General features: G+C 36.9%; 5 protein-coding genes and 1 pseudogene across 6 annotated transcripts; 4 read left to right on the top strand and 2 right to left on the bottom strand.

Annotated features, from left to right (window-relative positions):
* The first annotated feature begins 496 nt into the window (after nucleotides 1-496).
* LOC136237650 (uncharacterized) lies at nucleotides 497-1,865 on the top strand (annotated as a pseudogene).
* Nucleotides 1,866-12,275: 10,410 nt separating this feature from the next.
* LOC136239113 (heat shock 70 kDa protein 12B-like) lies at nucleotides 12,276-17,895 on the bottom strand. Its single transcript, XM_066029851.1, has 3 exons — nucleotides 17,492-17,895; nucleotides 14,204-14,419; nucleotides 12,276-13,897 (listed from the first exon to the last, which is right to left on the bottom strand). Exons 1-3 carry the CDS (start codon nucleotides 17,795-17,797, stop codon nucleotides 12,653-12,655), a joined length of 1,767 nt encoding a protein of 588 aa, XP_065885923.1. The 5' UTR covers nucleotides 17,798-17,895; the 3' UTR covers nucleotides 12,276-12,652.
* Nucleotides 17,896-18,029: 134 nt separating this feature from the next.
* Nucleotides 18,030-29,762, top strand: LOC136238970 (heat shock 70 kDa protein 12A-like). 2 transcript variants are annotated; one of them, XM_066029691.1, is made up of 4 exons: nucleotides 18,030-18,163; nucleotides 18,317-18,540; nucleotides 24,436-24,642; nucleotides 28,134-29,762. In XM_066029691.1, the coding sequence occupies exons 2-4, from the start codon at nucleotides 18,520-18,522 to the stop codon at nucleotides 29,577-29,579; spliced, it is 1,674 nt and encodes a 557-aa protein (XP_065885763.1). In that variant the 5' UTR covers nucleotides 18,030-18,163; nucleotides 18,317-18,519; the 3' UTR covers nucleotides 29,580-29,762. The 2 variants fall into 2 exon arrangements, with proteins under 2 accessions (XP_065885763.1, XP_065885762.1); XM_066029690.1 differs by having other exon boundaries at nucleotides 18,048-18,540.
* A 7,539-nt stretch (nucleotides 29,763-37,301) lies between these two features.
* On the top strand, nucleotides 37,302-38,516 carry LOC136237649 (NLR family CARD domain-containing protein 3-like). Its single transcript, XM_066027867.1, has one exon. It carries the CDS (start codon nucleotides 37,302-37,304, stop codon nucleotides 38,514-38,516), a length of 1,215 nt encoding a protein of 404 aa, XP_065883939.1.
* A 35-nt stretch (nucleotides 38,517-38,551) lies between these two features.
* On the top strand, nucleotides 38,552-41,509 carry LOC136237648 (ribonuclease inhibitor-like). The gene is made up of 3 exons (XM_066027866.1): nucleotides 38,552-39,322; nucleotides 39,782-40,774; nucleotides 40,901-41,509. Exons 1-3 carry the CDS (start codon nucleotides 38,552-38,554, stop codon nucleotides 41,507-41,509), a joined length of 2,373 nt encoding a protein of 790 aa, XP_065883938.1.
* A 4,470-nt stretch (nucleotides 41,510-45,979) lies between these two features.
* LOC136238986 (uncharacterized) lies at nucleotides 45,980-64,202 on the bottom strand. Its single transcript, XM_066029712.1, has 5 exons — nucleotides 63,909-64,202; nucleotides 58,330-59,027; nucleotides 53,657-53,830; nucleotides 50,832-50,885; nucleotides 45,980-47,048 (listed from the first exon to the last, which is right to left on the bottom strand). The coding sequence occupies exons 1-5, from the start codon at nucleotides 64,156-64,158 to the stop codon at nucleotides 46,146-46,148; spliced, it is 2,079 nt and encodes a 692-aa protein (XP_065885784.1). The 5' UTR covers nucleotides 64,159-64,202; the 3' UTR covers nucleotides 45,980-46,145.
* Between the last annotated feature and the right edge of the window lie 281 nt (nucleotides 64,203-64,483).

The following is a 64,483-nucleotide window of genomic DNA, read 5'->3' as shown; positions in this document are numbered from 1 at the left end:
CTCCCAACAATTTAAGCCTGTTACCAGCTGATACAAAACACAACAACACCAAGCCCGCCTTAATTACGTAATAAAATTTTTGTTTGACAGTCGCTCACTATCCCGTAACCTTAGTGTTTAATTTTCATAGACTGACTGCTTTTACCACTAAAAGGATTTGCTCACGTGGGTGCATACGGACAAACATAGATAGGTAGATAGATAGATCTTATCATCCCTTACATTTCTCAACATATACCAATTCAGTTAGCTATTTCCCTAGAACAATTGAAGATTGGAACCATGCACGTACTCCATTATTTAATTGAGTTAGATTCAGTTGATTTATTTGTAGTTAATGTAATTGCATGATGTAAGTAGATAGCTAATCACAATGTATGTGTGTATAGTAAGCGACCGATTATCGACCGGTACCTATTATCGACCTAAGTATTTTCCGTGTTTTTTTCGGTTACTCCCCGTGTTATTCTACTACCTCGTGCTAATGGTCTTGCCATTTCTCACGTATTTTCAGTCGCCTGTAAGCTGAATTATGTATAGTGATATATGTTTAGCTTGTAACCATTGCTTATAATCATTTTTACTAGGTTGTTCGATATGCCACGACGCCAAGGACAGAGGAAAGTATTGAAGAAAAGGAAGCGTTCGAAGTCAGCACCGGCGGTATTACACACACCAACTAAGAAAAGAAGGAAGCAGTGGACAAATGAGCAAATGAAAAATGCCATGGAAGCTGTAGAAACCACCACGTGTGGAGTTAATGAAGCTGCTAGAGTCTATGGTGTTCCAGCTACAACATTAAAAGATAGGGTTAGTGGCAGAGTAAAACATGGGACAAAATCTGGTCCACCAAAATACCTAAGTGATGATGAAGAGAAAGAACTTGCAGATTTTTTAAAGGAATCTTCTGAGGTGGGCTTTGGGAAGACAAGAAGAGACGTTCTAAATATTGCAGAATCATATGCAAAAGGGTGTGTTAAGAAAAGAGAGTGGGATAACTCAAGGTTGGTGGAGGTCATTCAGGGATAGGCAGGGTGATTTGTCATTAAGAAGAGGAGATAATACTGCACTTGTTCGTATGGATGCGGTAAATGAAGAGACAATTAGTGATTACTTTGCTTTGCTTCAGACTGTGATGCAGAAACATGGAATAACGGACTCCCCAGTGCAGATATATAATGTTGATGAAAGTGGAGTCCCTTTGGATCCTAAGGCACCTAACGTTGTGACAAAAACTGGAGCTAAAAAGGTTCGATATCGTTCAACAAGCAGAAAAGGACAAATAACTATTGTTGCTTGTGGGAGTGCTACTGGGCAAGTCATCCCACCTACTGTAATTTTTGAAGCAAAAGGCATTAACCACGCATGGACCAGTGGTGGTTTGCCTGGTATGACTTATGGTTACAGTGATCACCACTGACTTGTTTGAATCTTGGTTGAGTGGACACTTCCTGAAGCACACAGTGTGTGAACGTCCACTTCTGTTGCTCCTAGATGGGCACAGTACCCATTATCAGCCTGAGGTTGTTCGGTATGCTAAAAGAAATGAAGTGTTGCTTCTATGTTTGCCTCCACCCACCACTCATGAGGCTCAGCCTCTAGACTGTACAGTTTTTTCCCCACTTAAAGCACAGTGGAGAACTGTGTGTCACGATTTTTTTACCAATCCTGGAAAAGTAATTACAAAATTCAACTTTGTTAGTCTTTTTGTTCAAGCCTGGTCAAAAGCTGTTATTCCAACAAATATCATATCAGGCTTTCGAACCTGTGGTGTTTATCCACTTAATGTTTCTGCCATTCGTGTTGTACAAGTCAGAACTCTGATAATGATTCTAATGCTGAACATCCTTGCCAAGGTGATATGAATGTTGGAGATAACAGTGGTGCTTCCACAGATGAAAGAAGGGATGGATTTACTTTGGAGCAAGAGATGTTATTCAAGAGACGATATGAAGAAGGACATGACTTGTACATAGATGCCAACTACATCAGATGGATGAGACTCCATCATCCAGAGGTGAATATTTCCATCCCTACAGAACAGGAAAGTGGATCATTACTTGATTCTTTACAGGAAATTACTCCAATCAGTCCTATTCCAATCGAATATCCTGAAGATGAAGTAACTGATGAACTGGTCTCTATGGATATGCAGTTATCAGCAATACCTGGAGCAACATCTTCTGAGTTGCAATTGCCAGTCACTTCTGAGCAACTGCCTACAAATTCTGAGCAGCAGTTACTTTCACCTGGATCAGCTGCTACCTCACTACCACCTGTAGACAATCAGAGTACAATAACCATTATCACATCATCCCCCAAGAATTCTACCCTGCCCTTAAGAGAGTTTCTCATTTATCCAGTAACAAATCCTAGTACCTCTACTACTCCTGCTGCACCTAAAAGATCAGTACCCAAAGCATGACTACTTACAAGCGATGAAAGCTTGGCCATGCTTGAAGAAAAGGAGAAAGCTAAGAAAGATGCACTTATAGAGAAAGAAAGAAAAAAAGGCTGAACGTATTGCAAAGAAACAGCAACAAGAAGAAGAAATGAAGAGAAAAAGAGAAGAGAAAGCTAGAAAAGCAGAGGAGAAAGCTAGAGAAAAGGCAATGAAGCAGCAAGAAAAGGCTAAGGTGTCATCGACAAGAGGAAGTGCTAAGAGAAAGCCTAAGGATCAGACATGTACCAAAAATCTACCTGCTACTGCAGCTACTAGCACTGTTACTAGAACAGCCACATCTGGAGTCAGGAATAGTGATGCAAGTGTGACTAACACTTTGACTGTGATCAGTGAAACTAGTGAATCTGTTGATTGCACTGGACAGGACGAGGACGATGAAGCTATTGACCCAGATACATGTTGTATGTGCTTTGGAAGGTATGAAGATGATGTATTGGAAGGTGCTGGAGCAGAGTGGATCTACTGTGGATGTGGAAGATGGGTGCATGAAGATTGTGTGGAAGAGACTGTAATGGACAGTGACGGACAACAAAGACTTTGTACCTTTTGTGTGGATAAATATACTGTATAAACTTGTGATGCACATGACTTCTGTTATGTATACCCGATTACAATGATTTTTTTTGTCATAACACTATATAACCAACTGTATTGCATGGGGTATGTGGGGTAGTGGCAGAGTTTTTGCAAGTATTATAGCTAAGACCTTGGTCGATAATTCGTATGCAGCATTAATTTGTATTGACGATCGATAATAAGTACCGGTGGTCGATAAACGGTACTTTACATGCTATCACATTGTCGTTCGTGGAGAAAAAAGTAAACTCGACATTCAAGTCAAAATTTATCACGTGATAGACCAAGGTCAGACGATGTTATTAGTGAAAACTGGATGATGATACTGTAGGTCGTTCCAGCACGAAAATACATTGCAAGGTACCATAGGCGGCGGAAAGGGGGGGGGGGGGGGGGGGGGCTAGGGGGCTAAAGCCCCCCCTCAGAATGATATCACACCGGAAATTATCTTTCTTGGAGTGGGGCTGAAAACTGTGATAAAGATCGAGATACTCTAATAGAGCAGTCACTCTAATAAAGTAGTCTGTGTGTAGCGAGCTATGAAAGGATTTTTATGTAGCTTATCAGCTAGAAATGGTAGCTGGTGAGGTGGAAAACTCTTGTCAGTTGGTTGCGACCTTTTTTTTTTTTGGTCTCACCTTACCAAACTATAGAAATAAGTCTGGGTCAGCCCAGCCCCCCCTCATATCAACTACTTCCTCCGCCGCTGCAAGGTACGTGCTATGGTCGTTAATCGGTCGCTTACGCTATTTGATCTTTTCTTGGGGCTGGTCGCCGGCACGTCACAATAAATTATATTGTATTTACGAATATTTTTAATGCTTGAATACGGGATGGGGGTTGGTTACCCTTCGAGGCGTGGTTATGAGAAACAAAAACTCATGATGGTAGAATGTCCTACTGAGGATTTTCTGTCCATTTGAACATTGCGTACTGCATGCTCCATGGATAATAATGCAGTACGCAATACGCAATGTTCGAACAGACAGAAAATCCTCAGTACAGTAAGATTGTGTCCGGTCGCTGCGGGTCGCAACCAAACTTCGGTCCACTAAGGGGACACAGGTGTTAACCCACTAGCCTTGTTTGATGATTGCATGTGACCGAGGACTCATTTAGCTATGTATTTTTTATGTGTCTCATTATTCAATAATGATGGTTTATCTCTCTTAGAGTAGATCTTTTAATAATCTTTGTAGCTACTGTGCTACAGGTATAGAGAGATATTTCATCTCCATAGAAACTAAAAATTGGCACCATAATTTCTTGATAATTATTAGCTATTGCTCACAAGACTGCTCAGTGTTCAGCACTGAAGGTCTGACAGCAGCTTGTGCTGTAGCCTTTGAGTTACCTAACCTAGTAAACAGAAAGTAGCTAACACAGCAGCTACTTAGGCAAAACAGAAAATGAGCCAAAGAACTTTTAGAGGTTTTATACACTAACTATAGCTATAATAAACTTTCTGCTACATTCAAGAACCATGCATGTCATGATTTACTTTGTATACTCACGTTGATTATTGGGAATCAAAATTAGAGGAATTAACTGTTCAAAATACCTTTTTAGACATTGTCACTCTGGAACAAGCTTGTTCTTTATTGAAGAAATTGATGTATGGCCTAGCATGTCCTTCTTGCTATGTGCTGGTTGTGATACTCTACCAACTCCTATGAACCTGGCTAGGTGGAACATCTTAACTTGCCCTAAATGTGGCCTTTGTCAAGTTCTCCAGCCCACATCTTGACTGAATATCCTGTTGCTCCTGATGAATGCAGGTATACCTGGAGACATGATTCAGTCCTACACTAACAGGTTCTCGTTCACAGACTCCAACAACTCTTACCTGACATTTTAAAACTCTATCTTCCAGGATATCTTGCCCATTATAGCACAATTCCAACCAATCTTTCCTCCACCCTTAGCAGACCTGACTTGAAGTTGGTTTCCAATAATTCCATCTGTTCGTTCAAACTACCGTAACTATTCCCATCGATGCCCAGCAACATCTTTTGGCTGCTAGAGCTCGGAAGGAAGATTGGTATAGCTGTTTATAATATGACCTTCAGCTTTCTGGCTTATCTGTTAATCTCATTTCCATCGAGATTGGTTGTTTAGGCCATTTTATGCCAGACACAATTGTCCAAGTGGCCAATGCTTGTGAAGTGACAACGAAGACCAGGCTGCTCACATTGCTGTCTCCTGCTCATACAGGATTTTTAATTCTTAAGTCTCCCCAGACTGGGATCTATCAGTTTGCCTAAACTGAACTTTTCTGCATGCTATAATTATTATTTTTGTATTTAATATTGTAAGTCTTGCCAGGACTCCTGTACTGTCCACTCAGTACATGGTACCCCTTAGTCTAGACCCCTGCACTTATGTTGAATATTGTCTTAACAAAATAAGACGTCTCTCTCTCATAATAATAAAGGAAAAAATCCCAGGATTCGAACTACAGGCCTAGTCTCGCATGGCCAGAGCACTTTTTCTCCCACAGTGCTTATCGATTGGAAATTATAAGCGCCTGCTCGAAAAAGACACTTATAATTTCCTATCGATAAGCGCTGTGGGAGAAAAAGCAGTCTGACCACATGAGCCTACTGCAGGCCACCAAATGTCTAGTCAAGCACCACAGTCTCCTCCAGGAGAGATGGACTGATTTTTTTTCCCTTTAAACCTATGTATTTATTACATTGTCCAGCACTGAAGGTCTAGCTAGCAGCTAACTTGTGCTGCAGCCTTTGAGTTACCTAACTAGGTAAACAAGACCAACATTCAGACATTAGCTACTTAACACAGCTAGCTAAAACAGAAAATGGGCCAAAGAAAGCCTGTAAAATCATGCAGCAAATAATGATTTTTTATTTCATAAGTCAGCTATATTGTTGTGGATATTTCAAACCGCTTTACAGGTTGGCCTGTTTAACTATACTCCTTGGTCAATATGATGTCCATCCCCCACCAGGCGGGCATCTCTACTATCATTACAATATGATAAGAGATCACTGAGCTACAGGCTTGGGGCGAAGTACATTGGTACTCGTACTTGAGCATACTTAAGTACACTTTCAGAGTACTTTTACTTATACTTAAATACTTTTTGTACAAATGAAATGTACTTGTACTTATACTTAAGTCCTAAGCAATGTACTTAAGGTACTTGAAGTACTTAAAAGTACTTATAAGTACTTTTGAAGTACAATGAAGTCCTCTTATATGTCCATAGAGCTGCATATACATTTGAAATGCAGAAGCTGACATTGGAATTAATCAAAGTTCAATAAGGACTCACCTAAGTCTTTCTACTTCTAGGTCTGTTGAAATACTACCTACAAGTTGGTTGACCAAAGAAATCAACATGTGTAAAAACACTCCATACTTGAAAGAATATGTAGTCAATAAAAGTCACGAGTAGCACAGCTAACTGTAGTCTGACAAGTTCATTTTCATAAATGTGATGATTTGTGTATTTGGATTTCATGGACAACCAACTTGAAATTATCACAATTTCAATTTTTCGCACTGCTGCATAGCAAAAAATAAATGATGTCCACTCTTTGAATACACCACTTATCATTCCAGTTGATGTTGTAGAAACTACATACATGCACAACATTATGAGATTTTGGACACTAAGTATATAATAGGAGTAGTTTAATCGTAATTTCTCTTAAAATGTGTACTTGTACTTAAGTACTATCAAAAGTACTTACATTGTATTTAAGTACATAACCTTGAAAATCATATGTACTTGTACTTATAATTAAGTAAATCTCAAAAGTACTTGTACTTTACTTAAATACTTGTACTTCGCCTCATGCCTGCTGAGCTATGTATGTGTGAAAATCGTGCTTTCTGTCTTCCTGTCAATATCCACAATGTGGTGCATTGCTTCTTGGGCCACATGACACTATCGTGTGTCTTACGGCTAGAGCAGTATGGTATACGTGCACGTAAGTAAACATGTGCTCTCATGTGCCAGGCAGTTGAATATTTAGGACACAGAGTAGATACTGAAGGGTTACATACCTTAGACACCAAGGTAGCTGCTATTCAACGAGCTCCAAGTCCAAAAGATGTCCAAGAATTGTGTTCCTTCCTGGGACTAGTTCATTATTACAGAAAGTTCATACCTAACCTGTCTACCTTGTTGCAGCCTTTGAACAATCTGCTGAAGAGTGATGTTAAGTGGAAGTGGTCTGATGAGTGTAAGAGGGCTTTCCAAGAAATCAAGAAGCTGTTAGTCTCAGCACCTGTCCTTGCTCATTACAATCCAGAACTACCTATACGATTAGCTGGAGATGCCTCTGCATATGGCATTGGAGCTGTGATTTCTCACAGATTTCCAGATGGTACAGAAAGATCCGTGGGCCTATGCTTCTCGAACACTAACATCTATTGAGAGGAACTATTCGCAGCCTGAGAAAGAAGCCTTAGCATTGGTCTATGGTGTTCAGAAATTTCATCAGTACCTATATGGAAGACAGTTTGTTTTAGTGACTGACCACATACCACTGACCACTATATTGGGACACAAGTTCCTTAGCTGTTGCTAGACTACAAAGGTGGGCACTCATTTGATCTGCATATTCATGTGTGATAGAATTCAGACCTACAAAGCAACATACAAATGCTGATGGACTTTCTAGATTACCTCTAGGAAACCGTCATGAGGCTTCTCTAGACTGCATTGCAGTTGTTGCTTTTACAATTGGACAAATTCAAGCACTGCCGATCAAGTACAAACTACAACTAGACAAGACAGAATTCTCAGGCTACACACAGCATGGTTGGCCTCACAAGATAGCAGAAGAGCTTAAACCACTTGCTCAGAGAAAGCAAGAACCGTCCATTGAAGGCAATTGTGTACTGTGGGGAAACAGAGTGGTGATACCAACAAAGTTAAGACCTACACTACTGGAAGAGCTTCATAAAGACCATCCTGGAGCATCTCGTATGAAGTCTGTAGCGAGAAGTTACTTCGGTATCCAGGCTTAGACAAAGACATTGAAGAAAAAGCCCGTAGCTGTACATCTTGCCAAGCAGTGAAGAATGCCCCGCCAACTGCACCACTTCACCCGTGGTTATGGCCAAGTAAACTGTGGCAACGTATCCATGTAGATTTTGCAGGCCCTATTAATGGCAAGTCTTATTTGCTTGTGGTAGATGCCCATCCCAAATGGCCTGAGATAGTTGAAATGAGCACGACCACTGCTCAAAGAACTATTGCTGAGCTACGCAAGACATTTGCAGCACACGGTTTGCCACAACAGCTAGTGTCAGACAATGGTCCACAATTTATTTTAGTTGATTGAATCTGCAACCTTCAGGAGTATAACACATCAGATGTGCACCCTATCACCCTGCTTCCAATGGAGCTGTAGAAAGATTGGTGCAAACTTTCAAGAAAGCCATCAAGACAGCCCATGACACTAACTTTACTCTTGTGAGTTTCTGTTGTCTTACCGTACGACACCACATAGCACCACTAATGAAGCTCCTTGCAAGTTGTTTTTTGGGACGAAACCTTTGAACAAGACTGGACTGTGAACAAACTGTCTCAAAACGACAAGCAGACCAGAAGATGACACACAACAAACACTCTAAACCATGTGAACTCACAATTGGAGAGAGAGAGTGATGGCAAAGAACAATAAACAAGGATTGCCGTATGTGCCAGCAGTGGTGAAAAAGAAACTGGGGCCCTCAACATATCTGATACAGACCCAAGATGGGTTAACTTAGAAGAGGCATATTGATCACCTGAAAAGTCTAGGGCATGATGCTACTGTACCAGAACCAGCTGATGAAGAAATAATATTTCCTACATGGTTAGATACAACTTCTCCAAGCGTACCTGACACAGTTTGATCTTAATCCAGCCCCAACCTCAGAACAACAACCTGCTCGACGTTATCCACAGCATGAATCTCGACATCCACCTAGTCGGTACATTCAAGAAAGTGACAATGACTGATATAGGTTAGGCCAAAATGTATTTTAAGGTTATTTTGTTAGCTATAAGTTGCATTGTTGAGTTGTATTTTATTAGGCCTCTTGTATTTTTTTCTTTAGCAGGGAAGGAGTGTAATATATTGAGTGATATCATGTGTGATGTAATTGTATTGACTAAATGTATTAGCTCATGTGATGTACCTATATAAAATGTTGTACCCATGTTGTATTATTTCAGTCAGTTCTAAGATAGTTATTAGTCAGTATTCAAGCTTCTAGCTCATGCTACTATACCTACGCACTCCATTATTACAGTTCTTATTTGACAGCTGGGTAAGTTCTCTTGAATCAAGACAAAAACTCAAAGAGCCATTTAGTTTCTCAATGATTATGATTATGATTGGATACTGGAAAGACAACTTAGGTACAGTTGATAATATCCAGGAGGGTTAGGCCCTTAAAAAGAAAAAAATGGATAACTTAGGAGGGTTAAGTTTCTTAAAAGAAAAAAAAACAGAAATAAGTTAGTAACAATAATCTATACATGCTGAGTATGTATATTACATTGTGCCAAAGTTTCTGCCTCAATGATGTGATCTAGTTATGCACCCAATCCATTAAACATTTACCTTTCACCTGATTGCACATGTTTGTCTATGTTTGTTTTTCAGGAAGTGAGGCATGAGGTATATGTCATGGTGTGTTGACCACTGAGTTCATATATACAATTCATTCGTAGTGATGTGATACTTGCCGAGACATCCAAGGCCAGTGAAAGCACTTATAATAGCTAATTTAATCAGTCCATGTAAGGTCTGAATAGCCTCAATACATTTCCAATCTAGTACATGTAGGAATTGGACTTGCATCAACAGGGACAATGTGAAACTTTATATTACATTTTTGACTTCCAATGCATGCATAGAAGGTGAGAAGGGATCATCTGCTGTTAACCTGATATTTGTTGATTTCACTACAGGTTTGACCTGGTAAACTTGGCAGGTAGGACACTTGCTTCTGCTCTTGTGTCAAGCTTATAAGTTATATCCCCCTTTTCAGTTTAATTTGTAGAAAACCAGACTGAGTGTTTTGCCAAACCATTTATTGCAATAGATCAATTGAAAACATCACACTCACTATAAGACAAGTTAGTACATCTACTCTTTTCTTTTAGTGCATCACCCCTAACTGAGACAATCGTTCACTTTTATAAACCACAAAATTTCTTATGGAGTTTGTAGCATATGTACTGTGTGTTTTTAGAAGGGGAGGCATGTGATCATGAAAAGTCCTTTGGAACCCTATTTTTGTGGACCTTTACATGGAAACAATTAATATCCAAAGCCTGCAGCTGCAACATGATGGCCCAATTAAATCTATTCTTTTTAGCTGACAGAAAAAAATACTCAAAATGCTAGTTTAATTTCATTTGAACTTTTGCATTTTCAATACACACAGTTTTGTAGTATCATGTACAAGGGTCATACTGAAGTGTATCATTTATTTATTTATTGAAGGTATATAACAAAAGTTATTTAATAATGAACTTTAATTGGTCACAGGTGGACATAAAATCATTGGAATATCAGAGTATATAGCAAACAGCAAGGTTTCTCTGCAATACTAATAAGAATTGAAGGATAATTGTGCTTGATTTATGACACCTTTGATAAGGAAATGATACACATCAGGATGATCCTTGTATACAAGTACTATAGAACTGTGTCCATTTGGAAAAGCAAATCCCATGAAAATAGCATATTTACTGCCAGGAAATTTGTTTTATATACATGTACATAGCTTTTTATTGTTGTAGCTGCAGGCTTTGTATACTGGTTTAATACTATAGATCCAGCCTTTAAATTAATAGGATGATTGATCGTTTTCCATGTAAACTAAGACAAGCTCCAAAAAATGGCTTTTTTACATGCCTTCCCCTTCTATAACACATGCTATAAACCCCATAAGAAATTTGGTGCTTTCATCAAAAAGAGTGGTTTTATGTTTCAGTGAAAACCTTGAGCCGGGTTTACTCCTGCATACTTTGGTGAAACAATTGAACTTGTGGCAAATAGCACATTGTTGTGTCTGTATATATATGCAAGATACTTCCTTGGTTTGTGTTGTCCATACCACATTTCTGATGAAAGACAACAAAATCTGAACAGATCAAGCGGTTTGCAAATGTTCATTGTGCTCAAGGAAAGTGGACCACTTCTAACACCATGTAATATTAGACTTACAAGTAATTGATAATTAACTTACAGACACGCATACGTCAGATTACATCATCAGTATGTACTACAAAGGATTATTACTACAAAGGATTAACTCGATTAACTTCTTGTTTTCTTCGTAGAGAAAATAAGCTATAAGTCACAATACTGACTGCAGAAACCATAAGCAGTGTAGCTAGTGGTGATGCTAGAACTACAGCATAATGGAAGGTGCAAAGTAAAATACACACTTTAAGTTTTTTCATAGTGCAGACAAATCTGCTTTTCATGATCTGCCCATTGTGTGTCTTAAGTGCAGAAATAAGCCATGTAGTGATGCTATAACTACTATAGCCATAGTAGAAAAGTGAAAAAATTAAATCTATTTTGTTTTTAGATTTTTTTACTTGCACGCAAAAAAATTGTTATTCAATAATGACGTTGGTTGGTTTTTTCCCATTGTATAATTTAAAATTTCATCACAAGTATATATCACCATTATTACACTGCGACACTACAAAAGTAGCAGTTGTATAGATGACAGCCCATGGATCTACAGTAATGAATTATCAATTTGTAAGTTTCAGATTATACTGACTTGTCATATAAGCTATTGATCGAAAAGCCTCCTTACTTGACTCATATACTGAATCTGCTGTCTATTTACAGTAACGTCTAAAAATTTCCATGGATGGACATTGGCACATGCACTTTTAGTGTTTTATGCATTTCTGTACAGGTACTCCATAAATGTGTGTGTGCATGTGTGTTTAATTGAAATAAGCCTAGTTACATGCAACACTGTAACAGGGACACTTACAAAGCTCTATAACGTGTTGAATAATGTAACAGTGTTACATAAATTATAGTGCAGTTAGGACACCATTATACACATCATTATAAACTTTTTGTGTGTAATTACAGAAATTTGTATATTTGATACTTTCTCATTGTACCTACTTGATGATTTCATCTATGTTCCCACACTGTAGATAGTGCATCTTTACTATGTGTCCCATTCTGATTTGTACCCACATGTGAACATTTCTTGAGGGCCTAGTTATAATTATTAGTTGCTATTGTACACACAATTAATTTTGTCGTAGCTACTGTACATGCATAAGAAACATTCAAAGTTTGCTTAACAGGTATTAATAATGTAGCATGCGTACAATAACTTCTGTAAAATTAAAAATATGTTAATCACGCATTAAAAGTAATTTGATTTGTGAGGTTAGGGTGTATAAAAATTTACGCGCATGCAAATTCAGCATTGTGCATGACTTATATGTGATGATATGTATGTATGCAGCTAATATACACATGATGTGATGAGCATGCAAACAAGCATTCTTACATAGTACTATAATTGTACATGTGTAGTTTCCACTGTAGATTTCAGTAATGCAGTATATAGCTAGATGCAGCACAAGGACTATTAAGAGACATATTTATCTTTCATCCAATCAAGCTTAAGTGGAAGTTGCCTTCTACTTGCATTGTTAGTAGCTGTTACTGTTATCTCAGTTCCTCGCATATCCATGTGTACCGTCACCTCTTGGGATATCCCACTTCTGGGGCTAGGCAAATTTTCCAGGGTGAGTGTGCCAACTAGGTAACTGGAAAAGTCATCAATGTACTTTGGTTCTTTTTCATATGAGCCATATATTTTTATGCAGCATGCATTGTTCTCATTTGGAACTGGCTCAAACACTTGTTTGGTGGAAGTTGACTGTTGTGTTGGCATACTTTGACCAACTTGCACGAATTTTGTAAATATTTGCTTGCAATAGCATTTACCATTTGCATCAGTGTGCTTTTTACTTGTGGCATGCCTTTGTGGTACAAATTCATCCCAAGTCTCTATTCCTAATGTTTGGCTCATAATGCGAGATCTCACCATTTCATGGTGTCTACCAAATTTTACTGAACCGTACAATACTGAGTAAACCGGTGAAATACCTGGGGGTCCAGTGCTTACAGTTGCTCTGCGTGAGAAGTGCTTTTCAACTGCATTAAACAACAATTTGCTCTGCGAAAAACCACCTACCATGAAAATGTTTTGTATTGATCTACATTCTGGTGTTTCTAGCACATCTTCAATAACACAAATTATTTGATCAATTATGGGTTGAAATAGCTTTCGCATTACAACAGATGGTATAACAACAGCTTCATCATATTGATCCCATTGTAGAGCATGTCTCTTGTACTCCATAGCCAATTGAGGGATAGTTTTACCAGATGCATTTTTGATGAAAGTTTGCAACTTATCAGGTATCAAGACTGAAGTATCGTGCTCCTCAAGTCCAAAAGAACACTTTGATTTTTCAAAGTCATTGTATATTACTTTACTCCATTGACCCCCAAATTCACGTTTTAACTTGTTTATGTCAACTTTGAATAGTTCTATGAGTATTTTTTCAAACTCAGTGTTTATGGCAAAACTTCCACAAGGTCCACCATGAACTTTATGTATTTCGTCAACATATATTTTATTTTTCTGTGGATCTCTTACCCAATTGTGGGCAGCAATATCCACTGTTCCCCCACCACAGTCTACAACTAGGTGCTGGCCACTGGCTGCACTAAGCAAATCTTTCTTTTCATTTAGACAGTAGAGTGATGCTGCCTCTGGCTCCAATGCAAACTTTAAGTCATTGTGTCCAGCACAAAAACCAGCCTGAATAGTACATGGTTGCACATACATATTGTAATACCAGATAATATGCACAATAGTAAACATGGCATTTTCGTACTTTACATATAAATAGCATACAGTTTCAGTGGAATATATCTCTATAACAGACATTTTGGAACTTTCTTTGCCATGTTTTGTAAGAGGTAAAATTCTATGTAGCCAGATGTGTTGGGACCAAAATCTTTTTCCTTAGCATTGTGGGGACATGTCAAATGTACTAAACATGAATTTCATGCATGACTGTTTAACGGTGTACACTGTCTATTACACTATACTGCATGTACATACATTTTCAGCAGCACTCCTCATAACTTGTTTTGCAGCCGAGCTCCATATTGCTGGAACTGTTAGTATCCACAGAATCGATCTGGTGACATATGTGACTTGCTCATCAAGATATTTCAAGATTATACCCCTCATGTAATCTAATGCCTTGCTGAAAACTTTTATTGCTGGTAATTCTTTGCCATCTACTGCCTTGATCATCATATCATGTGTTATGTTCTTTAGAATTATAAGAACAAATGTACTTTATTGTATGGCATTATGCAATTAATAGTATGTGTGTGCTTTTAATCAGTGCTGAAAAAGTTTTGCCAATGTAGTATACCGTAAAATTTAATGATGTAATTTGGCATGACTTAAGTTTGGAAAATCAGCATGAAAAGTTTGGTAGATGAAAAGTTTGGCAAATTTACCGTGCAACTGATTAAACAATAAAAATTAGTAACACAAAGTTTGGCGAATTTCCATCGATTCACCAAATTTGCAAAACTTTATACCAAACTTCTGCTGTTTATCGTACATGTATTTCTATTCACTTCTATAATAGGCAATGTAGTACATACACATAATACATATGCACTCCCATAACTAAACATTAGTAATGACATTTGCAGTGACACAACATATTTTTTGACAATTATAGTTGCAGTTAACAGGCTAGTTTCTGAGGAGGATGGAGATTTGACTGCCTGGATATCACATGCTAGACAGTTATTATGACCATCTGTCATCCTGTTGAATAGTTAAGTAATTGCTGTTCCTCACTGGTGCACTGGCAATCATCTCCACTGCATTGTCATTATCACTGCACAATTGTCTGAGCCTACAATTACTAATGTGCTGGATACATCACTGATTATGGGTAATGCCAAGAATCATATGTATGTACTCAAGTTATGGTGGAATACATCACGCTTGTTAAGATAGGTAGTCCAATATTCGCAGCCATACGACAACATGCAAGGACAACATGGACTACACACAAGTTACATAAATACTTCTCTTGATGGTAATAGTATAAAATACAGCTGTTTGTGGTGCTCCAAAAGCCCTACTTGCTTTTGCAATTCATTGTGTTTAATCAGACCCTTGTTAGACATGTACCACAGAATCAAGGTAACAAAATTGGTCAACACATTCAACCATATTGTCACTCATGACAATATCAGCACAATCTGCATCAGATATTCCGCAACCAGAGGCCATCACTTTTGAGCTCACAGTCAGCTACAGACCATGTGTGCAGATTAGCCAACTTGCAGTACAACATTGAAGCTCTTGGTCTCAGCACAAGTTCAAGATGATGCTAATAGAGTTGCATCATCAGAACTCTGACACTCAACCACTTATGGCTGTGCTTCTTAGAATTTTTTTGTCATACTTCGGTGTAATTCACATGCATGCACCCCAACTACATCAGTATTCATCACATGTTCCATTCACCTCTCCATAACCAGGCATGCATATAAATTAAATGAAGTGGGTGCCATAATACCTCAAGCTCCTTTATATCCATTGTCTATACTGATCTCATCAGATACTACTATACAGGGTACCACTGACACATAAGCTTGCTTCATATTCTCATGAAAAGGCCTAATCAGCTGAACTAAGTCAGTAGGCATGCCAAGTTTAGGCAAGGCTTAACAAAGCGTTACATGAGGCACAGACTTATATAGATCAATTAACAACATTATACGATAAGATTGATGTTCAATAGATTTCTCCATCATGTTTTAGTGGCTAAAAATGGGGCTAGTTGTGGCCAAAAATTAAGCTAGTTGTAAATGACTTTTTGCTAGTTGTAAATGACTTTTTGCTAGTTGTAAATGATGATTAGGCTAGTAAAACTCGGACAAAAATCTTCACTACAGAAGAGTATAAATTCAAAGTTATACTTACAAGTTGCACATCTTAACTTTTACAATTTACTGTAGGGATTTGTACCTCAAGATCCAATCTTGAGATAGCCATTTTCAAAATTTTCCACTTTGTGGTCTATTCTTTGAATTTTTAAATTTTGTCCCTTCAGCTTGCTGTTTACTTAATTATTATTACCAGATCTCAATCATTTCTCTAAAATTACTTCCTTGGCACAGTTACATTTCAAAATTTTTGCTGGGAAAGTATGACCCAGACTTCAGTAGTTAGTTAGAAATTCCTGCAGCTTTCCTCTTTACTGGCACTTTGTCACACAAGCCCTCTTTTAAGTACTTTACCTGTTTCGACAATGATGGCAATATACAGCACAAAAAGTACTCTTTGTGTGTGTCCGTCTCAGGTTATGGCTAGTTGTAAAAAATAGTTTTGTTAGCCACTGAGTTGTCTTCTGTCTATTTAGCTGAAGTTAACCCTACTCTTTCCCAGCTCCATTCGTAGTTGAAGTTCCATCGAACCCTCACCCTATCCCATAAATCTCTCCTAAACATCCTAGAGTCAATACAAGCACTACAGTCAAAATCATCTCATTCTCAAGAGTTCCCGTCAGCTGGAGATCATTGGCACACACGCACGCACACACGAACACACACACATGTATGCCACACACACTTTCCTTCCTTTTCCGCTACCCCCCTCCGGTCATGTAATCAGAAGGGACAGACAGCAGCAAAAGTGGACATAAGTCATGCCACCGATGCATGCACACCTGGTTTATTGACAATGGTCATGGTGCAGCCGCACAGAAACCAGAAGACCTATTGAACTCCAGCAGCAGCATGTGCCCTGGCAGTATGATAATGTCCACCAAGCTGTGCCTATCCTAAGTGCAGACCTCAGTTTTCCCCTGGGGGGCTTGCAAAACCTTCACAGCAAAGGCACCAGTTTGTACCAAGTGATACCATTAGGCAATATCCTGGACTTAATTGGCTCACAGTAACCCAACCTTGTGATCATTGTCAGCTTTTCCATTGTCTGTGGGCACCTCATGGAGGTGCTCTCTCTCTCTCTCTCTCTCTCTCACACACACACACACACACACACACACACACACACACACACACACACACACACACACACACACACACACACACACACACACACACACACACACACACACACACACACACACACACACACACACACACACACACACACACACACACACACACACACACACACACACACACACACACACACACACACACACACACACACACACACACACACACACACACACACACACACACACACACACACACACACACACACACACACACACACACACTACATGCATGCCACCACTACAACAACAATGATAATACCAACAACAACAGTCTTGCAGTTGCCTACCTTTTCCTCATACAAGCTCATTTTGAAGTGCTCAAAAAGATAGTAATTATTGAATTGTTCGGGATGCTTGCTACGTTTGTGTTGTTGATATTTAGTTTTAGCCTTATGCCCAAATGCTTCACACTCCAATTTATGATCCAGCAGCATAATTGTAGGACATTTGACCTCGCTCTTACTCGGTAACCAACTGTTAAACAAACGTGGTGTTTCGGTTTCACTAGTTGATACTACCATACCGCAGCCAGCTGTACCAAAGTCTATAGCAATATAGTGGGTATAGTTAACTCCAGCTCGAACTCCAGCCATGATTAGCCCAGATTGCAATTGTTTCCAGCGGTTTGTTTACATATAGCTAGACTACACACTGTACTTAGAGAAGCTTCTAGGAAATACCGCGTTCTAAAATCTCCCCCTTGTAGTTGTTATATATAGACGCGCCAGATATCGTCATAATGCTGACATGTGTACGTACATCACAAAAATGACAAACACGCAGTTACTCCCTCGCCAGGTTGTGACCCTTTTGTGGTTATTCCCAGAATAGAATACTCAAAAAATCGAGTAGCTGGCTATTTCAAATAGGAATCTCGTACTCGACTCAGTCGCCTCGCCACAATTAACTGGCAAATAGAAACTAGCTAACGGCGTACAGTGTACGTGGCTCAGCCTCCGGTTAGTAGACTAGCTACTAGTCACAGTATACTATTATACGTAGCTAACTAGCCGAGTAACCGGCTAGCTAAGTTATCATGTCTTACTATGCTCATCCAAGTTACACTAATTATGTGTCCATTGATTTTGGTACTTCTGGTTGTGCAATTGCAGTGGGACATTCCAACCCGGATCCAGAAAATATCAACGTGTTTTCAGCCTGGACTGAGCAACACAAGGGAATTCAAGTAAAGCAGCCTACAATCTTACTAGTTAATCCAAATGGAGGGTTTGAGAAGTTCGGAGAAGAGGCTTTGCAAGTTTACAACCAGTTAAAGATCAAGGCTAACGATTACTATCTCTTCTACAGGTTTAAAATGAACCTGTATGATTCTCCTGTAAGTATATATAGCTACTCATAGTCTCATAGTAGCTAGCTATAGATATTGGGTTCCTTGGCTTTAATATCTATGTTCGTTCATGTATCAGTTAGCTGAATATTTTTGCACGTACATGCGCAACAGTATACTAGCTACTGTTATCACCTAATAATGAACCTGATATTTCATACTAGCTATAGGGAAAGGTGCATGTACCCATAAAATGCACTATCCTAAAATTTCAAAGTTTTTCCTACCACGTATGATCTTTTCTCTAGAGCACTGTAAGCATTGCTATTATAAGACATGTAGGGTATAAGAGTCAGTGTATATTCATGATGTCATTATTTTATATCCAAATATAGTAAATGTTATGGAAATATTATGCACTCTCATGACAGTCAAAACACTATATAGTCAACTTAGTTAGTGCACTTTATATGTAGCTTTGTACTCATTACTACAGGGCGAGGGGTAGCTACAGGTAGCAGTAAACTGGGACAACATTCCTATATATAGTGACACGGCTTAAATAGCAATGTTATCACCTAATTGGATTCATGGTTAGCTTATGATCACTGTCTATGTTGATCTAAAGAGATACCTATCATCCTAAATCTGCTAGACTTAACCCATTTTAAGCTATACTACTCACAATAACTTTTGATACCAGCATCTACTCTAAATTAAGTTATCTACACCTTTGCAAAGTATTTTTTACTATATATATGTACATGATGAGATGTGGTCATAAAATGTGCCACACGTGCTAATTACCAGCCATTTTTGTAGAGCAAAGAAAATGAAATGCAATGTCAACTGTGTCAGAAATAACAACAAAAGTGAATAGTTTGAGGACTAAAGCCATTCAATAATAATCAAGACACACGGTAGTGTGTCGTGCGGCCCAAGAAGCCGGCGCGTAACACCCGTGAGTATATTGACAGGAAGAAAGAAAACGCAATTTTCGCACCTCCGTAGCTCTGTGCTTCCTTGATGAAACAAGACGATTTTTGCTGTGGACATGCCCTCCAACTGCAGTACGCTACATTCCAAATTTGAGCGAAATCGCTTCGCGCGTTCCCGAGATATGCGACTTCAACAATTGGCTCAGTTTCTTCGTTTTTTTTTCTTATTATTATTCTTTTTCTTGTCGCACACTTACAAAAACTGCTATAAAACTCGAACGCCATATCCGATTACCTTGAAATTTGGCACACAGAAGGGGGATATAAAGGCGCATCTCGGTACCAACTTTGGCTGGAATACGATAAACAGGCAAAGAGTTATGAGCGATTATTCACGAAAAATAACACCAACATGTTGTCACGCCTACAGGGTAAACCGCGTATGGGAAGAAGCTGAAAGTCGGTGGGTGAATAGGTTAACTATTGAACCTCAAACCTTTTGTGGTTTGAAAGAAATCGAGTTAAAAAACAGGAAGATGCAACGAAAAAACCAACAGTGTGTAACAATTACGCAATCGAGATTAGCTAATAAAAAAAAGCGACTGCTTGCCACGCCTACCAGATAAACCGCTTGGGGTAATGCTTTGAAAATCGTTATACAGATGGAGTAATCATATTAGAAAGGCTCATCAATGGTGTAGAAGAATCAGACTTAAAACCACGGAGTTATAACACGAAATCCAACTTGGTGCAGCAAGTGCGTGATCGAGATAATCTAATAGAGCAGTCATCCTAATAGAGCAGTCACCCTGAAGAGAATTCAAGAGATCAGCTAGAAATAAGAAACCTGTATAGAGATCAGCTACACACAAGTCACCCTGTAGAGAGATCAGCTAGAAGAAGTTACCTTGTAGGGAGTTCATGCAACTATGGAAAGAGATAGTTCAGCTAGAAAAAATCACCTTGTAGAGTTCAGCTACAAAGAAACCACCATGTAGAGAGTTCAGCTACAAACAAATCGCCCTGTAGAGAGATCAGTAGAAGAAGTTACCTTGCAGAGAGTTCAGCTACAAAGAAACCATCATGTAGAGAGTTCAGTTACAAACAAATCTCCCTGTAGAGAGATTAGCTAGAAGAAGTTACCTTGTAGAGAGTTCAGCTACAAAGAAACCATCATGTAGAGAGTTCAGCTTCAAACAAATCTCCCTGTAGAGAGATCAGCTAGAAGAAGTTACCTTGTAGAGAGTTCAGCTTCAAACAAATCACCCTGTAGAAAGATCAGCTAGAAGAGGTCACCTTGTAGAGAGTTCAGTTACAAAGAAACCACCATGTAGAGAGCTCAGCTACAAATTAGTGACCTTGTAGAGACATCAGCTAGAAGAAGTTACCTTGTAGAGAGTTCAGCTACAAAGAAACCATTCTTTAAAGAGCTCAGCTGCAAACAAATCACCTGTACAGAATTCAGCTACAAATAAATCACCCTGTAGAAAGATGAGCTAGAAAAAGTTACCTTGTAGAGAGTTCAGTTACAAAGAAACCACCATGTAGAGAATTCAGCTACAAACTAGTGACCCTGTAAAGACATCAGCTAGAAGAAGTTACCTTGAGAAAGTTCAGCTACAAAGAAACCATTATTTAAAGAGCTCAGCTGCAAACAAATCACCTATACAGAATTCAGCTACAAACAAATCACCATGTAGAGAGATCAGCTAGAAGAAGTTATCTTGTAGATAGTTCAGCTACAGGCAAATCACCCTGTAGAGAGATCAGCTAGAAGAAGTTAACTTGTAGAGAGTTCAGCTACAAAGAAACCATCATTTAGAGAGTTCAGCTTCAAACAAATTACCTGTAGAGAGTTCAGCTACAAACAAATCTCCCTGTAGAGAGATCAGCTAGAAGAAGTTACCTTGTAGAGAGTTCAGCTACAAACAAATCACCCTGTAGAAAGATCAGCTAGAAGAAGTCACCTTGTAGAAAGTTCAGTTACAAAGAAACCACCATGTAGAGAGTTCAGCTACAAACTAGTCACCTTGTAGAGACATCAGCTAGAAAAGTTACCTTGTAGAAAGTTCAGCTACAAAGAAACCATTCTGTTTAGAGCTCAGCTGCAAACAAATCACCTGTACATAATTCAGTTACAAACAAATCTCCCTGTAGAGAGGTCAGCTAGAAGAAATTACCTTGTACATAGTTCAGCTTCAAAGAAACCACCAAGTAGAGAGTTCAGCTACAAAGAAATCACCCTGTAGAAAATTCAGCCACAAACAAATTGCCCTGTAGAAAGATGAGTTAGAAAAAGTTACCTTTTAGAGAGTTCAGCTACAAAGAAACCATTCTGTAAAGAGCTCAGCTGCAAACAAATTATCTGTACAGAATTCAACTACAAACAAATCACCCTGTAGAGAGATCAGCTAGAAGAAGTTAACTTGTAGAGAGTTCAGCTACAAAGAAACCATCATTTCGAAAGTTCAGCTTCAAACAAATCACCTGTAGAGAGTTCAGCTACAAACAAATCTCCCTGTAGAGAGATCAGTTAGAAGAAGTTACCTTGTAGAGAGTGAAGCTACAAACAAATCACTCTATTGAAAGATCAGCTAGAAGAAGTCACCTTGTAGAAAGTTCAGTTACAAAGAAACCACCATATAGAGAGTTCAGCTACAAACTAGTCACCTTGTAGAGACATCAGCTAGAAAAGTTATCTTGTAGAGAGTTCAGCTACAAAGAAACCATTCTGTAAAGAGCTCAGCTGCAAACAAATCACCTGTACAGAATTCAGCTACAAACAAATCACCCTGTAGAGAGATCAGCTAGAAGAAATTACCTTGTAGATAGTTCAGCTACAAACAAATCACCCTGTAGAAAGATCAGTTAGAAGAAGTTACTTTGTAGAGAGTTCAGCTACAAAGAAACCATTTTGTAAAGAGCTCAGCTGCAAACAAATCACCTGTACAGAATTCAGCTACGAACATATATATCACCCTGTAGAGAGATCAGCTAGAAGAAGTTACCTTGTAGATAGTTCAGCTACAAACAAATCTCCCTGTAGAGAGATCAGCTAGAAGAAATTACCTTGTAGAGAGTTCAGCTACAAAGAAACCATCATGTAGAGAGTTCAGCTGCAAAGAAATCACCACTGCCCAAATTTCAAGGCAATAGCTCTTTCCAATCTGAAGTTATCAATTGTCAAAGTTGGCAAATTGGATGTGTGTGGAAGGCCCCTTTTCGCAAATCCGGTCACATATGTATTATATATAAAATTTGTACATTTACTGATTAAATATTTAAAGTACATCTACTTCATCTTTTCTTCTTCCTGTAGTAAAGAAAAAAAACATAGGTTAAAAAAGTCCCAAAGCTGGCCTATGGGCCGGCTTTGGGGTATATAAATACAAAAAGAAATGAAATCTAATCCAAAACAGCCAAGCTGTAAAAAAAGTGTGCGGTCCTCAGAAAGGCTATGGTGAAAAAAGATGTGAAATCTAAGGTGGCGGCCAAGAAATGGCTGTGATGGTAGGTTAATGGTAAAAATTTTAATAACAACAATTCAGGTGAATTTTTGTGCCGCTTCACAAAATTTACCTGAATTGTCATTATTAAAATTTTTACCATTAACCTACCATCACAGCCATTTCTTGGCCGCCACCTTGGATTTCACATCTTTTTTCACCATAGCCTTTCTGAGGGCCGCACACTTTTTTTACAGCTTGGCTGTTTTGGATTAGATAATAATAAACTTGGGTATTTATTTATTTTGGGCAGGCAGCACTGCTGGTGTTGCCCATGCAGGGGACTAGCTTGTCCCAAATTACAAAGAAAATAGAAAATTAGAAAATCTAACAATAAATAATTATTAAGGTAAATTAAGTACAAATTGATCACAAAATAAATTAAATGACATGTTGATTCTATTTAATCCAAAACAGCCAAGGTGCCCCCCCCCCCCCCCCCCTCCCCCCCCAAAAAAAGCCATTATAGTATAGTGAAAAAAGATGTGAATCAAGTTGGTGGCCAAGAAATGGCTGTGATGGTAGGCAATTGCAAATGGCAAAAAAATTAATAACGACAATACAGGTGAATTTGAGCGGCCTCCTCCTAGTACTCTGCAACAAATTTACTTGAATTGTCATTATTAAAATTTTTGTCATTTACCTTGGATTTCACATCTTTTTTCACTATGTCTTTTTGGGGACCACACCCTTTTATACAGCTTGGCTGTTTCGGATTAGATATTGTATTTGTATAGTCCAAACCAGGCCATAGATCAGCTTTGGAGCTTATTTTTACCTGTCCTTTCTTTACTACGAGAAGGAGAAAGGAGATCTAGAGCATTAGTGGATTTCAACATTTTTTTTATAATTGTATAAATTTTTATACAAATGAACAGGCAGACAGTACTTAACAATATGTAACAATTCTAACTTGTTACAATTTTGGACAGTTGTTCCTTGTTACAAAGTAATAGTCGCTTTAATACTAATCTATTATGCAATTTAGTTACAAAAGTAACTGAACTAGTAAAATAGCTAAAGCATGCATGAAAGTTTTGTGTACACACTAAGAAATAAGGCAAACTTTTATATAAGGCACTACTCTTGGAAATGAATGCATGAATTCAGGAATAGAGTTTAGGTTGCTCTTCCCCTGGGAAATTTTATTTACAGTGAGATAATTTTTAGGTACTGCTGATGTCCAGCGGATGCTTGAAAATGGTATTTTTGTGCCTGTTATACACTTGTCTGTAGCATGCATGGTCCAATTTTTTGGCCATAATAGACAATCGACCACATGTCTTGTGACACTTTATATGTATGTATTAGTAGCTACAGTATATACAAAACATAAACTATTTAAAGCTTCTATTTATTTTAAAAGGGAGGTTTCAACCTGCGTGAGTATACAATAATGAGTCATGTACATGTGAGTTTCAGATGAATCGTTGTGTACAAGGAACAAATCTGCACCAAAATTAATTTATACTTTAATATGATCATTTGTCCTATTTTAGAATGCAAAAACAATACAAGCAGCTAATGGGAAGTGCCTGCCGGCAATCGATGTCTATGCCATGACGCTGAAATACTTAAAAGATACTGCTCTAGAATGGATGGATAAGATGTTCAAATATCCAGGGCGGAGCATACAATGGATTGTTACGGTACCAGCTATTTGGAGTGATGCTGCTAAAGAAATTATGAGGAAGGCTGCAGAAAAGGTGAAAATAAATACTATTGTGAGCATGAAGTTTAGATGCATGCGTGCATGTATGTAATTTATGTTTGTGCAATGTGCCACAATTGCTTATTGCTAGTAGTTGTTGTGTTTGTGTGTATGTGTGTGTGTGTGTGTTTGTGTGTGTGTGTGTGTGTGTGTGTATGTGTGTGTGTGCGTGTGTGTGTGTGTGTGTGTGTGTGTTTGTGAGTGAGTGAGTGTGAGTGAGTGAGTGAGTGAGTGAGTGAGTGAGTGAGTGAGTGAGTGAGTGAGTGAGTGAGTGAGTGAGTGAGTGAGTGAGTGAGTGAGTGAGTGAGTGAATGAGTGAGTGAGTGTGTGGCTACCTTGGTACCCAAATAATGGTGAAATCTCCAACTTGAAGACTAGCTAAGGCTTCCCAATTTTTAGCTATTTTAGACATCTTATCTTTGCAAATTCAATTCTAATTTGTCACAAATTACAGCATGTATATCAGCAAGCAATGGTTTTACCTATGCTATTGTATGGAGCTGATGAGGTGTGGACCGCATTGCTACAACCGGTCCCCCCAAAATCGGTCCCTTCAGTTACAGCAACTGTACTTGGTCCCCTGGACTACTTGCAACTCTACAATTTGTGTCCCTCTGGACAACTTACACCTGTACGCCACCTAGTTGGTCCAGTCTGCTGTAAGTGGTCCTCCACTAGCTCTATGACGTATCATTGAAAACTATAATTAATGAAAAGGAACAAAACACCCCACTATGCCAACCTCTTTGACTGCATTAATTGTATCTCACATTCCATGAATATTATAAGAGTTTATACAGGAGACTGTTGGTGAAGGGTTATTATCATATAGTAATATTCTATGCATTCTACTGTATGAGAAGAAACTAAGATTAAATTGCTTGAACAAGATTTGAATCCATATCCATTCCATGTCTACACATAAGTGATAGAACTTTAAATTGGAGTATATATAACTATAGGAGCATAGAAATGAAACAATGGTGGTCGCACACCCGCAGCTATTATACATACTACTGCACATTTTAGTCATGCATGCATATACAGCCTGTCAATAGCATAGCCATAAGTGAAATAGAGATTAAGTGTGTAACTGCAACTGTATGATCTGACTCCCTTATTTCGTTGTTTTGGTTTCAATGATCCATTTTCAAATGTAAAATTTCTATTTTTTCATTATATGTACTTGTTTGTTTACTTTTTTGTAATAATATAATTCATTACTGGTGAACCAGAGTATAGCTATATTGGTGTTAGATACACTGTAAAATTAACTGTGCACTGACCACACCTCTGATTATCAATTGTCGAAAAGTGATGTGGACATTTATTTTCAGCTATCTTCCACCTATTGTATAACATTACAAATGAAGAACAGTATGAGAAGAACTTTACTATAGTAGGAATCATGATCATGATCCTAATTCTCCAGCCAAAAATTATCATTCAACAATAAGCCTTGCCTTTCTCCTTCATGACAACTTAGAAGCAATAATTAGGCATAAAAAACCCCAGATGTGTATTCAAATACATCTGAATGGGCTTCTATATAATTTAAACTTGAATTTTTTACTGAAATACTAACTAACTAACCAATGCCATTCAGCCAAGTATAACTCAATTATGGTTAAAAATCTAATTCTTTACTGTTCAAAGTTTCTGAAGCATGTCTACAATATATGCATGCATCACAGGAATTCATTTGTCCCACCCATTTCTTTTCACTACCAAATGGTGTTGATTGATAGGTAGTGTGGCAGTAGCTTCTTGTGAGAATCGCTTATAATATCCACAAATACTGGAATTTTCAACTATAGAGTAGGGACCATAGCATATCAATAAATAGTACTGAAACAAGCTGGAGTAGTGCATGATAAATCATAGTAAAACAATAAGTATCTTGAATACATGCAGGAGGAATATAACACAGTTTCTTACTGATTTAATATCATGCACTACTCCAGCTTGTTTCAGTACTTTTTATCAATGTGCTTGGTCCCTACTCAAGTTGAAAATTGCAAGTACTTGCTTGTTAACTATTTTTATAAAAATATTATGACTGGTGAACCCACGTATACCACATCAAGAGAAAAATGGAGCTGCGTACTCCAGTTATCAATTATCGTCTGAAAAGTGAAGTATCCATTATGCTTCATTGTCAGCTATTTTCAACCCATTACACAGCATTGCAAATCAAGAACTGTTTGAAAAGCACCTCTGCAATCAAAGTAGCCACTGCGAAAAATACAGACAATTGCTGTTACGAAGGGAAGCCATCATGTGCTACCGCCAAATTGACATCAGCAAAGATGAATGGGATACAAAGAGGGACACTGGTAAGTCCATGAAGAATGCATTGTACATACTGCAGTATGCCAAAAGGCATGCGTCCGGCTGAAGCGATGTTGAACAGTGAAAAAATCAAGCCCATATCCTTAGCTGTTATTGAGTTATGATTGTCTGAAGGTCAGTTACTCAGTCAGTCAATTACTCAGTCAGTCAGTAGAAAATTCCATCTAGTAAAATTTAAAAAAATTTTCATAGCAACTTTTTGAAAGCGTTTTAGGTTGATCTGAAGGCTTGTTTTGGCTTAGTTTTACCAAGAGTACATAATATTTATATGGGGGAGAGTATCTAACTCTCAGTATATGGCCTGTACAAAAACCCTGGGTAAAGTTCACCAAAGTTCACCTTTCATCAAATCATCACCTTCATTGGAAATAGAGAACTGTTAATTGGTGTTGATTTATGTTGATGAGGGAAAAGCCTTTGTTCTCACAAAATGCTGAGCTACCCAGGGTGTTTGGTCAATGCATTCAAGTTAGACACTCTTCCCATATAAATATTATGTACTCTTGGTTTTACTTAACCAATACTGTTTCATCATCGTCGGGGAAAGGTGAGACTGATTATTGGGTGATGTTTATTCATGGGCCATGCCCACACCTTTGTGGTCCCTACTATACAGTACGATAATACTGTATGATAGTGGTAAGCGAATTGATTGGTGAGGCACTTCTTGTACATGTAATGTTGTGTAATGAGCAGATATAGTTGAAACAAAGTAAAATTGCTACTCTGCCTTTGAATTGATAGTCAGGGTGCACATTCAGAATGTTGTACGATTAATTTATATGATATTGCATTTCTGACACCATTCTTTCTTTTGGTTCAGTATGCACTGGTTTACTAATCAAAGTATGTTACAAAAAGTAAGGAAGAGTATAAGGATCACAACAGAGAGGATGCCTACAGCCCTGTCATACTGGTGGACATTTGATCCCTACTTCAGTATAGCTATGCTATTGACCAGATAAATTGATTATAGATATATTTCAGGAAAATACAACATAATATATTGTAAGTAGCTTGGGTATGAAATGTACTCTATAGTAGTGTCTTTCTGCATACAAAATACAAAATGTCATGGGCAAAACACTACATGAATATATGTTCTGTTACTTCTGTACTGGTTATATATGTCAGGTTGAATTACCAAAGGAATCAATGGTATTTGCATATGAGCCAGAGGCAGCAGCAATGTTTTCCCGACGTGACTTTCTACGAGATGAAAAAAGTTTTTCAGAGTTGAGCTACCTTGTAGTTGACTGTGGTGGGGGTACAGTGGACATAGCAGCACACAAGATGACCAAACAACATGGAAATATTTACATTGAGGAGCTGAGCCATCCTGAAGGAGGAAACTGTGCTGGATTTGCTGTCAATGATCAGTTTGAAAAAATGATAAATAACATTATAAATGTACCAGTAGCACAGTTTCACCAACTAAAAATAAATTGTTCTGTCCAGTGGGCTAAGTTAATCAATGATGGTTTTGAAGCTGCAAAACCATTGCTAGATCCAGATGATGCTTCTACACCATTCACACTAGTATTGCACAAAAATATATGCAATGAAATTGAAAAAATAACAGGTAAATCAATGGAACAATTAGTAAAGAACTATTATAACAGAAATATTGAGTGGGATGATGATGAACGTGCCATTGTCCTACATTATCGAGCAATGTACAACATCTTCAAACCTGTGCTGAATGACATCTGTAGTCTCATTACAAGAGTATTAGCAAAGCCATCTTGCAAGCAGGTTAACACAATACTTCTGGTCGGAGGGTTTGCCGAGAGTGCATTACTATTCAAAACCATAAAAGAGTCATTTCCAAGTATTAATGTATGTAGAAGTTCTCATCCTACTTATTCTGTTGTGAAGGGAGCAGTTCTTTGTGGCCAGCATGAAAATTTAGTAAAGGCAGTTATAGTGGAAAGGGTAAGACTGACCAGTAATCCATTACCTCCTATAAAGCCTATTCAAAACAAACATTTTCTACCTGGTGCTAGCTCTCAGTTCAATGGAGCACAGATTGTAACAGATACACTCCCTAGTCTTTCAATATCAGAAGAAACAAGTCAAAAAATTAAAAAATTCCTTCCTCCTGCTGTTACAAAAAACCTTCCTATTGTTGTCTCTCGAAAAATGAGGTATTCTATTGGAGTTGAGATAGTTGAGCCTTTTAAAGTTAAGTGCCATGATCCTAATAGAAGAATAATACAAAATGGAGAAACATATTGTGCAAGGGTGTTTTATCCTCTTGTGGCAGCCAATGAGAATATATCTATTGATTCACCAAAGAGATCCTACAATTTTCGTCCACTAACTGATGAACAGTCCCACTGCACTATCACCATCTTTGCATCTGAAAGCGAAAAAGTTAAGTACATTGATGACAGGGGATGCCATAATAGAGCCAAAGTTGATATCCACAATCTTCCACTGTATAGGACACATTTATCCAGAGAAATTGAGTTGTGCATTAATTTTTATAACACAGAACTTGAGATAACAGCATCCTGCATTTCTTCTCGGGAAACGAAAAAGGTGAAAGTTAGCTACGAATTTTTCCCAACAGCCTAACTTTAGTAACTCGCTTTCACTTAATAATGTAATTACTTATGATATTCAGCCATTTTTACCTCCTGCAAATACAGTTGCTTATTATTTTATTCTGTGTGTAAATTCATAGCATACATGTACATTTACGCAGACTATGTTATCATGTGAATGCATTTATTAACGTAACTGCTGCAAAATTTACAATGTCTATAGTGTTAATTTTATTTCTTATTTTTAGCTGTTGTGTGTATATAGTGTAGTTATACACTTGTATTCTGTGCACTGCAGTCCTGGTAATACGTATCATTAGCACTACTTGGGTAGCTACTAACTGCATTGATAGAATGCACAGTTTAGTGATAGGTGTTGATGTGAGATACTTGCAGATGCAGTGAGAATTAGTATACTTGACTACAATGGAAAATACTAGTTGACCACCTCAATGCATTGTCTAGTTGAATGTGAATGTTTGCAATCCATAATATATAGTAGAGAACAATATATAGAAATGCATAGGAATGATTTTACATAAAATTTATTCTAGTGTTGGAAACACAGCATGCTAGTATGGAACAGTGTAAAAGCATCTGGTTTGCAAATCTCATAAATAGCACTTAGCTATTAATTGAAATGTAGCTCCAATCACACTCTAAAAAGTGTATCAAAAATTCAAAATACTATATCTGATGACTGCATAAAAGGATATGTTGAGGAATCCATTTACGAAAAAAATTGCTGCATGTGACACATCGTTTGGTCAGTATTCCCTGGATCTGAAACACTTTACATCTACTACTGTCATTGCATTGACATACCTTTCTGAAACTTTTCCCTCCAACTCCATGATATCTGTAGTATGCATGTACTTCAACTGGGTAGACTATTGTCAGTGATTTCAACCAGGGAAACAATTTTGTACATACAATTGCAAAATAATTATTGGTAGTACAGTGGAACCTCTTTATTACGGACATTTTGGGACTCAGAATTTTTGGCCACTTTTTGCGGTAATATAGAGGTTTTCTTCTTTCAGTGGTAAAAAATTTAACCAGACTTCAGACTTGTTGGGACCAAATTTTTTGTCCTTATTATGGAGGTTTTTTCTATTGTGTCCTTAATTCGGAGAGTTTGTTAAGAAAGGTTCCACTGTACTTTATCTAAGTTCAAATATTCACAACTTTTTAAAACAAGCAGCAGGTGTGCAAATACCACCAGTAAAAATCTTCATATACAAATTACAAATCATTTGTCCTGCAGCTGTTTCCTCAAAAAGGCAATCTTTAAAAGTTATACTTTAACTGTAGCTGCATCAGCAACCAGTACTATGAACAAAATTTAGCAACAAAATACATAGTCCAAATGCAAATAGCTAATAATGAGACAAACAGAAATACTGTGGTAGCTCTATATGACAGCAATATATAGATATTATATACATATGTAGCTAGTTCTCTTTTCTCCACTTCCTAAATATTTTTCCTTAATCATGCCATTATTATTATAATTGTGCAAATGCATGAAACTGTTGCAACGCATACACTGATTGGTTTATCCCCAGAGACCACCCAGCCATTGACTTTTCTGACCATTTTAATTTGATTTAGCACTGATTGCAGATAGACGATCAAACTTGCACACTGTTACCAGTGACCCTCACTTATGTCATTATGCATGATGTAATGCAACTTGTGGTTAGCTACCTATAAATTTGTTGACTCCAAAAAGTTTATGATATGAACCACACTTTATGTTTTGTATTTCATGCTTGGAGAAATAAGTACATGTATGACTTAAAATGCATGCAGACGATATAATATATATTATCTGTAAAAAAGCAAATACCATACATGTAACTGTGTTCAGGGTTGGAAGGAGGGTATGCAGGAGTGGGGAATGAAAAAAGGATGCGAGTTTTGTGAACAAACACTTTATTGATATTTATAGCAAAAGTAAAATACAAAACCAAGAAACAACTGAATATTAAGCCTGCATTTTTTTCTGATTGGAGATGCATATACCATTACTTGCATGCAGCCCACATTCCCACAATAACACTACACATTTTTGCAGGTTACATAGAGTGTAATATAATGTGTTCTTTACATTTTCAAGTCTTCAAACATTCCTTTGGACATTATTTACTTTGACGTGGAAAAGCTGTAGGGAAAGGATAATTATTTAGAACAGCCACATTTTATATAAAACTATAAGCTACATAAGTATTAACATCACAGTGATATAGTCTAAAGGAATCAGAGTTTTTGCTCTGAAAAATCTTCCCAGGGCCATAATAGCTGCTACTGTAAATGTCTCAAACTCCACTGTGTAACTTTCAATGTCAAAATTGGCCCACCTAGCTTCTCCACTGCCCTACGTCTAAAATATAATTTGACCACATCTCAGTGATTATTCAAATAGCTTAGCGGTTTCCTTGCTTATCCATTTCTCATATTAAGTATAACAGGGGCGGATCCAGGACCTGGCAAGGGGAGGGGCACAAACAGACAAGTTGTAGGTGGTTAGGGAGATCCAGACCCACTTGTCATTTGCTGCATTTTTGAAGCAGCAAATAATACACCTCTTAGTAGTATCTAGCTGTTGATTTTTACCATTTTGGCCTTTGCAGATGGCTGTGAAGTCTTTAAAAGGCTCTGAATATCCTAAACAACAGCAACACAATAATTATTTTAGAGGCGCTTAGTACTCACGAAAGTGCCGTGTGACAACTTATTTAGTAGCTAGTTCATAAGCTAGTTTAATTTTGGTTCGCTATTGTTTCAGGTGAATTCGTCGTGCGTTTATAAGCTGATTTGGCCTGGTATAACGTTTAGTAATTTAAGCAGAAGTATGGCTCCTCCCACAAGGTGGGGGGGGGGGGGGGGGGGGGGGGGGCATTTGCCCCAAATGCCCCATCCTGGATCCGCCATTGTATTGTAATTTACTATCATAACATCAACATGTCTTATGTTTTTAGATGCAGTTATAAAGAATGCATCCGATACATTAAGAGATCAATACATTGCTAGCAGATTTGCTGTTGCTGACGATGACTGGCCACCTTATCAACCTAAGCATTACACTACTTTAGCTTTTACTCATTACAAGAAGAAAGAAAGCGAAGCAAAATTTTTTTCCTTTACAAGGGAATTAGCAATTTAAGGCAATATTGTATCTCAGCTATCCGATACTGAAACTCGCACCGAGTCTAATGTGAATGGAAGTCAAAGTTATGTTGATACAACAAAAGATATATCAGAATTGTTCACACTTGAACTAAACTCTGATGGTTCAATGTCTAGTCAAAGTATTATTTTAATAGAAGGTGCACCAGGAATAGGCAAAACTATATTGTCCAAGGAAATATCTTGTCAGTGGGCAAAAAGGAAGTTGTTATGTTCAATAAAGTTTCTTTTCTTAGTAGCTATTTCTGCGTAATCATTGGTTTCACAGGATAACATCAGTTAAAAATTTTGTAGAGCTTATCTTAAAAAGTAGTAAAATGGCTAGCGATATTGCAAAGTGCATTATTGAAAATAAAGGTAAGGACCTTGCGATAGTTTTAGATGAGTATGATGAAATGCCTGAAAAAGATAGAACTCATTCATTTGTTGCTGATATCATCAGCCGTCAGATTTTACCAAATTGTTTGCTAGTGATTACTTCTCGTTCTACTGCCTCATTACATTTACGTAATAATGTGTACTGCAGGGTAGAGATTGTAGGTTTTACTGAGGAGGATAGGTTGCATTATATCAAATCAGCTTTGCCAGATTCATATGAAACAGTTCGAGACATTCAGCTTTTCTTACGATCTAATCCAACTATTAATGCTCTGTGTTACATTCCTTTAAACATGACAATATTGCCTTGCTTGGCTGAAAATGGTATCAGTGACCTACCTAAAACTCAAACAGAGATGTATGGTAAATTCATTAAAATGACTATAGTGCGCTTTCTACAAAAGGAATCACCATCTTGTGTCATTAATATTACCAACTTGTTTCAACTGCCTTCTCCACATAATGTAGTGTTCATTGAATTAGCAAGATTTGCCTTTACTTCTTTACAATGTGACAAATTAGTGTTTACATTAGATGAAATGAACAGAATGTGCCCAACTTTAACAATAACTCCTAATAATTGGAATGGTTTGGGGTTGCTAAATCCCATTACGAGCTTTGATCATGACAATACTGTAACATATAATTTTCTCCATTTTTTAATTCAAGAATATATGGCAGCTTGTCACATCTCAATGCTGTCAAGAGGTGAACAAATTAAATGCCTTCAAAAATCTTATTGGACAATTCGCTATTACAACACTTGGATTATGTATGTTGGCATAACTGGTGGAGAAAGTTTTGCATTGAGACATTTTTTTGCTGGCAATTGGTTTATATCATCTACAATATTATTTAAAAGTTTTAAAATCTCCTCCAAGTTTTTAAAAGACAAAATCAAACGTCTTCATGTGTTTCAATGTTTGTTTGAAACAAAAATGATGCCTTGATTTCATCAATGGGAAATTTGTTTCAAAAAGAAATAGATCTCAGCAACCAAACCTTGTTGCCAAATGATCTTGACACACTTGGATTTTTCCTTATTAGGTCATTAAAAATACTGAAATAAAGTTAATTTGTCTAGATGCAGTATAGGAAGTAGTGGTTTTAAAATTCTGTTGTAGAGATTTTTGGACAATGATACCCATCATGTTGTAAGGATTGACACCATTGATCTTTCCTATAATCAACTGCATATACCATTTTCTGAACTTGCTAATTTACTGAAGTCTTGGCAATCATCAACAGTTATTTTTGCTGGTGATAATACTGTAGTTGACAGTATCAACAGTAAAGATTTGTTTGCATCAATAGAAACCTTGTTTGTTTCCTCTAGTCATAAAATGTTCCTTACAGTGGTTTTAATTGGATCCTTTTTATTTGCATATAATGCAGGCCAAGAGTACATGTCTGGAATACTTTCTAATTACTTGCATGTAAATGCTGTATATATACAAAACTGTACTACTACAATGTTGAACTTTACTTATTTAATAAAGCCTGACTTAATCACTCCTCATGTTCTTGGTACTAGTATTACTAAATGTGACTGGGCCTGCGAAAATAGGGCATGTGGGCACATGATTTTTGCCTACTTTTTCAAACTTTAATCACTCATAACTTTATGTACCATTATGCTATGGCTCTGCAATTTTCAGCTCTTAGTAAGCAGTTAATGGACAGCATGATGTAAGTTACAGAATGGAAATATACTTTTCCAATACTGAGATATTCCCTATAGAGTGACGGGATGTAGTTTGTGCCCACATGCCCTATTGTTGCAGGCCTGGTCACAAATCTTTTCTTAAAAGAGTTGTTACATTACTACAAAAAGGTAAAATATGTTCACTCTTTCTATATGATTCTACCTTAATTGATCAAACTGCTGAGGAAATTGGTAGCCTGATATTGACTAGTAACTTTGTTGGTGTATGCTGGTATTCAGTAAGTCTACAGTGCAAGGAGTAGTAAAAACATTCCCGAGTTATCTGATTTGGAAATATTTAACTTAATTGTAGGACTAAGGTCGTTGCTTTCTAATGAAGCTCCATTAGTACCACCTTGGAATAACAATCTACATTTTAATAACAGCAAAGGTGAAACTATAGTCGAAAGCATTCTTAAAGTATTGGTCACAAATTCCAGGGTTCACATGCCTTGTTGAAGGAACCACTTTAATTAACCATAATCTAATGTACAAAGATATCATCGATGCTATATCATTATGTCACTCATTATCAGCTGTTTATCTAAGCAATTGTGACCTAACTGCTGAAGAATATGATAAAGTAATTAATGGTGTTGACTACCAATTACTGTCTGTTCTTTCAATTACTCATAGTCACTTGAAGGTTGAAGAGTTATGTGCAATGTTATCAAAAAACATTTGCACCTTACAGGAGCTATTCTTGCACAGCACCTGCATTGTCACAGCTAATGAATTAGAGTTATTATTATCTGCTTGTCAAAGTACTTCTGCAGTGTTGGCAACAAGAGATATACTTGTAGTGCATACTCCTACTTTGGAGCAGTTAAATCTTGCTATTCAGTTACAACCTTCAATTTCCAGTTTGAAAGTTATGGAGTGTCAATTAAATTTAGGCATCTTAAATATGATTTTAGGCACAACAGCTACCTTTAGTGATTCTTGGTGTGAGTTAGAATTTAATGGGTGTAATATTGGAAATGTAAATCATGAAGATTTTTTTGAATACCTAAAAGACTTCAAATCTTTAACAATTGAAACACTAAAGTGTCTCAACTTCAAATTCCCTTCGTCAGCTGCATCCTTATTTACCAAAATTATTGTTGCATTAAAAATCAAATATTTTATCTGTTCATGCTCTGAAGACAACCAGAGTACTTTTTTTGACACATTAATAGAACAAATGATACTTGAATTATCACTTACAAGTAAGAATAAAAATGAGCTATACTTTTGTATATCTAATGGTCATAGAAGAGTGTGGTTTCTGTGCAATTCTGAATGGGAGCGAGTAAATCAATTGGTGGACAAAAATGTTACCACGTTGTTTCTTATCAATCTTCTACAGTTAAATTTGTGTGAAAATGATGCTATTGGCAGATTAAACCAGCTGCAATATTTGCAGCAGTTGCATGTCATTGACAGTATATTGCAAAGCTCAACAGTACATAGCATTTTAAGAGCATTTTCAAGTAGAGATTTAGAAGTGTCTGTATTTGAGCTTGATACCACAACTACTATAGATTATGAAGCCATACCCCATTTACTGAGAAAGAAATGTTTTGTACGTCATGATAAAGTGAATGCCCATTTCATGGTGGCATTAAATGAGTTCTTTTATGGGTATAATATATCAGAATATCAGCTATATCTATTGAACGCTGTTAAGAGCCCATCAATTTTGAGTGATGCAGAGAATAAAATGATAGCCCTCACAGCTAACCCTACCTTAAAAATGGGGAAGCATATGTATTTGTTTCAAAATCATCGTGTTGAAGCATTGTATTTTAGTGCAAAGGTAATAAGTGATGTTATTTCTGCAATAAACACTTCATGCCTTAAAACATTAAGAATTGAAAACTACAACATTAACAGTGAAGATATAGATCAGATTGCAAAAATACTTATGCAAAATACCTACCTAGAAAATCTTTATCTACAAAACACTCTTTCTACCATGAGAACATATAAAATGTTTTTAAAGGTTTTACGCAAAGTGTCACCATGTAATCATAAATGCTTGGGATTGAGCAACAACAAGGTCACTGATGAGGTAGTAGATGACTTGATTCATGTACTGTGCTCCAATGCACAACTTCTGGAGATTTGTATGAGTAAGAGCAGTCTTCAGAATTTACACATTCAAAAGATAGTTAAAGCTTTGATTAGTAATGGATCTAGTTTGCAGAACTTGACTTTAGAATGCAACAACATTTCTAAAGAGGCAGCAGATGACATAGCAGCTCTTCTGGAACATTTTAAATATCTGCAAATACTTAACCTAAATAGAAAATTAATAATCTACAAACAGTAGGAGCCATAAAAATAGCAACAGCATTACGAAATACTTTTACTTTGCAAGAGTTAGGGTTATCTAGTAATAATATCACAGATGAAGCTGCAGACCATATAGCAGCTGTTTTATCACACAACAGGAATCTACTAGTACTTTATATCAATGGAAATAATTTACAAGCAATGGGTATTATAAAAGTATGCAAAACATTACAGAAGATTTCAACTCTTTGTGAATTATACATCAGTGTTAATAGCAGTATGGATGAAGCAGTTGATGACATAGCAGCTGTATTGTCACAAAATTATAATTTGGAAGTGTTTTTTCTTAATGGAAACAATCTAACAGAGACTGGTACTATGAAAATAGCTAAAGCTTTACAAAGTGTGTATACTTTAAACCAGTTAGTTTTAGGTGGTAATGATTTATTGAAGGAAGTAGTAGATGATATCACAGCTGTTCTGTCACACAGATCTAGTCTGCAAATGCTTGAGGTTGGTAGGCTTAAGCTGCATACAGTTGTGTCTATTAAAGTAGCAAGAGATACACAGAATTTTTTAGCATTTACTCAACTATTCGTCAATGTCAGCAATATTCCTAATGAAATCATAGATTATGTAGAGGCTATTCTATCACACAATAATAATCTTCAGTTACTCTTTGATAATGGAAATAATTCACCAAGAAAAAGGAATGTGCAAATAGCAGGAAACCCACATAAAGACCATGTCAATAATTCTGACAGGAACGTGGAAAAAGAGCTCTTAGTTGTTGTAACAAGCAAAGTTGATATACAACTTATAATCATGCTAAATAAAGATATTCTACCGGTGACAGATACCATAGTCAATATTAGTAAAGAGGATACTTTAACACTTACTGAGCTATGTATTATTAACCATGAAATTAGGAATGAAGATGCAAGTTATATAGCAGAAATTATATCGTATAATAATAATCTACAAGTAGTATCCTTTAACGGCAACAGTTTAAATTCAACATTATTTATGAAAATAGCAGAAAGTTTGCAAATAATTCCAACACTTATAGAGCTTAATGTTAGTAATAACAACATTACCGAAGATGTGGCAGGTCATATAGCAGTTGCTCTATCACATAATACTAACTTACAAGTACTTCACCTTGGTGGAAACAATCTGCGAGCAACGGGCATCATAAAAATAGCTACTGGTTTGAAAAATACATTTAATTTGCAAAAATTAGATTTAAACAGTAACAATGCTACCAAGAGTGCAGCAAATGCTATAGCAAATGTCCTATCACACAACACTAATCTAATAGCACTCAACCTCAGTGGAAACAATTTGCAAGGATCAGGCATTATAGCAATAGCCAAAGGATTAAAAGATACAATACTTTGCTGGAACTTGAGTTAGGTGATAACAATGCTACTGATGAAGCTGCTATTCACATGGCTGATGTCCTATCACACAATACTGATCTTAAAGTGCTGCATCTCAGTGGAAATATTCTGCAAGCATCAGGTGCTATAAAAATATCCATAGGATTAAGAGATTTACGTTCACTACGAGTGCTGGAATTAAGTGGTAACAATTGTACTAGTAAAGCTTCAGAGCATATAGCAGATGTTTTATCACATAATACCAATCTCCAAGTGCTGTCTCTCAATGAAAACAATCTGCAAACATCAGGTGTTATAGCAGTAGCTAAAGGATTAAAAGATACACACTCCTTACAAGTACTAGAATTAAGTGATAACAATGCTACTAATGAAGTTGCAGAATATATGGCAGATGTTGTGTCATGTAATACCAACCTTAAAGTGCTATATCTCAGTGGCAATATTCTGCTAAACTCGAGTATTGCCAAAATAGGTAAAGGTTTAGAAAATGTACCTAATTTAATGCATATCGGATTAGGTGTTATTACCGATCATGACGTATCAGATAATATAGCAACTTTTCTATCATGCAGTTCTGATTTATATTTGTTCTTCATTGCTAAAAATAATTCATTTGCTAAGTTGACTTACAAGAATATAAGGAATGCTTATGTTTTGCGACAAATAGGATTTGATAAGAAGAGTGTTGCTGAAGACACAGTGGATGACATGAGAACTACTTTGTTACATTACATTAAACCCCAAAATCTCAGCCATTGGAGAATAAAAATGCCAAGAAATTCACAAAGCATTTCAGCACTTAGTAAGATTTCTGAGGAAGTGATATATGATGTAGCAGTGTTTTTACAATGCATTGCCCATGTAGAAATATTTTTTCTTAATGAAAATGCTTTACTACTGACTAGTATTGTACAGATTGCACAAAACTTATCAGGATTTAGTGAATTGTGACAGCAAAATAACTGAAGAAGACACATATTTCATGGTGAATGCTCTATCAAATAATACTATTCTTCAGGAGCTCATCCTTGATGGAAACAACTTACAAAATGGACAAACTAAGAAAATATTATGCAGTTTGAAATCTATTTCATCACTGAATAAACTTTGTATTTCTAACAGCAATGCTACTACATATTTAGCAGATGCTATAGGCCTATAGCAGATGTTTTGTCATGCAACACAAATCTACAAGTGCTCTGTTTTAATGAAACTAATTTACAAGCCTCAGGTGTCATAAAAATAGCAAAAAGCTTACAAGGCATTTCCACATTACAGCAATTAGAACTAAGTGGTAACAATGTCACGAAAGAAGCTGCACATGCTATAGCAGATGTTCTATCAAACAATGTTAGCCTCACAACGCTGAACCTAAAAGACAATGATTTGCAATCAGAAGGTATAATAAAAATATCTGAAAGTTTGCAACATGCTAAAGGCTTACAACGGCTAGACCTTAGTAATAACAATGCTACAGTAGAAGCTACATATGATATAGCAAATATTTTATCACAAACTGCTAATTTACAGATGCTGAACCTAAGCGGAAATGATCTACAGTCAAGAGGTTTTGTTGCAATAGCAAGAGCGATGTGGATGATTTCAACTCTGAGTGAACTCTGTATTAGTGACAATGGTATTACTGATGAAACAGTGAAAGATATAGCAGCTCTTCTAACACAGAATGCTAAACTTAAATCACTCTTTCTTAATGGAAATAATTTACAACCATCCAGTGTTTCAACAATACTCAACAGTTTGCAAGACATGTATGATCTGCAGAATTTGGTAATAAATGATCGTAATAGCACCAAAGAAGTAATAGAAAGTATAGTGAACGTTCTATCTCACAAAGGCAGAGTACAGCTGTTATTTCTTTATGGAAATGATTTGCAAGAATATGGTGTTATAGAATTGGCCAAATGTTTGCAAAATGCTTGTACTTTACAAGAATTTGAATTAGATTTACCAGGAATGACTTCAACAGTATCACATGTTCTGTCGGATCATACTAATTTACAAGTACTCAAGTATAATGGAACTTATACATCAGCAATAGGTGTTATAAAAGTAACAAATAACATTTTAGTAAATAATCAGCTTTATGTCATTGATTCCAACTTTTATGAAGAGGAAACATGTGATATAGATACTATCTTATCGCACAATCGTAATTTACAAGTGTTGCTACTAAGCGGGAAAAATTCACCAACAGAAGGCATAAATGTCGAAAATGTTTCAGATATTTTAAACCTCTATGACTGTGGCAATGTATATTTGCAGAATGTGCAAAGGATAGCATATGATTTTTGGTGCAATAGGAATCTAAAAATGGTGTTATTAAATAGGGCTAATTTTCAAGCAAAAGATTTTACAGTTTTAACAAAACATATGTAGTGCATTTCCACACTTACTGAGCTTTACATCTGTAATAACAATATTACTGAAGAAGCAGCAGATAATCTTGCAGTTGTTTTGTCACGGAATAAAAAATTACAAGTTCTCTTTCTTAATGGAAATAACTTGAAGTCTATGGGTATGACAAAGATAGCCAATGGGTTACAGAACACACATGGTTTACGCCAGTTAGGATTAGATGATAATGATGTGTCTAAAGATGCTGCAGATGACATCGCAACTGTTCTGTCACACAACACAGAGCTACAAGTACTTTATCTCAATGGAAATGACTTACAAACAGTAGGCATGAAGGAAATAGCGGCTGGTTTGAGAAACACTTGTGATTTAGAACAACTAGGTTTAGGGAAGAACAATGTTAGTCAAGAAGGAGCAGATGATATTGTAGATATACTAGCACACAATACCAACCTTGAAATTTTGTACCTTAACGGTAACAATTTACAAGTAACCGGTGCTAAAAAGGTTTCTAAAGCATTACAAAATATTTCAACACTTTGTGAACTTTACCTTGGTGAAAATGGTATTAAGGAAGAAGCCTATGATGAAATAACTGCTACTTTATCTGGAATAAACAGTTCACTTTAATTCCACAAACAATTAACCCATGTAGATAGCTCATGAAAATAACTACAAGTTTGCAACTGTAATAACTGGTATTGGTTGTGATAATGTCTCCCATGATAATACATTTGTATATCTATATTTGTATGCGTGTGTGTGTGCAAACTTTTGTGTACATAGATACTGTTATGTATTACAGTATATAAATTTTAAGTACTGTATGTCACAAAGCTATAGACAAGTATAGTACAGTGTACATATTGCACATTCACAAGCTGATACGTAGGTAAGAATGCAAGGTTAATAATTCCCAAATAATTTTGGGAATATGATCATGAGGTATATAAAGGATTGACCAGAATTTTGAAGCAGTTTAGCATTGCATTAGCAACTGCCTACTGAATAGTACAGTTACATTTAATAATATAATTATTATTATTGCTGAACACAGACAATGAGAACATAAAACATTGTCAAGGCTAAGGGAGAAATTTGTAATAGAATTATTTGAAATAACAATAGCATTAACATTGAACATTATAGATCCACAAGCCTACTGATAGTATCATGAACTGTTTGCCCATAATTTTTATTATATATGTTTGCTTGTTTTTATTTTTTTTTCAAAGATCCTAATGCAACACATGTACACACCAAAAGGCTGTATAATTACAGAAGCACCTTTCATCTCAAAACAATGTATCTTCTGGTGATTGTTTGCATGTAGGTATTTCAATCTTACTCATGATCAGACAAGGGTCTACTAGACTAGCTATAACGATCTGCTGTTTTGTTTCTTTTGCATATATTTGAGATCATTAATGAGCAAAATAAACAACAAGTCAAGTCATGATCAGCATGTCAAATAATGTATAGTACATATTTTACACTGCAATATAATATACACTCACGTATGTACTTTGCCCTGACATACTGACTCCATCGATATCTTTAGTCTGTTTTATTACATGACTACTGGCATGGCATACCGCTATAGATGGAAACAACATAATAATTATTGGTGTATATATGGTACACATGAGTAGTCTGTTTTCTCTCAGACTAGCTAGGTATGTTATACACCTGTATATGTAGGTGGAGTGATACATGAGGTGTATTAAGAATAACTCGTATTATATAGTTATACAACGGCCGCGAGTGCTCTGCCTGATATAAACGCACACGCCTGAGGGCCGTTAGGCCCGAAGGCAAGTGCGTTTATACAGGCAGAGCACGAGTGCACGTTGTATAACTGTTATGTACCACTCACCTAATAGGTGGGGAGAGTCTCACAAGACAGCTGTAACACTTATAAAGGCCAGGTTTCTAACATCGATTGTGGGTAACCAAGCCGGACGTTGCGATGACGTTCCCCCTGCAGTACTGCAGCCACCTGAGATATTGAAAGCTAGTACGCTATGGGTTATATCACTAACCTGCATTCGCTGTTCGACTCTCATTATGTAGTGCTCAACATGCCAGCATGATCACTCAATTGCCATATAGACTAAGCGCCAGACTAATCGCCATAGTGATTCTCTCGAGCGAAAAAAAGTAGCTAAATAGATGTTTTAAGTAAACAAAACCTATAACTACTAAACGATACTAGTCTAATTCTTACTATTCACACTGGCTAAACTCGAATCTGGTGGCATGACAAAACTGGTTACCACAATCGAACGTAAAGGTTAGTATTATTTAGAATATATTTGTTTTATTGAGTCATTGTCGAAGTGGACTACAGTTTAATCTGGGCTAAGATGGCACCAGACTAGTAAGGTGTATAAGTACGTTTATATATATGTAGACTAGAGTTGTGGCCACCAGTGTTGGCTTTTTCGATCGCCATTGGCTGCTTGTAAACATTATACATATTGGTGACGTTATGGCCCACAATCGACCTTTACATGTCAGGCTATAAAAGAATTCGAGTGATCTGTGAAGTGTTCTTCCACCTATTAGGTGAGGTGTCGTAGTGGTCTTCGCCACCGGCACTTGTGCTATGCTGCATAAAACCGCAGCCAGTGCAATATCTGTATATTGCACTGCGGTCGGTGCATTATAACTTATAATGCACTCGTTGTGGTCTAAAAAACTGCAACCAGTGCGTTATAAGTTATAATGCACTCGCTGCGGTCTGCAGCAGTGCAATATACAAATTATGGCACTGGCGGTGCCTTTGAACTGCCCACGCAGAGTGGTACATATACATATATATACCACTTTGACACCTCAGATCAATGGAAACTACAGGGTTATATATCACATATTGCCCTGACCACAGGGAAATATCTAGATATCGCCCTGTGGTTAGGGAATATCGCCCTGTGATAAGGGCAATATCATGATATAGCCCTGACCACAACTGCCTTTGATGCTGAGGCAGCTACAAAGCATCAGTTCCCTTTGATTATTTATATAGAGATGCTTAAAGTTTTGCATTGTGGGTTTGAATTAGAGTTGCTTAAAGTTTTGCATTGTGGGTTTGAGTTAAACATGTTGATTTAGTTAGGGGCATTGTTGTGAAGTAAAAAGAATTGAGTGAGTCAGCATTGCATAGTTCAGTTACTAAGCATCACTAAATAATCATTTTTACAATGTGGGGATTGTTTTTCTACAGAGTACATTCAACTGCAAGAAAAGATACCTCAAATATTCATAACCTATATGTCTAAGTGTTTATTTTAGCACCTTAGGTAACTTTATTCATCCACAAAGTGGTTATTTGGTTTAAAATGGTATCACTACAACCAGTGAAACCCACAATCATTTCTTTTTTGTGCCCACAATTTAAACCCACAATCGATTTTTGCAAACCTCTGTATAAAAGTAATGTGGTGAATGCAGGTTTGTCTTCCTTCACCTATTAGGTGAGCATGCCAGAGTGGTATATATTACTTATACCATGGCCACTCAGGATTTGCCTGATATATCAGGCAAATCCCTTGTGGCTATGGTATAACTATTAAACATGCACCATCAACTAATAATATTATGCTTCTGAAGGAAACCTCTGATTGAATTGGCTTTGTTTGAATGTCAGTAGACTCATGCTCAGTACTAGTAATGTATAATGTGTTGATTCCAGCTAGGAGAGGTGCCAGCCTATAGTCTATAACTCATAAGTGACATGAGGAACACAATGGTATTAAAGACTACACTCATCATATTTACTGTAGAATATGGGACAATATTAACTTTTGTGTTTGAATGAGAATCATAATGCACAAAATAATAAGGAAGTGGTTACTGAACCGAAAGGTTTTTTTATTTTCGTGTCTAGTAGTTTTCCCGAACATTCGACTTTAGGGGACGCGAAAAGTAACGTTAGGGTTAGGTTCACGTTCAGCTTTGGTTTCTTCTTCATCGTTAGGTTACGTTCTTCTTACTGTATTAGGCCACTCCAAATAAATTCTCTGTTTCCCATCCACCGCCCGCATCTGGTTACTGTCAACTCTAAATATTCCATTATTCTGTATTCTTCCATTATTTTCCGGTTATTATTGCATACTGACAGGCTCAGTAAAAGCCATCTTGAAACTGTGTCAGCTCACGTGTCAGCACTGCTATCAACTCAGCACAAACTTCACGTTTGTGCTATTTTTGAAACTTAAAAGGAAGGAACAAGCTTAAGCATTCTTTATACAGCTGTTTATGGTTGTGCTAGGCAAATAATGGCTTGAAAAGCAGCCAACCCTATAATGAAATAATGGAAATGGTCCGCCCGCCCGCATGCAAATATGCCTGAGTCCAGGACGGGAAACAGAGAATTTATTTGGAGTGGCCTTATAGTGAGACTACTACGTGAGTAGCGTTTATAAGGTAGAAAGTAGGAGTAGCTATATAGTGCGTAGTTAGCAGCGGTAGCACAGTGGTAAGCCCACTGCTTATAGTTCCAGAGTTCGAGCCCAGTTTGAGTTTTGTGTTGTTGTTTTTTTCGTTTAGTGACCCTTTTTTTTTGTCTAAGTTTTACTGTCGGTTCAATAGCGAGCCCGGCTTATTGAACCGACTTTCGGTTCAGTAACCACTGCCAAATAATAATTACGTTATGCATATAAGTAAGCTACCGTAATTTGCTTTATTTCATTGTAAAATAATTTTTGTACGAAAATTTTTATGCAAGATTGAACTACTCTATTCATTCACGTAAATCATACAAAAATATTTTTACCACACGAAAGTTTTTTTGCACGAAAATAAATCGAATTACGGACTTTACGTTGAGTGTTTAATTTGCCATGATGAATAAAATGTGAGGATCGTACATAGTTAACTGAACATCCACATCATTTTCTGTAATTTGCACTAAATTGACTATATATATACTTAAGAGAAAGTGTAGAAATCATCACATCTATCCATCCTCAACAGTGCAATTAGCTACCCAAATATTGTCCTCCTCATAACCAATTATAAAGAATAATGTAGCAATTAGCTCTATTAGAGACAGTGTGCCATTTGGGTAGTAACTACGTATATACATACCTCCATAAGACAAAAAAAATACTTTCATTTTATTCAAGGAAACCACTGTGCTGATACATACATTAGTACATAATAAATGTGTGCAGTCATTCAGTGAACTAATGTGCATTAAACCTCAAACTGAGGCTAGAAAATAAAATATTAGTAAGTGCATGCAATTAATCAAAGTTCAAATTTACAATGGTTCACATGACCCAATCCATACAGTATTTGTAAAGCGTTCCTTGTCATTTATTCCACCTACTACAATTATTGTGTCATCATCTACACTAACTACAGCTGGGCCACTTCTAGCTGATGGGATGTGTCCTATTTCTTCCCATACATGGCGATTTCTGTTGAACACGTGGATGTCACTAGTGGCTACATTTTTAGTCATGGCAATTCCTCCTACTGTTAGTAAATATCTTCCTTGCATACTGACAGGAGCTGAGCGACACCGTGGAGTATCCTGATGGGAACTCCAGGCCAACTGGTGATTGGGTAGAGTATTCAGTGGAGCAGTAAATACAGCTGGGGAAGGACTATCATTCTGATTAAAACCCACAAGCAAATATAAAGTGTTGTCCACTATAACTGACTGTAGCATGCAGTGTGGTAGTGGTAAAGGACCAGTTTTGTACCACTGCTGAAAGACAGAGTCATACAGTTCAGTGGAATCTAGTGCTCTTCCTTGGTCATCTCTACCTCCAGCTATTATCAGTACTCCCTGATAACCAGCAGCTGAAGCATCACATCTTGGCGTAATCATCTGGATGTACTCCTTTAGCTGATCTCTTTCTAGTATAAATATTTGTTTGATTGGCTTGTAGTTAGACAGTCCTCCAGCAACAATCAACTGGTTGTTAAGGGTAGTCATCGCAAAGTAGAAACAAGAAGTGCTGATTGGTGAACGATTCCATCTGCCGTCAGTAGGGTTGTATATATCTATCCTCCCAGATGGGTACCCATTAGGCTCTACACCACCTCCAACATAAACTTTCCCTTTATGAAAAACAGCAGTACTATATGCACGATCAACTGGTGCAGAAACTCCTTGCCTCCATTTGATGTTCATTGGTCCATTAAACAGTTGTTTCTATATAACAAAATTGAACAATACTTTAATGTAGGATAAGCAACCAACTAAATACTTCACAGTGGGGTTATCTAATGCATACAAGTACACAAAAATTTTGTTTTGGAATAGCACATTGATAAAAAGTACTGAAACAAGCTGGAGTAGTGCACAATATTAAATCACAGTAAAACAATAAGAAGTTTTACATGCCTACTGTGCTCCAAGATACCATAACGGAATTACACAGTAGGGATATCAAGACACACGGTAGTGTGTCATGCGGCCAAGAAAGCCAGTGACCACACCATGAGTATATTTACAGGAAGAAAGAAAACAGCTTTTTCATGCGTGTATAGCTCCATGGCCTCTTCTCCAAAGCACACCATTTTTGCATTATAGCTGTCCCCCAGGTAGGGTACGCCACACAGCAAATTTGATTAAATTTACAACAGCCATTTGCGAGATATGGGCGTTCAAAATTTCATTTTAATTTCTTTGTTTTTTTCTTCTTATGCCGTACGGGGGCTGCGGGGGCTTCGATTTCTTTTCGCACACTTTGCAAAAATTGCTATAAAATGCAAACGTGTAACTCAATTGCCTCGATCTTTGGCACAAATGAAGAACGTATAACAGTGGATTCACGTACCAAGTTTGCTGTGAATCTGAGTAACATTCAAGGAGTTATGAGCATTTATTCACGTAAAAAAAGATCAAACTTCTGTCACGGCTACAGGGTAAACCAAGTATAGAAATAACTTGAAAATTGGTGTGTAGATAGGCTGATCATCATAGCAGTGCCTTTTGATAGTTCAAATAGCAATAGAGTTACAGCGACAAAGTTATAAAGCAAAAACTAAGCAAGTATAAAATCGTGGGATCCAGATACTCTAATAGGGCAGTCACCACGGGGTAAAAAAGGTGCACAAAATATGTAAAAAAAAACAAAAAAAACATACCAGAGTTCGAACCAGGGACCTCCATACCTAACACCTGCATCCTTAACCACTGAACCACTGCTACCTTGGCTGATCACCTCACTTAATTTCTGCTTATAAATGAAATTTCTAGTTGAAATCTGCTTATAATCAAACGTTTGTAATTTCATAGATCTACCAATAGAAGTACTAGATTGTTCTAGAACATTCTATGTATGTTCTATTAGAAGTCCTCAAAAAAAATGTGCACTCTATTAGAGTATTACAATAATATTATCAAATATTGAATTAAATCATGCAATGAAATACATTTATAAGTCTGTCTTCAATAATCATCATTGTATCTACATAGAAAAGAAGAAATGTGAGTAAAAACAAACCTCAAAGTCAGCCATAGGCTGGTTTTTGGGCCTTATAAAGTACAAAAAGGAGTGAAATCCACACAAAAACAGCCAAGCTGTGAAAAAATGGTGCGGCCTTAAAAAGCCTGGGTGAAAAAAGTTGTGAAATCAAAGGTGGCGGCCAAGAAATGGCTGCAATGATGTCAATGCTAATAAATTAACAATGCACACAGCCATTATTAAATTTAACATCATTGCAGCCATTTCTTGGCCACCACCTTTGATTTCACAACTTTTTTCACCCAGGCTTTTTAAGGCCGCACCATTTTTTCACAGCTTGGCTGTTTTTGTGTGGATATATATAACACTTCTTATTGCTTTACTGTGATTTAATATTGTGCACTACTCCAGTTTGTTTCAGTACTTTTTATCGATGTGCTATGGTCCCTACTCAAGTTGAAAACTCAAAAAAATTTTTTTGTACTTGTTTGTTAACTTTTTTTGTAAATAATTATTATGACTGGTGAACCAACACATACCACATCTGAAATGGCACCACATGCCCCAGCTATATCAATTATTGTCTGAAAAGTGAAGTATCTGTTGTCAGCTATGTTCAACCCATTACACAGCAGTACGAATCAACAACTGTTCGAAAAGTACCTCTGCAACCAAAATAGCCACTATGAAAAATACGGATGATTTCCATTACAAAGGGAAGCCATCACGTGCTACTGCCAAATCGACACTTTTCACTGTCAGCAATGATGAATAGGACACAAAGGAGGACAGTGGTAAGTCCATGAAGAATGCATTGTACGTACTGTGGTATGCCAAAAGGCACCCTCAGGCCAAAGCGACGTTGCCTTAGCTGTTATCGGGTTACGCTTGTCTGAAGGCATCAGTAGTCAGTCAGTCACTAGAAAATTCCGTTATAACTATTAGGAATTATACAAGCTACGTAGTATGGATCATTACAATAATATGAGTGGATCATTCCCGAGGTTCCTAATTTTAGCCCATATAATCAGCAACAAACCAGTAAGGATTAATTGTACACTTCAGGTGGTGATCCCATTGTTATTGTATACTAGCTAGTAAAATTCCTATTTTTTCTTACACTTGTTTGTTGACTTTTTGCAACATAATTCATCATTATATAGTAAACTTTTATAACACCACATCACGGAAAAGAACCGCACCAGATACACAAGGCTATAATTGTATGACTAATTCTGTGCCCCTTAACTAATTACACATAACAACAAAATATAACTTAGTGGTCAGCTATGCTCTGCCCTGTTATGCTACCTTATAGACAGAGAACAATACAGCTTTAATCTACTCACTTTAAACTGTTGGTGGTGTGGTGCAAAAATTACGAGTGATTTTTATTCTTGCATGATAGGCAGTAAACAAAGTCAATGATGCACTACTGTGAATCAAAATCTTTCAATGCAAGCAAAAATAATGGTACAAAATGAGGACAAAGGTAAGTTTATTGTACACACATTACCCCTACTGAAAGCAACTTCAAGCAAATCATATATAATGCTAGGAATTCATCTTGTCAGTTCCTAGTCTTTATTTTGTTCTGCGTAATATGACCTAGGGCTAAAACAAACCATTCAAATATTTCGTTATTCATTCTAAATCAAGTATTAGAATGCTGTTGGAGCAGATTTGATATTCTATAGGCATATACTGTGTATCAGAAAATTTTGGTGGGAGAAAATATTTGGTGAATTTGGCGAGTATGCATGGACTCGCCAAAATTTTACTTGCCATTTTTTTTTCTAAAAGGGAATATTGTTACAGCGGTGAGTGGTTAGTCTTCCACAAGTATCCCATTGAATACATTATGGTTTTAGACTAATAGCTCAGGCAGATGGGCAATTCAGCTGCCCATGCACATGCCTTGCCACATGCATTCACGGCCAGTCTTGATTACTGACTTAGCGAGTTAATGCACATTATTTTTGTTACAACTAGCTATTTACGTAAGAAGAGCACATTGAATTGAATGAGAGGCATTGTCAAACTGTAGTATTTCGTCTGTAGACATTGCAAAGTTTGGTCACCAACGCTGCCAGATTAAAATTGTGTGAGCAAACTTGAGTAATGTTATGCATTCGCCAAAATATTATTCGCCAATTTCTGTCGATGATCAATTCACCAAAATTTTTCGCTATATGGTAATCACAATGGTAAAGTAATAGATTTTAAAACTTTATGAAATGTTTTGACATTCTCTTCCAAAATAATAATACTTATAAGAGTTGTATCAACAGATAAGCACCACTGTAGCAATTTATTTGTGTATGCAAACCTATGGAACATTTCAAGTATTTGTGAGCTCAATGCGTACATTTAGAATATTCCTTACTTTTAAAATTATTAGTTTCATTAGCATTTAGAATATTCGTTTTAGCTCTAATATGGCCTATACTCTTGTTAGACTGATTACATCATAATGCATACATGTAGTATCAATAATACAGATTATAAACTTAGGACTATATTACCTTTGGATTAGACCGAGGGGGTATGGGTGGTGGCTTATCTTTCATCAGATCAATCTGCAACATAAGCTTGAATAATCAATGTGCACATTTAAAGATCAAGCAGTATTATTCACATACAGCTACTTCAAGCAGTTCAACATATGTACCAGTTTAAAATTAACACAGACACGTATGTGACTCAGTGCTACATTCTGTGAATGGGACCATTTTATATCGAGATTCTCAACCACATAGTTTTAGCAAAACTGCCACAGCAAAATTATAAATGAACTACCTTCCCATTGGGCTCTTCAGGTGTTTAGTGGTTGAAAAACACCGTAGCAGGCCTTATAGGCTACTAGGAAAAGTGCATTTCTTCGAGTTGAGGGGTGTGTCTCCTAAATACACAAGAAACTGAAAGCAGCTTAGAAGCTTTGTAGAGAGAAGTTGCAGAAAAAACATGATAAACAAATTATAAAATGGCTGAGAAGATACTTCTGTGTGTAATATGTGGTTTGCTTGAATACAGTGCTTCCATACCAGTGCATAGAGAGAATCACAAAATAATTCACCAATTACAAAATACGAAATTACAATAATTATTAATTCGATATTATTTTGTGCCCATTATTACAAAAAAAAAAGACCTATTAGAACAGCATAGTATGTAATCTGTATATATGAAGCTGAAAAGCCGTCTGTCTGTCTTGCATTCTTTTGGCGTCCAATGATTATCTCGCCTACCACTGCATGTATCAGTGTGGATTTTGCATCAAATAAAGTCCTCATTCTCTAAGAACTGTCTTACTTTTAAATGAAGCTTCTAACTGCAGGGAGTTGAGCAAAACTCGCTCAAATTCTTTCTACAATTATCTCACCTACCACTGCATATATCAGTGTGGATTTTGCATCAAACAAAGTGCTCATTCTCTAAGAATCGTCATACTTTAAATGAAGCTTCTAACTGCTGTCATTTAATGTATACAGCATGTTAAATGTGAGGGTGTAGAACAAAACTCGCTCGAATTCTTTCTATAAACTGCATGCAAACTGCAAGTAAACCCTTTTTCCATTCAACTTAAGCATGCAGGGGCGGATCTAGGGGGTGGGCTTTGGGGGCTGAAGCCCCCCCTTCACTTTTAGGCTTTACTTGATCAATATGCTGAGGATTATAATGAAATTTTGTCTTAGCATAATTATTAATAATACAAATACTCATAAACCCACCTTATAAACATCTTTCCAAGGCATTATCAGTGGATTTATGCTAAAAGTTATGCAACAGGGACCCAGATCAGCATTGGAGGTGTACAAGATCGAGATACTCTAATAGAGCAGTCACCTAACTACTCTAATAGAACATTCAGTGTAAGCATAAAAATTGGTTCTGTTATGGCCAAATCTGCCTGCACCTATACATACAATGAAGTGTATCGGTCTGTTTAAAAGGCTTGTTCATTTACTTGTGTAGTATTAACAGTACCGGTATACCTAATTCAGGTACACAATGTCCATTGAAAATGCTCTCAGTCAATCTCGCATCATTCAAATTTCAAAATTTTCCAGTTTCAACAATAATTATTATTATTCTATCATGCACGCAATTGTGAGAGAGTGAATCATGTGCTTGGATGTCTGAACCTACCCAAACCTTTCCATTAGCAAATGCTGCAGAGAGCCATATATATCTAAAGGCAGTATATAGAATATCTATACAGGCAGAAATATGCATTTTATGTGGAATACAATCAAACCCGAATCGCAAAAATTCGAAGCATACTATTGTAGAGTATCACTTACCCAATGCCTATACCAATGCCTATACCAAATTTTGATGGTCTGTGGTGTATAATTTTGAAGTTATTTAGTGAGAAAGGAGACGGTGTGGCTAATCAGGGCACAGTCCGTATAACAGTAATCACACGATGGCAGCTGGTGCTGTTCGCCAGTGAATTAACCAGAGTTGTGACAAGCTAATAGTTTTAAAGTGTGAGTAACATTAGTTGTATCAACAAAAGTAGTTGGGTGGTCTGACAGAGCTTGTTCTGTTAGTCCACTGAGACGTTTCGCTGTGGTCTATGGATTTCCACGTTTGTTCGCGCATTACCACAAACATACTGTACAATTAACTTTGTGTGGCTGCCCTTAATCGGTTCAGCGCCACCTTAAGATTGTTTGCAGCACAAAGTCACAGACTCAGAGTCCTTATTGTATGCTAAACTAAAGTATCACAGGCTATCAGATAAAGTTGTACACTAGCGAAGTTTTGGGCCACCCTAAAATAGCTCATTAAGCACGTGGTTTGAAACAAATTGTTTTGTGCGGCTGGACTTAATCGATTCAGCGCCACCTTAATGCAAAGTGTATAAAAGTATGTATAAACCGAAAAAATCTAGATCACTCTCAAAGTGTCTACATTTAAGGGTGTTTTAAGGGGCTTCACAGTATTATATATATCATCCTGAAAACAAAGATAAAACTTAAAAATTATGTATGTCATACATTATAATAACCAAAGGAGTGCTATTACTCATAACTGATGGGTATCCCAACACATATAATAATGACTAGCTTTATGCACACAATTAATCCATTTACCTTACAGCATGCATTTGCTCATTATACAGTTATGAAATGTAATAAGCTAACCACTACGTATGTATTACGGATATTGTAAACTGACCATGTTTTACCTACGCAAGGAGCAAATGGAAGTGAAGCTACTTAACTTTAGCAGATGTATATTGGAACCCTCATACAGTGTTCACATGTTCTAGAAAACATGTTGTACTATCTGAAGGCGTGACACAATTAAATGTAACTAAATAGTGCATGTAATTACTAACCTTTATATGTTCATTCTCAGTTTTAAGTTGTGTGTTTTCGATCTTCAAACCATTATTCTCTATTCTAAGATCATTAACCTCCAAATTCAGATGATCAACTTTTGCCTTTAATTCACTATTTTCAGTTTCCAGAATATCAACTCTTCCCTTAAGTTCATCATTCATTTGGGTGATCTGTACAATACAATGGTACTATTAATTGTGATCAGATTTGCAAAGCAGGTCTATACATAATGATTACCAAACCATCCATTAATGGATGATGTATACGTGGCCATTAAAACCATGCAATATTAGCATTAACATCATTGCAGCCATTGCTTGGTCACTACCTTTGATTTCAAAACTTTTTTTTTTCACCTGGGCTTTTGAAAGCCTCATGAATTTTACTCTTTATAACCCTCAAAACCAGCTATTGGCTGGATTTGTTGTTTGTTTTACCCACATTTCTTCTTATCTACACAGACAATGATGATTATTGAAGACAGAATTATAATTGTATTGTAATGCATGTTGTATTTGACTATAATATTACTGTAGTACTGTAATGAAGCGCACATATTTTTAAGACTTCTAATGCAATGCACAATTCTAGAATTTCCATTGGTAGATCTATGAAATAATTATAAACTTCTACACTTCAGCTAGAACTTTCATTTATAAGGTAGAAAGTGAACAGCCTCAATAGCAGTAGCTCAGTGGTTAAGAAATTAGATCTTAGTTGTGAAGGCCACTGGTTTGAACTCTGGCAACATTTTTTCATGCAATTTTTACACCCCATGATGACTGTTCTATTAGAGTATTTTGACCTGTGATTTTTGTTTTGTAACACTGTAGCTGTTATTCCTTTGATTTTTAAACCATTAAAAGGCATTGCTATGATGGTATATACACCAATATTCAAATAATTCCCATAGTTTCATCTTCGCAGACCTATTCCCTGGGGTGGTGCTTATCGATTAGAGACTACAAGCGCCCCCTCTAAAAGGGTCTAGTAAAATTCCTATATCTTTTTTGTGATAAATCGCCAACTCTGGCGAGTGATAATCGGTGTTTAACAACTACAGGTGATGATTTGAAGTGAGCTTTGTTTTAGTACACAGTGGAACCTCCCTTATCCGGACCTCTATTGTCCAGGCACCTCCATTGTCCAGATACCTCCACTGTCTGGACAACTCAAATCAGTCATGTGGCTTGTAGTTTATAGACACATAATGAAGTTTGGTTTAGATGATAGCACAAGGAAGGAGCCTACAGGTTGTTGCTTACCTGTTTGGAAGCTTGTTTATTCTACTAATATAACTACCACTTGGTTGCTAGGTTATAACGCATTTTTACAACTTAGGGAAGTGACCATGAATGTTTTGTAGTGATTTTCCCCTCTGCCCACTAAACTGCATAGCACTAACTGATAGCAATACAACATTACCTTTAGTCACTTTTGCTTGATTCTTAGTTAAGGACATTTGTGAGATACAGACGGTAGTACATATGTACCAGACTGCCAGGATAAGTGAGGTTCCACTGTAGTATGTGCTGCAAAGCCATAAATGATGATGCTTATTGTTTAACCATCATGTCTTGTAATGTCTTGTGTAGTTGTTAAACACCACTTATCACTTGCCAGAGTTGGCGATTTCTTGGACAAAAAAGGTATAGGCACTTCACCAGACCCGTTCAGAGGGGGCGCTTATGATCTTTAACCAATAAGCTCCACCCCAGAGAATGGGTCTGTGTGAACGAGAATATAATTCCCACACCCTTTAACTGTGACTCTTTTCATGCAACTAAATGTCTATAACATTTATCAGAGCAAACTTAGCATGTAAATTCACTTTCAAGGCAATTGAGTTATAGTTTTTATAACAACTTTTGCAAAGTGTGCAAAAAGCAGAAGAATGAAACTCGGTCTCCATAAATCCCTTCAGAAAAAAAAAACTTTTGGCTGCAGGAAGTTAATGAAGTTTTAGTGTGTGGCCTGCTCTATGTAACTATAATGTAAAATGGTATGTTTTGGAAAAGGAATCATGGAGATATATGCATGTGTGAAAATCACATTTTCTTTCTTCCTGTTAATATATACACAGTATGGTGTTGGAATTGTTGGCCACACAACACACTACCATGTGTCTTTACAGTAGGACTAGAATATCTTAATTGACACAAGTTGAGGACAAGTGTCAACACACAAATTCTATGCAGGGGCTTTCCTATAGAGTGGCAGAGCAGTGCAGCACTGCTCTACTTTACTCATAATTCTTTTGATTTGGTAAAAAGAATGTACAAATTGATTTGATGTTAGTAGCAATCTAACAGTTTTACTGCTCTACTTTATTTTTCTGGGGAAAGTTCTGCTATGATTACTGTACATTAGTATACTGTATACATCTGCAGATGTAGCCACCCTCATTTTTTTTATTACATCGATCCCCACTTAAATTTTTCATTGTATAACATAATTTATGGCTGCACACATACTGGATCAAAAGGTAAAATGGTCCCAGATATAATTTTGCATTTGACGGGTGCCCTAACTACGTACAGTATCAAACACTGAAAAGCAATGTGGCCATTTCACTCAATGTTCCACCCATTACACAACATTACACTCATAACAAGAAGGCACTGATCAGCTACCCACAATTCAACACCTACGCAAAGTGAAGAAAGAAATTGGACACAAAGGAGGACAATGGTTAGTCCATGCATGATGCATGCAGTGTACAGTAGCTATAGATGAAAGACACATTTTGGGCCTAAGCAACATTAAACAGTGAAGAAATCAAGTCTATCAAACAATAAAGTAGTACTGTTTAGTAGGGATCCCAATAAAGTGAGTCTAAGTGATGCGTGCCATTAAAAATGCCACATCTAAAAACCATCATAGAAGTATCATACGGGACAAAAATCACCTTTATGAAATAGTCTTACTCCATTCAACCTCAAATACAGTGTTTTAACAAGAAAACACTTACAGGCGGCTGGATATAGAATTTAAAAAGCAGTCAAAACCCATATTTTCATCTGTCAGCCTGCGCCAGACGAAGGAGCATGCAACCACCATTTTATGCCACAACAACAGACTCATGGGTGGGATGTGCCTTTTGTGACTCCAACGAATGTCTGCCTTCTGCGTGCTGTTATTCCTTGTATCTTCAATTAAATGGTCATCTTCTTCATGCCAGGAAACCATACCAAGGCGATAATCTTTTGTATCAACACCTTCCTTAAAGGAGCATTTTCAAATGCCATAAAACTATTTGAGGCACTCAACAGACTGTAGTGTTTTTGTAGTAGTATCGGGTACCAGCTAAGCTGGGACAATAAATGATTGCAATGGACCACGTTCTCTTAAACGATCAGAACATGCTATCACACCTCCAGTACTGAGACCACACCCCTCAATGACCTAGTTCCATAGAAAGTAAGGTGATGTACCATGCCCCTTAGCTTAATCTACTGTGTAGTACTGTAGCAAGATCGAGATACTCTAATACAGCAGTCACTACCACATGGCTAGACAATAGCAATTGATTTGTAAAGCAATTATACTGGAAATAAACTACAGATGCTCACATTCACAGACATAACCTCCATTTGCATTAGCCAACAGCATTCAGATTTGGATTAAAATGTTCACCATGGATTGGCAAGATATAGTGTTAGCCCTGTAGTCACTTGTGCATATACATATGAAGGCAGTTTTAATAAAGAAATGACAACAATCTTGCTTACATTTATCACATTGTAAACAAACGCACATGACATGCATACTGTTGGGACTACACAAATGAGACAAAAATGTTCGAACTCTCCATGAGCTGGCAAATAAGATGGTGTATAGTTTTAATCGATTTCAGTATTGCTTCTCTGAGTAATGACTTGATTAAACCTTGTGTATTTTTTTCTTTGTAGCATGCATAATTTTATGTTTTTTAAAACTTTATTTTTCTATGCTTGTGTGAACTAGGCGGGTTTTGGCTGAGATGGTCACAGTCAACAATAATGAGGTAGGGTTCCAGCAATAAAAAGTACAGTGTAATGAAACAAGAGATAATGGCACCTATATGGTGCTACTTGGCATTGTAGCAAACTACACTGTGTAGCAATGTATGAAAATCCCTACTTTGGCACTGAAAGGATGGTAAAAACATGCCAATTAAAGGATCTTCCCACATTGCTACAAGGCCAACTTGCCAAGTAGTTTTTCCATCATAACTGCCTTCATCTCTTGTTTCACTGCTTTTTACTGCTGGAATCCTACTTCATTTTTAAATTAATAATTTTGCAATTACTCTATAGCGTTAACCAGTCAATTTATGCTTGGTTGAAGGAATTATTGAGTCAGTTAGCTAGTCAGTAGGAAATTCAATAGAAAAAAAATTTAAATTCCATAGAAAGTTGTCGAAAGCAGTTTAGCCAATACTGTCAAGATAGCTGTTGTGAAGGAAATACAAGGCTGGTTCTTTAGATTTTTTTCAGGAAAAAAGAAACGTTTGTGATCCCTAGTATACAGTATTACTATATACTTTATGGTATTAAATCATTCAGATTTTGTACCCTTTAGGAAGAGTGTGTATAGCTACGTATAAGCTGTTGGTACAACAGTGATAAGCAATAGCATATAAGACTACAGTTACTGTAAGTATCTGCATGTGGTGTTAGCCACAAACCTGTTGTGATGATGAAACATCAGCCCACCATACAATAGGACTTAGCCCATCATGGCCAGTGCACTGACTACATGAATCCTTCACTTTTTTAATTTCTACAGAAACTTGTGTTATTGGAGGGCGTTTCTTAGGATTGTCACTCAAACACAATGTTACTAATGCTTTCAAGTCTTCAGCAGTTCCAGTCAACATGTCAAGATACTTCTTACGCCTTCTTGCCTCTGATACCATCTCCCATTTGTCAGTTTCATTATTGAACTGTGCCTGGTCACTCGGATCAGGCCACTGCTGGGTAATCACACTGAGGATGACTCCACCGTAGGAAAATACATCCAATGGAGTACCATATACTGGTTGTTTTGAATGTGCCTCAGGAGGCATGAAATCTGGTGTCCCAGGAACTTTGGTCATTGTCTTTCTATTTCCAGTCTGCAGCACTTTAGCAACACCTAAGTCAGTAATCTTGGCTTCTAGTCGGTCTCCCAGTAAAATGTTATTGGGGGTAAGGTCACGATGGATAATCTGGGGGTTCCTACTGTGGAGATACCTCAATCCAAGGCACACCTCATCAAGTATGGATAGTTTTACATTTAGAGGAATGTCAGGGTAATTTTCTAACAGATTCTTCAGACTACATCGCATCTTTTCCATTACTATCACAGGTAATCCATGTTGGTCTCTTGCAGGATAGTACACTCCTACATATATTATACAGAAAACATCATACAGTTTTATCCATCATTAAATTTACATCATTGCATGGCCTCAACCTTTGTTTTCACAACTTTTTTCACCCAGGCTTTTGAAGGCTGTATCCTTTATACACAGCTTGGCTGCATTTGCATGGATTTCACTTCTTTTTGTACTTTAAATACCCAACGCCAACCATAAACTGATTGTTTTTACACAAATCATTGTTCTTCTTATCTACAGATACAATTAATATGCTGATATTAGACAAACTAGCGCTCTACCAATACAGAAAAATACCTACCCATGCCAAAGGATATAATATTAGTGTTGCACCGATATCCAAATTAGCCTATTATTCCAATAATCGATATTAAAGCTGATACCGATAACTGATTCGATATACACTAATAACACTAACACTCATCCTCATCATTATTAAATGACTCATATTAGTGACATAGGTATTGATACAAGTATTAATATACAGTTTATTCTAGGCTAAAATGTAAAATTAGATGTATACCACAAGTAAAAGTTACTCATGGTAAACAGTACATTTTGTACTGCTATACAGTTGAGACAAGTGGCTGGTACGACATAGAAACCTAAAACCTCAGTTTACTTTGGATGTGGCCTAAAACCTGACAGTTTACTATGGGCATGGCTTGTAGTCACCACTAAACTATCAACACATAACTCAATTAAAATGCCAAATAACTTATGTCTAGCCTCCCCCACAGACGTCATTATACTACACAGCACAGTGGAGATTAACATCTGCTTTGATTTAATCAAAACCGACTAATCGGCTAGTAGCCAATATTGGCCCAATACCAATTATCAGTATAACACTATTATAATGTCATGTTAATACAAATAATTGCTCTACAATTTTGTGCTTGCTTGTTCAAGGCTATGGCTATATAAAGTTATTATAGCGCCTGTATTCGTTTACAATAGTGTTTTTATGACAACATAATTTCTTCCAAGTTATGTATGCATGATTGTACCACTTGTCTATCAGGATTTATATTTTGCAGTGACTGTTCTATTAGAGTATCTCGATTTTTCATGCAAAATGTGATACATGTAAGTTGCAGTTGCTCAATTTTTAACAAAGCAAATCCTACACCTTTTTTTGCTACAATACGATTTTCAGCCTGTTGTCATTGCATGTTTTCCTAGCAAAGCACTTACAGTATTATGATGATGAGGATTAGCACGAGTAGATCTTAATCCTAGTGTACTACCCCACCGATTGGTACCAAAATGGCCTTTTGATTTGATGGAATACTAGAGAAGTTACAATAGCATTTATTGCAGAGTTTACTGATTACTTGTGTAATAATGTAATAGAGCGCACATTTTCTTTTCAAGGATTTCTAATAGAACACACATAGAATGTTCTGAATTTTCCATTGGCAGATCTATGAAATTATGAACTTTTACTATTGAATAGATTTTAGGAATTATTATTTATAAAGTAGAAATTAAGTGATTTGAACAGGCATGAGAGCAATGGCTCAGTGATTAAGAATTTGAGTGTTTGGATGGAGGTCCCTGGTAAGATTTTTCGAACATTTCTTCGTGCACCTTTTCCCCCGCAGTGACTGTTCTATTAGAGTATTTCGACCCAAGATTTACAGTTGTTGCCTTGTAACTCTATAGCTGTCAATGTGATTTCTTTGAAACTGATGGTTAACCTATACGCATACTGATTCTTAAGTTATTCCCATCAACGGTTTAACCTGTAAGCGTGACAACAAGTTGGCCTTTTTAAATGCAAATAAGCATCCATAGCTCTATGACTGTGTATCAGATTTGGACCAAACTTGGTACGTGATTTTGCCACAGTATACGTGGGTTCACCAGTCATAATAAAGTTACAAAAAAAAAGTATAAGAAAAAAATAGGAATCGAATAGGGATCAAAGAAATAAAAAGTAGTGAAATGATTACAAGGGAAGTCATCTGCACCTGAAGGCATTTAATCCTCAATACACTACCTTTTATTTCTTTGATCCCTATGAGGACGGAACATTCCATTATCCAAAATTACACTGTACACAATTATAATAATACAGGATACTTGGAAGTATCTATGTAGGTTATGTTGTTTTAACCATGTATCGTTAGCTAACAATAATCATCATACAGTTGGGTGATGTTTTTTCACTTGTGTAGCAAGTATCATACAGTGTGATAGTACTGTAATATAGTAGGGACCACAAAGGTGTACACGTGGCCACGAAAAACATCATCCAAAAACCAGCCTCAATTTTCCCTGATGATGATGAGGCAGAATTGGTTACGTAAAACTTAAACAAGCCTTCAGATCAACCCGAAATGCTTTCAATACGTTGAGCACTATGGAAATTTTTTTTTAAATTATTAAACAGAATTTTCTACTGACTGATCGACTGACTGACTGCCTGACTGATGCCTTCAAACAAGCATAACTCAATAACAGCTAAGGCTACAGGCTTGATTTTTTCACTGTTCGATGTCACTTCGACCCAAGAGGTGAGTTTTGGCATACTGCAGTATGTACAATGCATTCTTCATGGACTTACCAGTGTCCTCCTTTGTGTCCCATTCATCTTGGCTGACAGCAAAAGGTGTCGATTTGGTGGTAGCATGTGATGGCTTTCCTTTGTAACAGAAATTGTCCGTATTGTTCATGGTGGCTACTTTGATTGCAGAGGTATTTTTCAACAGTTCTTGATTCGTAATGTTGTGTAACGGGTTGAACATTGCTGACAATTTATGAAGCATAATGGATACTGCACTTTTAGACGATAATTGGCAGCTGGGCTACATGGCATCATTTCTTTTGATGTGGTATGCGTGGATTAAAATTTCATTTAACAAAAAATTAAATTTTCAACTAGAGTAGGGACCATAGCGCATTGATAAAAAGTACTGAAACAAGCTGGAGTAGTGCACAATATTAAATCACAGTGAAACAATAAGAAGTGTTATATCCATACTGTAATCAAGATACCACAAGAAGAGCACAGTAGGGGTATAACACTTTTTATTGTTTTACTGTAATTTAATATCATGCACTACTCCAACTTGTTTCAGTACTTTTTATCGATGTGCTATGGTCCCTACCCTAGTTGAAACTTCCAATTTTTTTGCGTGCTTGTCCACACTAAAACTCACATGATTTGACGACTGCACTGAAATAGTACAAATATGTACCACTCAAATGCAATGTCGTCTCGTGAGAGTGTGAGTGATTAAAAAACTCACTAAATAAAGGGTGCCCTTGCATTTGAGTGGTACTGTAGCTAACACCTTGATGGGGCAATACATCGTGACTTGATCTGCAAGCCTCCCAGATTCTGGCCAAGCGCAAATTTCTGAGGGACAATTTTTGTGGTAGTTTGGCTATCTGCATAATTTTCATCCTCGAAAATTAACAGTTATTAGGATTGGCTCTATGCTATGTAGGTAACTTGAGTGAAAAATGAATGATCCTTAAATATGTCCTGAAAATGATTATTCTGCATGCAAAAATTATGTACCTCAAAGATTAGTAAGTATACAGCATTTTCCAGGGGATGGAATTTCTTTGGATATATGTACTGTAATAAAGCCATTAAAAGTTTATTGTCAAATTTTATGAGGTTGGAGGTCTGACTCATTTATCATTTTGTATGAAGGTATGTACTATAGTTTTAACAGTTGTAAACAATCCTGGACTGGTATATACCTACCAGATCAACTCATGTTTTTTATGGCCAACATTTCGGCACTGATTGTAACTACTCTATTGTTATGCTGAATGTAGAATATTGTGCAGGTGGACCTGTTAGCTTTGCACAGCTCCACTACATGTGTATTGGCTATCAATGGATGGAATAGTAAACACAATTTCATAAACTGAAATGTTATAATTTGATGCTGTTTGCTCAAAACCCAATTTTCAATAATACAATATACATATAGCCTGTACATCTAAAGCATTTTCACTTCATTGTTAAAGAATCCAAAGACACACAGTAGTGTGCTGTGTGGCCAAGAAAGCCAGCACACCACACCGTGAGTATATTTACAGAACGCGATTTTCACGCATACGTAACTCTGTGCTCCCTCCTCGAATTGGAATCATTTTTGTACAGCAAATGCCCTCCACCTTCAGCACTCCACATACCAAATTTGAGCAAGATTGCCCCATGCAACCGTGAAATACAAGTTCTCAAAATTTAACTTAATTTATTTGTTTATTTTCCCTTTCATTTAGGGAGCTCTGGGGCTTAGATTATATAAAATGTAAATGCGTATCTCAATTTTCGTGAGCTTTGGTACATGAGGACCTCTATACTCAATTCAGTCACAATGGAAAACTTGGACAATTCCCATTACAAATGTAGGTAACTATCATGCAGCACCACCTTCTTGCACTGTCAGCAAAGATACAAAGGAGGACACAGCCTAGGTAAGTCCGTGAAGCATGCATGATACGTACTGTGGTATGTCAAAAGGTACCTGTCGGGTTGAAGTGATGTCAAATCAAGCCCACAACCTTAGCCGTTATCAAGGTACGTTTGCCTGAACGCATCAGTCAGTCAGGCAGTCAGTAGAAAATTCCACTGAATCAGTCTTTTTGTAGCAACCTATTAAAACCATTTCAGGTCATACTGAAGGCACTTTTGGGCTTGGTTACACCTCCAAGGTGCACCATGAAGGTACCATGAGGCTGGCTTTAGGGTGATCCCTGAGTAAGAAGCACAAAAAATTGCCATCAAGGTGGGTGGTAAATTTTAAAGCTTCCCATCAATCTCCACCTAGGGTAGGCGGGGCATATTCACAGTGATATGCAAGGGTAATTTTTTATTTTATTTTTTTATTACAATATGATACGCTATGCTAACAAACCTAGGAATTGAACGACGCATGGGTGACGAATGGTACTCCAAATCTGGCACTCGTTAAGAAAGTCAGTGGTAATTTTAGGGACGCCTTCATCTTGTGAACATTGTAATAACAAGGCGTGTATCTCCTTGGCGGCGCAGAGTGATCCTTGGTAGTCCACTTCAAACACTCTCCCATAAGCACCCCGACCAATTTCCTTTCCTGTGGAATTCACATCATAGAGAATAAGATCGGCACTAACCCTGGTGGCCATGACAGTAGCGGTACGTACAGCATACGCCCTCAAAGAAACTCAAATAGAAATTTATTAAATATTTTTTAAAATCCTGAAAATTAATTCAAATATACATGCATGACCCGAAGCTACTCCGGAAACTATCAGTATTACAGATACTACCAATAATCACTGTACAGACCTCAGTTCGGGACACTTGTGTTACTAGATAGCCTACATAGCAGAACAGAGCTAAATTAGATTCTAACTTCAGCGTGACTGTGTAAAGACTCTATGTGTGTATATTCAGAGTAGCCTGAGGCCAGTAGGTAGTGGTTATTATTACTTGATACACCCTGTAGCC

This window comes from Dysidea avara, chromosome 11 (genome assembly GCF_963678975.1).
Source record: "Dysidea avara chromosome 11, odDysAvar1.4, whole genome shotgun sequence".
Lineage (NCBI taxonomy): Eukaryota > Metazoa > Porifera > Demospongiae > Dictyoceratida > Dysideidae > Dysidea > Dysidea avara.
Note: the sequence above shows the minus strand (reverse complement) of the source record. Positions and strands in the feature narration are given on the sequence as shown.

Coding starts and splice junctions, on each gene's coding strand:
- LOC136239113 (XM_066029851.1), bottom strand. CDS start 17,797: ATGGCTGGAGTTCGAGCTGGAGTTAACTATACCCACTATATTGCTATA. Junction 14,420..17,491: donor TGAGCTTGTATGAGGAAAAG/GTAGGCAACTGC, acceptor ATAATTCTAAAG/AACATAACACATGATATGAT. Junction 13,898..14,203: donor TGAGGAGTGCTGCTGAAAAT/GTATGTACATGC, acceptor TGTACTATTCAG/GCTGGTTTTTGTGCTGGACA.
- LOC136238970 (XM_066029690.1), top strand. CDS start 18,241: ATGTCTTACTATGCTCATCCAAGTTACACTAATTATGTGTCCATTGAT. Junction 18,541..24,435: donor TGAACCTGTATGATTCTCCT/GTAAGTATATAT, acceptor GTCCTATTTTAG/AATGCAAAAACAATACAAGC. Junction 24,643..28,133: donor TGAGGAAGGCTGCAGAAAAG/GTGAAAATAAAT, acceptor TATATATGTCAG/GTTGAATTACCAAAGGAATC.
- LOC136237649 (XM_066027867.1), top strand. CDS start 37,302: ATGGGTATTATAAAAGTATGCAAAACATTACAGAAGATTTCAACTCTT.
- LOC136237648 (XM_066027866.1), top strand. CDS start 38,552: ATGGCTGATGTCCTATCACACAATACTGATCTTAAAGTGCTGCATCTC. Junction 39,323..39,781: donor TTAGTAAGATTTCTGAGGAA/GTGATATATGAT, acceptor TCCACATTACAG/CAATTAGAACTAAGTGGTAA. Junction 40,775..40,900: donor ACCTCTATGACTGTGGCAAT/GTATATTTGCAG, acceptor AAACATATGTAG/TGCATTTCCACACTTACTGA.
- LOC136238986 (XM_066029712.1), bottom strand. CDS start 64,158: ATGGCCACCAGGGTTAGTGCCGATCTTATTCTCTATGATGTGAATTCC. Junction 53,831..58,329: donor ATGTTTCATCATCACAACAG/GTTTGTGGCTAA, acceptor TGTATTGTACAG/ATCACCCAAATGAATGATGA. Junction 47,049..50,831: donor CCCCTCGGTCTAATCCAAAG/GTAATATAGTCC, acceptor TTTGTTATATAG/AAACAACTGTTTAATGGACC.